The sequence below is a fragment of the Sorex fumeus genome, unplaced genomic scaffold (assembly GCF_029834395.1).
Source record: "Sorex fumeus unplaced genomic scaffold, SorFum_2.1 ptg000002l, whole genome shotgun sequence".
In the NCBI taxonomy this organism is placed as follows: Eukaryota; Metazoa; Chordata; class Mammalia; order Eulipotyphla; family Soricidae; genus Sorex; species Sorex fumeus.
Genome location: NW_026606059.1, coordinates 31,876,458 through 31,948,546, shown reverse-complemented (window position 1 = coordinate 31,948,546; position 72,089 = coordinate 31,876,458). Strand labels below are relative to the sequence as shown.

Here is a 72,089-nt window from a genome sequence, read left to right as displayed (position 1 = left end):
TTTTGGCCGTTTACTTTCTTGGTAAACTTTGCCCCAAGTTTGTGGGGTCTAGCCAAAGGCATAGCAGCAATTTTGGGGTATCTGGAAGTCTGAAGGCGCCATCAGGCTGCTGATGCACTTGCCTCACAGGTACAGATTGACCTGCTTGTGGCACCATGCCCCCCGGATTTTTTCTTTCAGAAAGTTTCTGTTCATTTTGTTGTCCCATTTTTTGATGGAGTAGGATGTTTTCTTCTTGTGGAGTTCAACTGGTACTTTGTATATCCTTGATATCAACCCCTGTTAGATGGGTATTGGATGAATATCCTTTCCCATTCTGTAGACTGTCTTTGTATTTTGGTCACTGTTTCTTTTGAGGTTCAGAAGCTTCTTAGTTTAAGATAGTCACATTTGTCTATCTGTTTTCACTTGTTTGGCCAGTGGCGTGCCATATTTGGAGATACTGTTAGCTTCAATGTCATGGAGGGTTTAGGCAAACACTTTAACCCCTGTATTTTGTCTTTGGCCCACCTTCTCTTGTTCTGTTTCTGTCACTGCACATTACTTTTTTCCCTGAGTTCGAGATGACTCTGGTCAAGGAGAGTAGAGAAAATCTTTTTCTTTTTAATGCAAGTTGATTAAAACAGTTTTGCCACATGATACATTCACTCAGGCACATTAAGTTGCCATATGGTAGTTAAAATTTTAATAATTTCAGAATTTTAGACTTCACATTGTTTTAAATAACTATAGTGGTCATAATAATGGAAATAGGTGATTTAAGCCTTAGCTCAGAGCTCCCCATAGACATCCTTCTTGGGCCTGCAAGGTTAAGAATGCATGAGTTTCTTCAGGAACATTCCTGTGTACAGGAAATGACTATTGACATAATCTTTAAGCCTAATAATTAAGATTATTCTTCAGTTTATAGTTTAAAAGCTTATGACAATATATGCTGTGGCATAATGTCTAATGAGAGTTTGGGTGACTAGAGTAGATTTCACTAGGTGGTTTCCTTTATGAGTTGAAACTAAGGCTTGTGTAAACAGTCCTTTCTGGGTTTATGGAGTTAGGCAAGAATCCCTAATGTACTGGTTCCTAGCTGTGCTGTAGTGCCCTCTGGGCTATATTCAAAATGTTTAGGGAGCAAGATCAGGAGATTTAAGGCCATAATTTTTTCATAATTTTTTCTTTCCCATAAAAGAATCATATATGTTATTTATTTTTTCCCATAAAAGAATCTCAGCAACCAGGGTGTAACAAAGGTACATATTCATTTCTTTGAGATACAAAAATTTATAATTTTCCCTAGTGTCTAATTTCCTTAGGGCAGAATCTCCTACCCTCGTGCCAGGCTGTCTTCACCTGGGCCCCTTGGAGGGGGTGGGGTTGTGTTTCCCTCCCCACCCAAGCAGAACCCTAGCAGCCAAAAACCTCCAGAACTCAGCCACAGCCATGCTCAAGGCCACTCTCCACATGCTTGGATGAGCCTCATGCATGAAGTAACCAGCAGAGGAACCCAGGTATGCAGGACCTGTGGCTGAAATCTCCAAGCCTGCTCAGATAGGGACTGGGCTTCCTCCACCCAGCTACCCCATTTTCCAGTAGCTTGGCAGTCACACCCACAAACTGCCCCTGGCACCATGTAATCTCATCAGCAGCCAAGATCCAGAGACTATAAAACAAAGCTCCCAGAAGAGAGTGACGTAGAAACTCAACTGCATGGCAGAGCCTGGCAAGCAACCCATGGCATATTCGATATGCCAAAAACAGTAATAATAACAGGCCTCATTCCCCTGACCCTGAAAGAGCCTCCAATATGGCAGCGTTGGGAAGGACAAGTAAGGAAAGGCTGCTAAGAAACTCAGCGCTGGGACGAATGGAGATGTTACTGGCGCCCACTCAAGCAAATCGATGAACAACAGGACAACAGTGATACAGCCATTCTTAAAACTTTTTGGTCATGCAATGCTTAGAGAAACAACACCAGAAAGAAAATCAGGAACCAGAGTGATAGTACAGTGGGTAAGGGATTGACCTTACATGTGGCTGATTTAGGCTCTATCCCCAGCATCCTGTATCCCACCAGGAAAGTCCCTGAGCACAGAGCCAGGTATAAGCCCTGAACATTGCCAGGAGTGGCCCCCAAAACTAAAATAAATAAAAAGAAAACCCAAAATATGTATCATAGAGAATGACACTACTAATACCTGACTAGCTGTGTGTCTTGTGTAAGAAAACACATTCCCCAGCAGTGGTTTAAAGGGAGAGAACTGGGAGATGGTTCCAAAGGACGGGAGTGCTTGCCTTACATGTGTCAGGAGCCAAGTTTGACACCAGGAATCCCTGGATGTAGCTCTGGTGGCCCTTAGCATTGCTCAGTCCCAACACTATCACATCTTTGGATCAAGCACCACAACCACTAGCCACAATTGCCCCCTGGCCAGGACTGGCCCTTTGAGCTTCATGAATACTGCTGGGGCCACCCCAGAATTTTTTTTTACTACAGCTAGAAAGAGCAGTTTAATCAAGCTATTCTATCAAGATAATCTAATAAATTTGGGTCAGAAGCAATCTGTTTATATTATAAATTATTTTCCCTGACAGCTAAAAGCACTATCACTGTCTGTAGCACTGTCCTCCTGTTGTTCATGGATTTGCTCGAGTGGGCCCAGTAACGTCTCCATTGTGAGACTCCTTGTTACTGTGTTTGGCATATCGAATATATCCCGGGTAGCTTGCCAGGCTTTGCCGTGCGGGCGAGATACTCTCGGTAGCTTGCCGGGCTCTCCGAGAGGGGTGGAGAAATCATGGAGGAATCAAACCCAGCTCGGCCGGGCTGGCCGCGTGCAAGGCAAATGCCCTACCACTGTGCTATCGCTCCAGCCCCATAATATCTAGAATATACAACTATAGAGTATATGTGCTGCGGAAGTGAGCAGCGGGTTCGATTCCTCCGCTCCTCTCGGAGAGCCCGGCAAGCTACTGAGAGTATCTTGCCCACATGGTAAAGCCTGGCAAGCTTCCTGTGGCGTATTCAATATGCCAAACACAGTAACAACAAGTCTCAAAAAAATGGAGACGTTACTGGGCCCACTTGAGCAAAATCGATGAACAACGGGAGGACAGTGACAGTGATTTTATTTCTAGCTTGCTAAGGGATCTTATACATTTTCAAAAAGGAATTTATGTCTCATTTACATTGATCTATTTCTAATTAAGGTTTTAATATCAAGACTTAATTTTCAAACTTTTATTTATTAATGCAAATGCTTAAGAAACAGTATCTATAATATTTTTTACTATAATACTAATATTTCCTTTCTCAGGATAGAACACTTAACTTTTATGGTCCTATTCATATTTTTCCATTTAAATATTCTTAATTCTCTTTCCTCTTACTAAATTTTACATTTGTAGGCTTTGCCTAATTTATGGAAACTCTAAAATATATTAGCCGAGGGTATGGGGCCGCCAGCAGGTCAATCTGTACCTGTGAGGTGAGTGCATCAGCAGCCTGATGGCAACGTCAGACTTTCAGATACCCCAAAATTGCTGCTGTGCCTTTGGCCAGGCCCCAAAAACTTGGGGCAAAGTTTACTAAGAAAGTAAATGGCCAAAAGTTAAGTATGTGGGAGACACACCCACAAACTACGTCTGGCTCAGCTATATAATTGGAGGCAGGGCCTCTCTGGTTCCTGATAGAACTGCTTAATGGCCATGATCCCAGAGTCTCAGAAATGAATCTCGGAACCCAAAGGCTTTTGGCAGAAATGCGTCCTGTTCCTGCAGTAGGTTACTGGGGCTGGGACACTCCAGGTGGGAATAGGTTTTGTGCCTTGGCCTGTTCCCCCTGGCGGACTGGTAACCACCATCCTCCAGAGGCCACTGGACAGTCAGGTTTGGGCCTGCAGTGACGAGACACATGGGGCCTCACCACTGGGGGTGGAGCCGACTCTTTCTCCCCATCCCAATGAGGCCCTTGAGTCGCTACCTACAAACGGCCTCTCTGGCTCCTGATCAAATTGATTAATAGCCTTGACACCAGAGACTCAGAAACAGATCTTGAAACCCAGTGGCTTTTGGCAGAAATACATCTGGACTGCATACAAGGTGGCCGCCGGCTCAGAGCTTATTGGAAAGTTAGGTATGAGCCGGTGATGACGGGGCAACTGCAGTCTCATGGGAAGGGGGGCGGTACTGGCACTACATGCCAGTACCGAGGTCATGAGTTACCCCTCACGAGCGGCTCTCCAGCATGGTCATAACACCAGACACACAGAAACCAATCTCGTAATTATCTGGTTCTTTGCAGAAATCCAAAATCGTGGCCGCGTGACATTATATGATTCTCATAACCAGCTATAGAAAACAAAATATTTCACAATGCCTTTTCAGCAATTCTGATTGTTTGGGGGGGAAATTCTAAACAATAATGGCGCATCTTTTGTCGAAATAATGAATGTAATCAATGTAGAGAAGAGTTAAGTAGAAATCATCTGCCTCACAGGCATTTGGAGGGTGGGACGGGGGTATACTGGGGTTCTTGGTAGTGAAAAATGAGTACTGGTGAAGGGAAAGATGTTTGATCATTGTATGACTGAGACTTAAACCTGAAAGCTTAGTAACTTTTCCCACAGTGATTCAATAAATAAATATAAAAATAAAAAATAAGAAAAAATTAAGGTGGAGTTCATGCCCAATTCAATCAGCTAATCAGTGGCTGAATAAATAGCAGTACTCCTACAAAATAAAATAAAATATATTAGCATATATGTCAGCATAAAAATTTTTAAGATAATTTCTTTAGTTATCATGATATCTTTTTATCTTTTTTTTTTTTTTTGCTTTTTGGGTCACAACAGCGATGCTCAGGGGTTACTCCTGGCTTTGCACTCACAAATTACTCCTGGCATGCTTAGGGGACCATATGGGATGCTGGGAATTGAACCCAGGTTGGCCGCGTGCAAAGCAAACGCCCTACCCACTGTGCTATGGCTCCAGCACCAGCTATCATGATATCTTAATTTTAAACTGATAGCACTGTAGCACTGTCTTATCGTTGTTCATTGATTTTCTCAAGCAGGCACCAGTCACGTCTCCATTGTGAGACCTGTTGTTACTGGTTTTTTTTTTGTTTGTTTGTTTGCAGATAGAATACATCACGGATAGCTTGCCAGGCTCTGCCGTGAGGGCGGAATACTCTCGGTGTTTGCCAGTCTCTCCAAGAGGGGCGGAAGAGTTGAACCCAGGTTGGCCACATGCAAGGCAAATGCCCTAAGCACTATACTATCGCTCCAGCCCTTAAACTGATAAAAATAAAATAATAAAATTTCCTCTCCACTCAGAAGAGAGAAAGGGGGTACCTTACTGAACATGAATGCTTCCTCCTTAACTGGTAATAGTTATTTAGTTGCTTACTTCGAAGCATATAAAATGAGGTTCTTGATGGCCAGAAAGATAGTACCAGGGTTAAGCTTGCATGATGCTGACCCTGGTTTGATCCCTGGAAGCACATGATCCCCTAAGTACTGCCAAGTGTGGTCCTAGAGCATCAACAGAGTGGCTTGGCAATCTTAGCAAGGCCCAAGAAGCACAACCTCCTCATACCATCGCATTGAGCCATCAAAACAAAGCATAGGGCAGGGCCACTATGTCCTCTGAACACTGCTTGTGAGGTCCAAAACTGAAAATCAGAATGAGTCCCTTTGAGAGGAAGAGAAATTATTAAATAATTTAAGAAGTAATTTCAGCTAAAATAATTGCTATGAGTTTCAGTAAGGTCAGTCAGCATTTATTTTCTTTTACACAGCTTTTTTTTTTAAATGTAGGAGTACTGCTATTTATTCAGCCACTTATTAGATGATTGAATTGGGCATGAACACCACCTTACTTTTTTTTTTTCATTTTTTATAGTTTTATTTATTGAATGACTGTGAGAGCAGTTACAAAGCTTTCAGGTTTAAGTCTTGGTCATATAATGAAACACCCATACCTTCACTAGTGCCCATTCACTACCCCCAAAAACCCCAGTATACCCCCATCCCACACCCTCCCCCAACCTGTGGGGCAGACGATTTCAACATTACTCTCTCTCTCTACTTTGATTACATTAAATATTTTGACACCAGACCCACCACTATTATTTGGGATTTTACCCCAACACTCAGATCTGCTGAAAAGGCAACAGTAGACAATTTGTTTTCTATTGCTGGTTATAAATAATATATGATGTCATGTGGCTGCGGTATGCTTGATTTTGAAATTCTGAAATTTTAACAATTAAATCTGAAGGGATTTCTAGCAAAACATACTGGGTTCCGAGATTTGTTCCTGAGTCTCTTGGATCATGGCCGTTAAGCAGCTTGATCAGGAGCCAGAAAAGCCGTTCATGGGTGGCGACTCAGGGTCTCGTTGGGATGGGGAGGAAAGAGCCGTCTCCACCCCCATCCCATGAGGCCCCGCGTGTCTCATCACTGAGGTCCCAAACTTGACTGTTCAATGGCCTCTGGAGGATGGCGGCCACTGAGACAACTAGGGGGAGCAGGCGGAGGGACAGAACCCTTTCCCCTCTGGAATGGCCCGGCGACAGTACCCTACTGCGTGGTCCAGACACATTTCTGCCAAAAGACAAGGGTTTCGAGATTTATTTCTGAGTCTCTGGGATCATGGCCGTTAAGCAGCTTGATCAGGAGCCAGAGAGGCCGTTTGTGGGCGGCGACTCGGGGTCTTGTTGAGGGGGGAGGGAAAGGGCCAGCTTCACACCCATCCCGTGAGGCCTCGCGTGTCTCATCACTGCGGGCCCAAACCTGACTGTCCAATGGCCTCTGGCGGATGGCGGTCACCAAGCTGCCAAGGGGGAGCAGTTGGAGGGACAGCACCCTTTCCCCTCTGGAGTGACCCAGCGACAGTAACCTACTGCACTGTCTGGACGTATTTATCCAAAAGCCACTGGTTTTCGAGATTTGTTTCTGAGTCTCTGGGATCATGGCCGCTAAGCAGCTTGATCAGGAGCTAGAGAGGCCGTTTGTGAGCAGCGACTCGGGGTCTCGTTGGGATGGGGAGCAAAGGGATGGCTCCACCCCCATCCCGTGAGGCCTCATGTGTCTCATCACTGTGGGCCCAAACCTGACTGTCTATTGCCCTCTGGAGGATGGCGGCCACTGGGCCACCAGGGGGAATAGGCCAAGGCACGAAACCTATTCCCACCTGGGGTGGTCCAGCACCAGTAACCTACTGCAGGGATTGGACTTATTTCTGCCAAAAGCTTCTGGATTTCGAGATTTGTTTCTGAGTCTCTGGGATCATGGCCGTTAAGCAGTTTGATCAGGAACCAGAGAGGCCATTCCTCCAATTATATAGCTGAGCTAGAGGTGGTTTGTGGGTGTCTCCCACATACCTAACTTTCGGCCATTTGCTTTCTTGGTATACTTTGCCCCAAGTTTTTGGGGTCTGCCAAAGGCACAGCAGCAATTTTGGGGTATCTGGAAGTCTGAAGGCGCCAACAGGCTGCTGATGCACTCATCTCACAGGTACAGATTGACCTGCTGGCAGCACCATACCCCCCATACAGAGCGTTTAAATTTAAAATGTCCCCATGATGGGAAGATTTGAGGGGTGATGAGGAAAATGGAGATAATGATGGAGGGAAAGTGGCAGTGGTGATAGGATTGCTGTTGGAATATTGATTGCCTGTAACAAACTCATGAACAACTTTGTAAACCAAGAGAAAAAAATAAATAAGAGGTCTTCATGAATAGATAAAAAACCATTGACTAATATATTTTAACTGCAGATCAAAATACTCTGGTCTAAAAAAAATAGGCAAAGATGCAATATCATTTTCTTATTGTCAAGTAACACATGGAATAGATATTCTCACCTTTACTCTTTCCCAAAAACACACCTCAATTTTAGGACTTTCACTTTCTTGTTTGATTTTGATTTTTTTTTTGAGGTACCAGGAATTGACTCTAGGGTGTCACACATGCAAGGTGTGTGTTTCTCTGTTGAGCCATCTCCTTGGCTCAAGAGTTTTACTTTCTACTTCATATCTTGTTTGTTATTAAGTTTGTATATTAAAATTTCTTATTAAGTTTGTATACTATGCATTTGTCTTTGGGAGGTGGACTCCCATGCAGTGGACAAGAGGCCTTGGGGGCACCACCAGCAACTCTCAGCCAACTAAGCCAGAGTTTCAGTGCCAGGCTGGAGAATGTGATGCGATGCTGCTCTGTCCTGTGGTGCTGGGAGTACTGGGCACCCCCGGCAGTGCTTGGGGCTGCCCCAGCTACACCCAGTCTGTGGGTGTGATTGTTGTGATAAACTGTATTTTTATGATCAGAAAAAGAATCAATAAATATATTTAAATCTGTGGGAAGGAACTAGCTATACTTTTAAAGTAATATATTCTTATTCCCCTATAGTTTCCAGATGGAGAAATTTTTAATGCTTCTCCCTAAGAAAACCGAAATTCTACAGAGGATTTCAGTGGAAAAATCAGGTATTGGGCCTCAGAAATAGTACAGCAGGTAAGTCCCTTGCCTTGCATGTGAATGCTAATAAAGATCCCTGAACACAGAGAAAGGTACGGGTTGGGGAAGTGAAGGGAGTTGAGGGAAGGAGATAGGAAGAGGGGGATAGCAAAGAGAAAGGAAGGTGAGGGGAAATTCTGTGATGAATACTGTGATCTAAATATACCCCTAGATTAATGCCAAATAGAATTAACCTAATAAGATTTTCAAATATGTCTTCAATATTTAAAAAATATTCACACAGATAAATACAAATGAAACAGTTTCAATTTCAAATTAATGCTTTATTCATTAACATAATATCTCTTATTTTGACCATGTACCATTAGTTAACAGTATACTCCTCTGACCTTTTGGGTGAAATATGCAATTTCTCTTCTGAGATTTTCTTAACTACCCAAGCCTATTCACATATTTTGCAATTTAATAACATGTCATAAATTATAATTGTCATTAAAACATTTAAAACTAAATAATGAAAATAGAATAAACGCTGTTAAGGCAAAGCTTAACTTACAAAATGACTTAGAAAAGTCTAATTAACCAATGAATCACACTTTTTCCAATAAAATACTTTTAAAACTAGCAAATAATCACTAGCAATTAGACTTTTTTCTCTGAAATTGTATTACATTTGGTGTGCATATTTCACTTTCAAGTAACTTTAAAGACATTTTTATTCCCTTGTTTTAGATAAAAGATTATTTTTTGTGTCAGGGAGCTAGATCAAAGAACTGTACTGCATGCTTTGAATGGAAGAATTCTGACACTCTCCACCCAAAGATTATTCTTAGCAATAAATTACCATAGTGAATAGCTGGATCTATATGTCATTTTAATTTTATTTCTTTCAATGTCATGCATGGGTAAATATATTCACAAATATTTAAATATACAAATATTGTTACATATTAATAGTAGAAAGCATTTATTATGTGTCTTTTCTTTTAAAGACATGCGTTGGTCACATTACAAGAAATGTATTCACTAATATCAAAGTAATAAAAATTACAAGCTTAGGAATGATCTGAAATATGGTTATGTCTACTAAAAGAACTAACATGATAGGTTTTTACTTCAACTTCGAAAAACTAAAGGGAACTGAGATGAGGAGAAAATGAAATGGTTCAACTGCTATATTCTTTCAAGATGACCTACTAATACTTCTTTTTGCGAATACTGGATAAAAGTCAGGTATCCTTTGTGTGAAGCAAAATATAGTTTTTACTGAAAGAAATTGAGAGATATGAGAAAAGAAGGATATGTATGTGGGGGGAGGGAGGGAGAGAGGGATGAAGGCAGAGAGGGAGGATGGGGAGAGGGAGAGAGAGAGAGAGAGAGAGAGAGTGAGAAGGTATGTTTAAGAAAGAACGTGGAGGGGCTGGAGCGATAGTACAGCGGGTATGCAGCACACCCGGGTTTGATTCCCAGCATCCCATATGGTCCTCTGAGCACCGCCAGGAGTGATTCCTGAGTGCAGAGCCAGGAGTAACCCCTGTGCATCGCTGGGTGTGACTCAAAAAGCAAAAATAAATAAATAATAAAAATAAGAGAGAGAAAAAAGAAAAGAAAGAACATGGACTTCTCCAGAGTGGAAAAAGCTCAAATTCAGCTTTTAAAATCAATGCTGGATTACAGAGTAATAAATGATCTTTACAGTTGGAAGGTGGAATAGTAAAAACAGAGAAGAAAAACTAGAAAGGGAGAGGATAACGGAATCCAAATCGGCAAACATATGCTGAAGGAAACGTACATTTTTTCCTAGGTGACTGTTGCACCTTTGCTTTGATTGCATCTGGCGTTCCCTGACAAGCAGCTCTCCCCAGCAGCGCTGGCTCCAAGCTCCTGTTACAAACGGAAACCACTGGCTCGATTGGGCGTAACAACTGCTCCCAGAGCACTTGACCTGCAATGTGGTAGGAAGAGCCCTGCCTCGGGGTGTTTTTTGGTTGTAGGTTCAAATTAGAACAGATGGGGGCAGGGGATTCGGGTCTGGTTTATTCACCGGATGCTTGCTCTGTGGGCTCAGACCGCCCTCAATGCACAGATCAGGGCAGAGTTCTCAAATCAGCCAGGATCTCTCCCATGTCAGAAGGACAAAGTAAGGAGAACAGTAACCGACAGGAGGCGGAGCCTAGTCAACTGTAAGTGTGAGGGTCCTGAGGTTCACAAAAGTGCACCTAAAGGTCTGAACAGCCTGTTTCTAGGGTGCAGCAGTGGTATCTGCCACCTAGCCCACCGTGGAATCTAAGTTGTTCAGGGCCTGAGAGAGGGTGGGGTGGGGGCTGTGACCATGGAGTGAGTGGGGTAGGAGCCTGGCCTCCGGGGGGGTCACATCTCTGCTGAGAGGATTGATGGGGCCTTCCAAAATATGGGTACACAATAAGATATTTAGGAAACTATCGATAGCGAAGTCCTGCTCTATGAAGCAAACCGTTTCTAATATTCCAAACAAGTTTCCTGAGGTCAAAAGACCTAGCTTAAAAAGTGACTGTCTCTTCCTATTGCCACAGCCGTTTGTTCACGTTTTTCAGCTAAATACATGATCTCACTGCTTTCAAGTGAAGTGATCCTTGGACCAACTTTGAGCACAGGCTTCACTAAAAGGGAATGCTGGTTTTATATTACATAGCTTTTAATCGTTTAAACAATGAAGACTGTAGTGATGGGTTTCAGCTCTTCGGAAACAGACACACTACTGAAAATGTGTGCAGGTTTTTAAGATATATATAATTCTTTTCTTTTTTTGTTTTCCAATAGATTTTCTTGGACTATAGTGATTATTTTCTCACACTGAATAGACAAGCTGTATATTGTATACAATACTGCTTATTTCATTCCATCTAGTTGTGGGGGAGTGGGGTGGGTCACACCTGGTGATGATCAGGGGTCATTCCTGGCTCTGCACTCAGGATTACTCCTGATGGTGCTCAGGAGACCATATGGGATGCCTGGGATCAAACCTAGGTCAGTCATGTGCAAGGCAAATGCCCTACCCACCATACTGTTGCTCTGGCCACCAAATATGTTTATACAAGTAGCTTTGACCATCTAACTATGTATTTATAAGGAAAGTTTCAGAAGTTATGTTTGTCACATTTGCTGTAATAAATATAGAATAATTAATACAATTTAATATAACAGATACCACTTCTACAAGTCTTCATCCAAGGAGACTTAAGGCTGAGAGTCTGTAGAAGTGCCACCATGATTTGTCTTTTCTCCAGAGATGGAATGCTTCAGAAACTGACCGGTAGCACCAATGTATAACCTTGATCGCATGGGCCATTTCTGAAAAAAAAAAAATTAAACAAGAATGCAAGTGTTAGACTCAATGACAGATATAACAGTAAGAGTAATGTTAAAAATTCTAGACAGGTGAAGGGATGGGTTTTGACTGAAACCCAATCATGAACGACTATGTATATCTCATGGTGAGTCAGTTAAAATTTTTTTAATTTAAATTAAAAAAATTACAGACACCTAAATGCAAATATAATATTTTAGTTAATAACAATTATTTAATCAGGAAGTTTAAGGCACAACCTGAAAAAGGTTTGTTAATGTTAACAAAACTAAAAACCAGGGATGAGAGATAACACAGGGATTAAGGCTTGCATGCAGCAGACCACCAGTTTAATCCCCAGCACCACATGCATAGTCTTCCTGTGGGGCCAATTCTGAGCACAGAACCAGCACCTTTATACTCCAGGTCCCAAACAGAGCCGAGATCACCGGGAAGTCCTAGATGGGGTAGGTGCCACATCCCGCCTTCTCTAGATGAAATCCCAGTGACCATGAGCCTCTACAAGCGTAGCTCAGGCATGCGGAAACCAGGACTTTTATTCCAAACCGCGTGGCCAATTATGTGGCCACGTGACATTTCCTTATATACAAAGTGATCAATGGAAAGTAAATTATCCAACGTTTCTCCCTGAAAATCAGGCTTAACTCTTTTGCAAACCACAACACGCAATAGGAAAGAGAGAACAAAAGGGAATGCCCTGCCACAGAGGCAGGGGGTGATGGAGGGCATAGGGGTTGGGAGGGATACTGGGATTTGTGGTGGTGGGAAATGATCACTGGTGGAGGGATGGGTATTCAAAATAAATAAATAAATAAAAATAAAAAATAAAAAAAACATAATTTAAAAAACCCTTAAAGATGTACTTAAAAAGATCCTTAAAAACATACATCTCTTGAAGGCCTGGGGATATAGTACAGAGGGTAAGGCATTTATTTGCCTTGCATGTGGGTGACCTGGGTTAGATTCCCAGAATCCTATATTGTCCCTGAGCTCTGCCAGGAATGATCCCTAAGCACAGAAATAAGAACTAAACCTGGAATAAGCCCTGAGCATAGCTGGATGTGGCCCAAATCTCCCTCCTCCAAAAAAAAAACCCCAAACATACCTGGATATAAACTATAAAATAATTGTGCATGCATATAAAAACTATAAGAAATCATAACTATAGCTAAGTAAATGGATATATCTATCCACAAAATTGTAATTTTAAACTAAACCTAAAACAAAATTAAACTTAAAACAAGTCTCTGATTTTAAAATTATTTTCAAAAATTATACATAGTAAATACTTGTGTCTACTCTTGTCAAAGAACTACAATGAAAAGTTACTAAGTCCAAATATTTAAATCTAGACACTTTATCTATCTAGAAATATCTGGAAGCTGCGTATAATTCGGGCGTTTTGGTGATACATAAACAAAACATCCACATTAAATGACTGGATATATTGAAACTCTTAAAAAATTTATTTTTGTTGTTGTTCACAATAATTTATTACATTTAATATTTCAACACCAATCCCACCACCATTACACCTTCCCACCACCATATTTCAAATATTTCCACCCTGACCCCCAAAGTCTTCCCACAAAGAAGGACCTAAATATTTTATTTTATATTATTTGTTATGAATAATCTGCTAAAAAAATCCAAAAAGTTTCCTTAAAGAAATATGTGTGAAGATTGTTGTATTTCATCCTGGAGCCATTAAGCCCTTGTATAAGAGATTACTAACATGTTGTTAAAGTTTGAGTCTTGTATATATGTGTGTGTGTATATATATATGTATATATGTATATATATATATACATACATATATATTGCACTAACATACGCCTCAGAGACCTGGGCCCTACGAAAACAGGACAAAAATGCTATTCAGTTATTCCAAAGAGGAATCGAAAGAGCTATGCTTGAAATATCACATTTCACTCAAGTGAGAGAAGGAATCTGGAGTTCCAACCTCCATTGATGATCAAGAATCAGGGACACTGTCATTTGCCAAGGTGTCAAAAATCAGATGGATCGGACATGTAATGCGATTTAGAGATGACCGCTGGACTAGAGCTGTTACCAACTGGATCCACGGGACATCAAAAGGACGCGTGGCCGCCCACCTACAAGATGGTTAGACTTCTTCGTCAAAACCCTGAACAAATAGTTTGAGGCTCTTCGTGTTCCTGGAGCAAGCAGATGCTATTGGGCTATACTAGCACGTGACAGGGATGAATGAAAACATTACTGGCACCTGCTTGAGCAAATCAATGATCAATGGGATGACAAGTTTTATATATATATATATATTTTTTTTTTTTTTAACGAGATTGCTTGCCTTCTATTTTACACCCCATCAAATGTAGTGTGCTACTCTTGGTACATTTGTGGTGTAGAGTCTGAGATGCTGCTCCAGGAATTCTAAAATTTTAAACATGGTGATACAGCTGAGGTTAATTTTTTTTAACTGGATGGTGACTTTAGGGTCCAGAGGCATCTCTGTGGCATGTCACTCTTGTGTTGCTCTCTTCCGAGAGATTTATTGGTGAGTCTCTGGATCATGTACACTAATGATTTTCTATGGTGCCAGAGGCAGTTCACACCAGGCTACAGGAAGCACAGGGAGATGCGGGGAGGTCACCCATTCCATACTCCATGTGAGCCTGGAGATTTCGCTCACATACCTGGATTTTCCACAGTTTCACTCATGGATGAGGCTAGTCTAAGACTGTGAAGAGCAGCCATGAGCATGGCAGCAATTGAGTTCTGGAAGTTCTGGATGCTGGGGCACTACTGGGCTGCGGGGGGGGGGGGGGTGCTGGGGGACAGGTCTCACCTGCTTCCCTCTGGGTTGCCCCGGATAAGTCACCCTGGCACTGGGTCCAGAGGCATCTCTGCAGTGTGTTGCTATATTGAAACTCATCTTTTGTTTCAATGGAGATTCTGTTTTTCCCCTTCCCTTCATGGTTGTTTTGGGGTCACTCACATGGGGGTCATACATATGCTACACACTTTATCAAGGTGCTTGCCAGGGACCATACTCTTTTATCGATGTTTGTGCTCTGCAGGAGGTGTACACTTTTCTTTGTGGTGCTTGTACACCATTTCGGCAGTGTCCAGCTAAATGCTTGCTGAGGTTAACACTTCTGACCATGGTGATCCCACCTTTTAGTTACAGTGTTAACGGAGGGTCATACATGTTAGTTGTGGTGTACTCACACTCCTTGTTATGATTTAGGCACTAGGAGTCCCAAAAGCAGAGTCGTTGGAACTTTTCACTCATGGATGAGGCTAGTCTAAGACTGTGGAGATCAGCCATGAACATGGCAGCAATTGAGTTCTGGAGGAAGAGAGCAAGGAATTGTCACAGGGAACTGAACTGGCGGCCTCACATTAGTATGGCAGGTATGTTTTCTTTCTGAGAAATCTCCTTCGGCCCCTCGAAATTATCTTAATATAAATCCCTGACAAAGTTAACAATGCCAAATCCTCAATTCTGATCATTCAAAAATCATGGTCTTGAAAAACTTGTCGAAGACTCTTTGATCATCAAAGTAAGATTTAGTATTACTCTAGTATTACAACTCTTGTTGCTTTTTTTGTGGGGGGAGGGGGGAGTGCTAGGGGTTGAAACTGAATGCCTCATCCATGTAAAACATGTACTTTACCATAGAATTTTACCGGGGTTCCCTCATCCCCCATCCCCTGTAACACTATGTTGTAAGGCAGAATAATAAAGTCATTTGGGGGGCAGAGGAATAGATAGTACAGCAAGTGGAAAAGGCGCTTGCCTTGCATGCAACTAACCTAGATTCAATCCCCAGCACCATGTATAGTACCCTGAGCCCTTGGGGACAGCCAGGAGTAAGCACTAAGCACAGGTGGGTGTGACCCCTAAAACCCCCCAAATTAAAAAAAAATTAAAGTCATTATGGAAAACTGCTTAACTAATTATTGAAATATTTTTAGTTAATAAAAATACAAATAATTAAAATATTTTGCCCCTTTGATATTAATCAAAAATAGCTTTAATATAAAAGCATTTTGGTAATATCTATGAAATAATGTATTATAGGCCATTTCAATTGTTTACATATGATGTCCTTCTGAACCTCCACACGTCCTTCAAAAGATGACTCCTTAATTACTAAGAAGTGACTGTTCAACTAAGACTGTTCAACTATTATTTAATTTATAAATGGAATAAAACCTACAATTATAAATAACAGCATTTCAAATGTTCATATCTAATATTTGAAATATTTTAGCCTATTATATTTATTATGCCCATAAAGTGGATTTTATTAGAACACACATATAACATTACGCCTTCCAATACCATAGTTTGTATTTTGTCCTAATCTTAGTTCATTTCTGTTCATTTCAAGATAGGGTCTTATATTTAATTATATTTATTTTGCTAACAATGCTTTAACAGAATAAGCACAGTAAATGATTTTAAGGCAAATGAGTCATTTGCTCAACTACTGCAAATTTTAATCTGAAGAGGTAATTTTTGGCACATAGCAAACCCTAGTCTGACCTCCAGCACTGCATATGGTCTCCTGAATTCAGTAGTGAGTGATCCTTGAGCACAGAGCCAGAATTAAGCCTCGAGCAAGCTGGATAATTCCCTATGCTTCATGACACACACCAAAAGAGGGTAATTTCTGACTTTGTTTTAATAACCCTAGTGAGATTTTTTAAGTGAAAGCAATTGGTTAAAAAGAAATAAAATTTAAAAAAACAATTAAATTAAAAAATTAAAAACCAAAAGAGAAAAAGGATTGATTCAGTGGGCAAATGAGATTTATTTTTTCTTAAAAGAGCTATACTAACAAAGTATTTTGGATTTAAATCAAGTGCAAAAAAACCCTCTTGTCAAGCACATTGTTTTGTGAAAATTTTACTTCTAAATAAAAATGTATACTGCAAAAAGGTAGAAAACAACTTGATACTTCATTTAATTCATTGGAATTAAATCACCAAGAAGATGCTAGTTTCATAGATGCTCTTTTAAAAATTAAAGTCTAGTTAAATGTTAAAATAAATGTTCTTAGTGTATATGAAAAATTCAAGTTTAAAAAAGTTAATATTGGTGATGTATTTAAACAATAATATAATGAGCTCTATAAAACAGGATTCTTTACTAAGAAGTAACTTTTTAGCTGAGATATTATTTAACTCATAAATGAAATAAGACCTATAATTATAAATAACATAGTATTTCAAATATTTATATTTAATATTAAAAATATTTTGAGTCCATCATATTAATTATTCCCATGTTAGATTTTTATTTGAACACACCAGATTTTTAAGCTCAGTTGATATTTAGAGCCTTTGCCACATTTCAGCAATTATTATTCAATCACTTACTGATCACTAATATAGTTAAGATTAAATCCTACTTTTCTATTAGTGTGTGTGTTTGGGAAAATGTTTCTGAATGGCAGAACAAAATATTAGAAAATATAGGAATGAATAGAAACTATACTCTAAATGGAATAAAGTAATATATAATTACATAATAATATAGAAACTATAGTGGGTGAAAGAAAGTATATATATATATATATATATATATATGAACAGAAAGGAGGATCAAAGTAATAATTCAAAACAGTAAAATCTAGGTGCAAGAAAGGTTTATGTTCTGTTATATAGGAAATAAATTAAAATCACATATACAAGTTCCCTCTACCCTATCCCAAAGTAGGAAAGCTGATAATGATATTAACTGAAATTCTCTATGAAATAATTTTCCAGTATTCAGACCCAAAATTAACACATCATACTGTAATGAAACTGTATTTTTTTATGAGAGGAGGGAACCTGTACCATATTAAATGAAAGATTCAACTTTAATGATATATATATATCATATATATATATGAGCACTGCTGGGTATGGCCCAAATAAACGAGGGGAGAGGGGAAGGCGAAGACCTAAAAAATCTACTCCTTAGGGATGCAGAAGGTTCTTATCTTGTTCTTACCAGTTTTACCAAAAAGTTTTCAGTAAGTGCATCACCGCACCAAATTTGTGAAGGTTTTCAAGTAGGGTTCTAAATACAAGAAAACTATGTAAAGAAAAAGTACTTTTAAAATAGATCTTCCAGGCTCGTAAATGACCCGCGATACTAAAAATCGCTAGGATTTAACACTCCAGCAGCTCCCGCCACGCACCCAAGTTCTCACGAAGGAGCGCATCCAGTGGTTCCATAAGGGGCATGAGACCAAGAGCCCTGGCCTAAACCTGCGAAACTTAAAAATTAGTCTCCTGGAAGTGGGAACCTCGAATCTGGTGGTCCCCGGACCAAGGGTCCCTTCCTTAATCCGTCCCCCGCCCCCCCCCCCCCCCCCCGCCTCGTCCAGAAGAAAGGGTGAAGGTCTGGGGACGTCTGCCCAGGGGCCCACCCGACGGTTCAAGGTTCAGTTTCCCGGCCCGGCCCCGCTGGAGAGGGTCTCGTGCTCCTACCTTGACCGGGTGCAGGTAGCCGTCGCCGCGCAGGGCGCCCAGCGCGGGGTCCGCTGGCTCCTCGGCGTCGTCCTGCAGGCTGCGCGTGAGATGCGCGATGTAGGTGGTAGCCAGCAGCAGCACGTCCAGCTTGGACAGCTTGGTGTCGGGCGGCACGGACGGCAGCGTGCGCTGCAGCTCCAGGAAGGCGTGCCGCAGGGTCTGCACGCGGCTGCGCTCCCGCGCGGCGTTCGCTGCCGCGGGTCGCCCGCCCCCGGAGCGCGCGCCGACTCCCGCGCGGGCCGGCCCGGGCCCGCTCTCTCCCGAGCTCGAGTCGCGGGTGGCCGAGGCCGGGGCGAGGGACTTATTGCTAGCGACCGTGGAGCTGCCCGCGGGCCCGCCACCGCAATCCATGGCAGATTCCCCCGCGCCGTGCGCGCTGCAAAACACCGAAAGGGCAAGTTGAGTTCCCGAGACACGGAGGGCTCTACCTCGAGGGAGGCAGTCCACTCCGCCGTTCCACGTGGCTCTGGCCATTCTCCGCCAGGGGGCTCATTTTATTCAAAGAGTTCACTTTTTGTATATTTGGGGGTGGGGGGATGAGGGCTGCTCCCGCACGTTGTTGAGGGACCCATAAGGTGCAGGTGATGGAACCAGGGACCCTCGCATGCAAAGCCCCGAGCTTCGCATTTCCCGTTCGCGGCGCTGTTTTGCCTCTGCGGGTCTTGGGGTGAGACAGAGTGCTGGGGGTCTCCAAGTTCCCGAGCTCCTTAGCAGGTCGTGAGAGTTTTACTTTTCACGGGTAAATTAAGCGAAAGGATTTCCCTGCCGGAAAAATAAGATCTCGGGCTCAACACTGGTGCGTGCTTCTGCAATTGATCCACGCAAGAGAGACGGTGCAAGTCTATATCGCGGATTTTAACTGGGAGCCCTCGGTGCCCACGCACTCACTCCTCCATCCCAAGTCTTGGGACACCCTGGAAAGGCGGAGCGAGTCTAGAATAATTTTTCTGGGGCAGGGAGCACACTTCGTTGCGCACAGCCCAGGGCTTACTCTTAGCTCTAGTGCTCAGGGATCACTCCCTCTTGGTGCTGGGGAGGGGAGCCGTATGCAAGTGTCGGGGATCGAACCGGAGCACCGCGTGCAAGCCTGAGAACCCCTATACTATCTTTCGCGCTCCCAGAGTGAGTTCGGCCCAGCGAACCCGCGCCTCACCTTGGTCTATGCTACCCTCGACTATGCTATCCTTCCACTCCTACACAGCGCGTCCGCTTAGGGCCCGATCCTCACCTTTCCTCCGGCGGTTGGGTGAGGTTTGACTCCGCTGGACGAGCCGAAGACACGAGTCCAACCGCGTCTGCGTGACCAGGACTGTTCCTGTCACTCCATTCTAATTCGGCTGAAATCGACAGCCACTTCCAGGCGCCTTTGACGCCCGGGCGCTCGCAGCCAGGCGCGTGTGTACGGCAGGAGCTCCGGGTCGGACAGGGGTCCTGGCCCAGCTGGGGGCGGTCCGCGGAGGGGTGGGCAGAGCCGGGACCCAGCCGCCCCCCACTCAGCTACCTAAGAGTCATCAATCAAACCGTCGGGCCGGGCGCGGCTGGGGGCTGGGCATCACCTGGCCACGCCCCTTCCCCCGCGGGGTGGCCGGGGAGTGGAGGCGCGAAGGCGACGCTGTGGCTGGGGCGGGGACTGCGCTCGAGACCCCCAGACCCGCTTTGCTAGTGGCCTGGCCTCGCCTCGCCGCTGGCCTCCTTGCCTCCGTTCCTGCCTAAGTGTGTGCCTCTGCGCTGCACCGGGGCGCCTCTTGGTGGAGCGTGCCTTTGAATCTTTTTGAAGAAAATTTATTTATTTAATTTTTATTACAGAAACACCACGAAGTACAGTTGTAGACTTACAAATTTTTGTGTTTTGGTTTCGGTTATACAATGATCAAGTACCAATCCCTCCACCAGTGCCCATTCTTCACCACCACTGATCCCAGTATCCCTCCCACCCTCATCCCCTTCATCCCACCCTTCCCTTTTGTTATCTCTCTCCTTTTGGGTGCTGTGGTGCAAAAGAGGCACTGAGTGTGCCTTTGAATTTCTGTGAGAATCCCAACCGGTCCTGCTTTATCCTCCTCCGGAGGTAGCGGTCCCCCGAAGTTCCAACCGCCACCAGCCGCAGTCGCCCCTCTTCCTCGGTACTCAGAAGCCCCTCGACAGCCCTGTCGGAGAGTCTTAAGGAAAGCCCCCAGCCCGGGGGGAGCAGTCCGGTGGGGGAGGCGGGTGACACTGCCCCTTCGCAGGACCCCGGATTTGCTTCGTGTTTTAAACACAGAAGTGCGTGCCCCTGCGGGAAAACTGCGCTGCGGGACACGGTGAGAGCGTGAGGGGCGGGGAGCGGGGAGCCGCCCGCCCCCCCCCCCCCGTGAGGTTCTTTAAATAGGGCGCCAGCGGGGGTCGCGGGGCTGCAGAACCCCTGGCGCATCGCCCCGACCCCAGGGGCGCCCCGCAGCCGGTCTCGGACCCGTAGCTCTAAGGGGCGAAGTCTGAAGGGGTACCCAGTATATCCCTGCAGCGTGGTTACTGCAGCTTTGAAACCGATTTTACCCAGCCAAGAGCAGGACAAGAAAGATCTTGGGGGTCAGAACAGAATCACATCTCAGATGTCTCGAGTGAAACTGATTTTGTACACACGATCTACATCCCTGTTTGACTGTCGGGACTACCAAACAGAAGACAGGAACTGGCATTTGCTGCATTGCCCTAGTTCGTTCCACACGTAGAGGGGTGCATCAGAATAATCCTCACGCTCTCATCTCAGTTACCTTTAGTTACAACAGTTAGCCTTTAGAAAAACTGTTAACCTTTAGTACAGCAGGTAGGGCGCTGGCCTTGTGTGCATATTATTTGTATGTAATGTAACCCGGGTTCCATCAGGACCATCACCGGGTGTGGCCCAACACACACACCCAAAAAACGCACCAAGAATACCATTACTTTGGAAAACGATTTTCTTCTCATGAACCCGGAAGCCCATATTTATTTCCCCTGTAAATTGTAATGAGGAAAACAATGTTTCGGATTCTATAAAGAAACAAATCAAATCAACAATCAATGGCTTTTCTTATATGGTACCCTAAAGCTTCAAACCAGAGATGATGGTGCTGCCTACTACTGTAAATCAGACAATTCAGGCCATTTAAAATGGAATTTGTTCAGTTTTTACTAACAGATTTTTTTTCTACTTTTGTGCTATAGAGAAGGTGAGGTTCATGAACATTTTTTTTTTCTGTCAGCAGGCGTTCAGATTCCTTCCAGGAGATTCCTTTATTTATGGGGGAAAGGGGAGGGAAAGATTAAAATTATTTTAAAAGAAAGTTATCCTAAACTTTATATAGTATATACAGTCTTATATATATTCATATATATGTATAATCTAGGAGATAGTGACAGTAGTAAAGGCTTATGAAGTAACCAGATTCTGAGCTTTCTCAGGCTTTAAGTGTGCAGAAAGGGTCTGAGGTTATAACTCATGTAATTTGCATTTGTAAGGCCCTGGGTTTGTTCCCTGGCACTGCAAAATTAAATAAGTGAAGCCCAAACACAAACATTTGGAAAAATACAATGAAAAAAATCTATTAATTGGAACAGTGTGGGAATAGGATTGGAAGGAAGGTGGGCCAGCGCTAGGGGAGACAAATGAGGTGTTTAGGTTCCCTTAAATTTTGCACTTAAAATTTCCCAACGCCTCATTCCAGCCTAGCATGCTCCAATCTCTTTGACAGGCACAAAGGATTTTCTTTGCTGCTTACATCGACCAGCCAGTGGCCAGCTAGTTTGTCCAAAGAAAGGAGTATCAGAAGTGGATTAGATAAGACTGAACATTTCTGCCCACCCAATTTCTTATCTGTTGCCACTTCAAGCAGCCTTCTGAATGCCTTGATAATTCTAGAGTAGTCATAAATCCTGTAAACTGGAGAGATAGTACAGGGATTAAGGTGCTTCACTTGCATGTGTCTTAATCTGGTTAAATCCCCAGCACCACGTGAAGGATAGCTCAACCCTCTTTGCCACCCCCCCACCCCCGCCAAAATCAGTATTTACAATTAACACAGGAGACGAAAAATCTTTAAAAATTTTTTGAAGTACTAACTACATTAATTAGTAACAGTTACCATATTTAACTGTATGTGCCAAGTTCTTTATAAAAAAGTTTTTCTCATTTAATCTTTACCGAAGTCCTTTGAGATTTTACATTGTTTGTAGTTGAGGAAATAAAGCCCAGAGGAATTAAGTAATTAAGTTTTAATTAAGAATTAAGTAATTTATCCAGGGGCTGGAGCAATAGCACAGTGGGTAGGGCGTTTCCTTTGCACGCGGCCAACCCGAGTTCGATTCCCAGCATCCCATATGGTCCCCCAAGCACCGCCAGGAGTGATTCCTGAGTGCAAAGCCAGGAGTAACCCGAGCATCGACGAGTGTGACCCAAAAAGCAAAAAAAAAAAAAAAAAAGAATTAAGTAATTTATCCAAGGTCATATAGTAGTATGTGGAAGAGACAGGATAGGATTAAAGCCAGACATATTGACCTTGGCACTTCACTATATTCTATTTAATATTTGCAGAGTTCTTCTTTAAGGAGAAAGTATATATTATATATATGTCCTTACTTAATTTATTAGAATTTGGGTGGGGTTTAGAGGACTGTATATGGTACCAGGGATTAAATCCAAGTATGCTGCATATAAGGCAAGAAACTTAGCCACTGTACTATCTTTCTGGCCCTCATGCCCTTATTTTAATTAAACCCCATGTCAAAAACAGATAAACTATTTTCATAGTATTATGTACAATTTTTTAGAATTCTTGCCTTGGAAAGTATATGACTTTGTGACCTAGTTTTCCAAATTTCCTCTTCCCTTTGTTGTCTCATGATCACCAAGGATCACAGACATGCCTGGCTATGGTACTTGTACATTAAGTTGTTATATTTGTTTGGGGGAACATGTCACACATCAGATTGCAGTGTACCCACATTCAGTGGCTGGGTTGCTGTGAGAGTTACTCTTCCTTTATTTGTGGTTCTTCAGTACATGCTATCTGGTAGTTTGATACACCTATACATTCTGATTGTAATGCTGACCAGAGTTGCTGTGGAGCTCAGAAATTTGCACAGAAGGGCTGCACTTTATTCACCCTTGTGCTCACACATCTTTTTTACTTGTTTCACCGAGGAAGCACCCCACATACACTTGGCTGCAGTGCTGTTGGAAATTGCTTATGGTGCAGTGGATCAAGACAGGAAAGCTGACAGCCTCAAAGGGCAAAGCTGCCAAGATTGCACTCAGCTCATGGGGCACCACTGGACATTGAACTTCAGACCACATGCTTGCATAGCAGGCATTCTAAGCCTACTATTTGTCTAAGTCATGATACTTTTCATGTAGTACCACTTGTATATAAATTTCATGACTTCATCTTTTCTAACAGCTACATAGTACTCCATTGTGTAAATGTACCAACGTTTCTTTAACCAGTCATCTGCTCTCGGGCACTCAGGTTTTTTCCAGATTCTGGCTATCATGCTGCAATGAACAAACAAGTTCAGATATCACTTTAACTATACTTTTTGCCTCTCTGGGATATATTCCCAGGAGTGGTATTGCTGGGTCAAATGAGAGCTCAATTTCTAATTTTTTGAGAATCGTCCATAATGTTTTCCAAAAGTACAGTCGAAATGACATCTGCACTTCTCTGTTCATTGCTGCACTATTCACAATAGCCAAAATCTGGAAAAAACCCGAGAGCCCGAGAACAGATGACTGGTTAAAGAAACTTTGGTACATCTACACAATGGAGTACTATGCAGCTGTTAGAAAAGATGAAGTCATGAAATTTACATACAAGTGGTACTACATGGAAAGTATCATGCTAAGCAAAATGAGTCAGAAAGAAAGGGGCAGACATAGAAAGATTGCATTCATCTGGGGAACATAAAGTAACAAAATAGGAGACTAACACCCAAGAGTTGCCGAGATAAGTACCAGGAGGATTACTCCATGGCTTTGAGGCCAGCTGCACACTCTAGGGGAAAAGGTAGCTCAGATAGAGAAGGGAGCACCAAATAAAGGGTGTTGGGAGGTTCCTCTCAGGATGGGAGATGCTTGATAGCTATTTTTAAAGGGAAAATGTCAATTAAATATTTTAAAATCAGAAAATTTCACTGTATTTCTCACTTATCTGTTCTCACCATTATGATTTCTCAAGCTCAGTATATCCACCTGGCTTTGGACCTAGTGTTGTCAGTCATTTGCTCTCCAGTTAACCTCTGTCTTATTTTTCACCTGCTTCCCTCACTTATTTTTCCTGCCTGCACCCATATTTGAAACTCTCTAAAGTAGTTGAGACTTTGGCTTTTGGAGTCAATGATTTGTATTCAAGTGCCAGGTATACATTATGACAACTGTGTGACTGGGCCACTCATGATCAGTGAAATTAGGCATTTGCAATCCTCATTTTCCTAAGGTTTAAAGTGGAAGAGCGTAATTTTAAAGACTTCTACTAGTTTCTGCTTTAAAAATGGTTTTATTTTGAAAAATGTAAGAAGAGTCAAAGAGAATAAAAGTACAGATACATGTTGCAATGTGGGCAGCAGAAAATGTGCCCTTCTACTAGTATTTTTATTTAACTAAGGTCATATAGTAGTATGTGGAAGAGACAGGATAGGATTAAAGCCAGAAATATTGACCTTGGCACTTTACTATATTTATTTAACTAAGATTAAGCTTCCAGAAAACAGTAAATTTTTTTTACATTTTAAAATTTTTAAATAATTCTTGCCCTCACGGCAGAGCCTGGCAAGCTCCCCGTGGCGTATTCAATATGCCAAACACAGTCACAACTATTCTATATGCCAAACACAGTAACAACAAGTCTCACAATGGAGATGTTACTGGGACCACTTGAGCAAATCAATGAACAAAGCAAGGACAGTGCTACAGTGCAGTACTAAATAATTCTTTGAATTGATTCATAGACATCTTGTTTATAGAGCAAATTATTCACCAAGTGAATAGTAACAAAATGGGTAACAAAAATTAGTTTGGAATTTTTAATAATGTTTCTGTTTGCTTACCATTATTGTTTTTAGGGGTGGGGTTGTAAAAGAGTTCATTGAGAACTTAAAATTAAAAAAAACTATTTTTGTACCACACCAGGTAGTATTAGGTGTTACTCCCAACTCTGTGCTCTGTAGTGACTCCTGACATTGCTCAGAACCATGAGGTACTTGAGATCAAACCTCGGCCTCGTCTGCAAAGTACATGTTCAACACACTGAGGTATTTCTCCAGCCCCTGCAAATCAAAATCTTAACATTATGCCTATATTACTGATATAGAAAAGTTTGTTTTTCGTATACAAAATTAGAGGCTAGGTTTAATAAAGCAAAATGAAAGGCATTTAGAGATTGGCAAATCAGCTTATATAAAGCTGCTGCACAAATTTGTGGCAAAAATATTACCTAAGTGTTAAAAATTTTACTTGAAGTACATAGATCTTTTGTTACAACTGTTCAAACAGAACTTTAATAGTGGTGAAAGCAAATTGTATTTACTGTTATGAATTCACTTTTTAATCCATAGAGATCCAATGCTTCCAATAATTTAAAGATACTAGGTATTTTTATAACTAGTTATATAACATACAGAGATCATTTCCTGTGAATTATGGGTCCTGGGGATTTACATTCTTCAAAAGATATATGAAACTAAGGGCATTGTAACCCAGCTAGAAAGTTATTATTTTTACATTAACAGAAGAGATGGATTGACTCGATTAACATTGCTTGGGCTTGAAAGATTGTTAAATAACCTCAAGTAATGATTTGCTTTACTCAGTATGCAGTTCTATACGGTATTCTCAGAGGATCTTCTTTACAATATTTAAATGCATTTAACGTCTACTTTTAAATTACTAAGGTCTATGCACCTCCTAGCATGTTTGAAAAGAGAGGAAACATCTGCCAGAAGTATTTACTGTGATAAATACAGAAAGAAACTATAATGTGTACATTTTCTGTTTAATGCCATGTATTATTTTTAATTGAACAGTGAAAGCATTTGTTCAGAACAAGCCTTTAAATAAAAAACAGTTTGAACTAATCTTTAATTAAAGTGTACATTGATAGTATCAAGTTCAGTTTGGGGGTCAAAAACAACGTCAATGAGTCTGACTTTTTCCTCCCTGTAGGGAAAGTAGGCTTGTGTAAATATACATGAGCACAGACTTCAGGCATTCTAAAGGTGGTGGAAAACATTCCCCTGTCTTTGGACAGATGTTGCTTCACTGTGTTCCATATAGGTTACTGGCACAGCTCCCAATGTCCCTTAAAGGAGCATATACTTAAGCATTTTGGAAGCTTTCTAAGCTCTTTTCCTCCTCTCTACAGGCTCCCCATATGTATCTATCCTTCCTATCTATCTATCTATCTATCTATCTATCTATCTATCTATCTATCGTTACAGGGGGCTTGTTCTGGTTCAGTGCTTAAGGATCATTTCTGACAGTGCTCAGAGGACCATATGTGGTGCCAGGGATCAAATCCAGGTCAGCAAGTACAAGGCAGACACCCTACCCAATGTACTATTATCTCTCTGCCCCCCCCACATCATATAGTAAGTATAGATAATGCTAGATATGTTGGATGATCCAAGGCTATTTTTGTCTTAAAATAATAAACAGGGGTGCAGAGAAATAGTACAGTTGGATAAGGCACTAGCCTTGCATGTAGCCATCCTGGCTTTGATCCCTGAGTTATTCCTGAGTGCAGAGCCAGGAGTAACCCCCGAGAACTGCCACGCATGGGTCAAAACCCAAAACTAACTAAATAAATGAATAAAAATTAAGGGGCTGGAGCGATAGCACAGTGGTAGGGTGTTTGCCTTGCACGCAGCCAACATGACCGACTTGAGTTCGATTCCTCCACCCCTCTCGGAGAGCCCGGCAAGCTACCCATGATGTATTCGATATGCCAAACACAGTAACAACAAAGTCTCACAATGGAGACATTACTGGGCCTGCTTGAGAAAATCGATGAACAACGGGAGGACAGTGACAGTGACAGTGAAGGGAGATTAGAGAGAAAGATTAGAGATTAGAAAGGGCTTAAGGTGGTTGGTTTGCATGCACCAGTCAGGGTTCAATCCACAAACACCACTGCAAATCACCTTGAACATAGGAAAATGAGGATAGGCTGACATATTTTCTTTCTTAAGTGTAGTCGTAGTGATTAGAGCTTTCCTTGAGTCTGTAAAATATGTGGCATGTGCAACATTTTAGAATGTACTAATTTAAGTGTGTGATAACATACTGAATTTAACAACAGTATTTTCTGAGACTATATACATTTTTTTTTTACTTTGCTGAGACATTAGTAAGATCTTAAAAAGTTGCTTGCCAAAGAAACACGCTCAAGAATACTATTGTAGGGGCTGGAGTGATAGCACAGAGAGTAGGGCGTTTGCCTTGCATGCAGCCAACCCGGGTTCGAATCCCAGCATTCCATATGGTCCCCTGAGCACCGAAGGAGTGATTCCTGAGTGCAGAGCCGGGAGTAACCTCTGAGCATCGCCAGGTGTGACCCGAAAAGCAAAAAAAGAAAATACTATTATAGGAATCACATCCATTGTATAAATCTATGAGGGTCTTTTGGATGAATGGATGGACTAATCAAGTTCTCATGGTAATGATAATAGATATAAGCAGTAAAGCAAATTTTCTTCCGTGTGTATGTGTGTGTGTGTGTTTGTTGTCTGTCAATGGAGAGGAGGCAAGACAGAAACTAGCACTTTCTGTATATCCTTTCACCTTTTTCCAAATCAGGCATTTTCCAGACTCACAGGCCCCTCTCTCCTGTAAGTCTCCATCCAGTTAAACCTGAGCTACTTGTAGGGATGGGCAGGGGGAGTGGAGAACAACAGTGTGGCAGAGTTATCCTCAGTCTTATTCAGGTAGGTCCCATTAAGATATGCTGCCACCATTCCTTGACTGGACTCTACAAAGAGAATTACATGGCAAAGGGAATCTCACCTGACCCTCAACAGGCAGCTTTGCAGGAGCAAGGAAGGAACAATTAACCTGGGGCTGGAGAGATAGTACAGCAGGTAGGGTGCTTGCAGTTGACCTGGATTCAATCTCTGGCATCCCTTATGGTCCCCTGAACATTGTCAGGAGTAATTCCTGAGTGCAGAGCCAGAAGTAAACCCTGAGCGTCATTGGGTGGGGCCCCAAAACAAAAAACAAAAACAAAAACTTATTCCAAGGTATATCTTCTGCTTCTGATTATTTTTTCAATTAAATATGCTTTTTTTTCTTTTCATTGTATTGAAATGATTATTATTGAAAAACTAGATCTGAAAATTACTGTATGAATTCTAAGTGGGAATATAAGTTGAATGAATAATTTAAAGACTGTATTAGGTTCTGGTTTATGATGCTTTGTAGCATTTATCACACTGCAGTAACAATCATGTTTGGCTCTAACTTGCTTATTGCAAGATCTTTGAGATAAGGGCTATTTTATTTGATTTTTTATACTTAGTATTTACTCACCTATTAGTTCTATAATACATAAATTTATTTACAATATGGTTTATGTTTATGCTGTAGTAATATTTTTTAAACTGAAAAATCAGTTCTCTACTCAATAGGAAACTTAAAAGTAATTCATGGAGCTAAATTATCTAGATCCTCAAGGTTTAGATGAGTTATTGATTTTTATTATTTTTATTTTTGCCACACCTAGTGGTACTGGTACTTGGCAACTATTACTGGCATGGGGCTCAAGAGTTGCCCCCAGTTGTGCATAGGGGTGCATGTAGTACTGGGACTGAACCCAGAGCTCCCACAGATAAAACGTGTTCAGTCTGTTGAGCTATCTCTCCAGACTACACAGAATAGTGATTCTTAAACTTTTTTTTTTTCAGTACTGGGGATCAAACTCAGTTTGAGGCATACATTTAATACTGAGTCACATCCCTGGTTCTTAAATTATTTTTTTTGGATCAAAGATTCTCTTTGAGAATCTAAGGAAAATGTTAATGACCTCTTCTGTGACAATATATTAAAATCTATGGTTTGAAGAATTAATGAAAGCAGTATTTCTCTGTAGTCCTCTAGGATTCCCTTCCTTTCTGCCATCTGATGCCCTTTTTGTAAGTCTACTCATTACATTGACAGAAAGTTGGAACACCCACAACTTACCTCAGTCTCATATGATAGGATTTCTGCTCTGCTAGTTTAGACACCTGCAGTTTCTGAGTATACCTACTGTGTTCCCAGCTTTCTGAATCAACACCCCCAAAATGATCTCCCTCTCACCCTTCTCTCTCCTTCTCCCTGACCAAGGAGGATGAAGAATGGAGATGGAGGACATCACTTTATTTTTCAGTAATAAGATGTCCTTTCTTCCCCCAAAGATACATTGCATCAATATTTTTGGGGGGCTGGGGCCACACCTGGCAGTGCTCAGGGTTTACTCCTGGCTCAGTGCTCAGGGACCACTTCTGGCAGGGTCAGGGAACCATATAGGGTTCTGGGAATTGAACTCTGTTTTACCGTGTGCAAGGCAAATGCCCTACATGCTGTGGGGCTCTGGCCTCCCAAATTGCATCAATATTTGAACGAGCCTACCTCATCTCTTCTTCAGTTTTATTATCTTCTTTCTGAATTTTCATTTGCAGAGTGTCTTGGTCCATCAGAAAGAAAGATTAATTTTGATTTATCTACCTGTGGGTAGTAACCAGGTACTGTGTGATGTGTCGTTTCCAAGTTACCTATAACACAGAATTTAAAATTTGTTTTGAAATAAAATTATAAAAATTCCATATAACATTTGAATATATAACATATATTAGTAAAACAAAAGTTAACATTCAAGATAAAATATCAAACTTCAAAATATAAAACTTGTAAAAAATTTAAGATAAACTTTTATAACTTAGTCCTACCAACATTCATATAAATGAATTTAACCTTGCATTTTACTGTTCTAGTCTCATTTTGTGTTTAACTTTTAGAAAGTAGATTAGTCACGTTTGTTTTGTGTGTGTGTGTGTGTGTGTGTGTGTGTGTGTGTTTGGTTTTTTGGTTTGTTTGTTTTGGGAGCCACACCTGGCTGAACTCAAGGCTTACTCCTAATTCTGTGCTCAGGGGTCACTCCTGGTAGTGCTTGGGTGATCATATGCAGTACCAGGAATTGGACGAAGGTCAGCTGATTGCAAAGCAAGTGCCTTACCCACTGCACTATCTTTCCAGTATCTGGATTTTATAATGTGTTCATTCCTTTATTATGACACTTAACATTCCACATCTGCACCCTGTTTATAATATCCACCTCCTTTTCCAACAGTAATGCATGGATTGCCCTTTTCACTGCTAATTTCCAATTCTAGGTATATCAAATTTGTAAGAATTTCAGTAACACTTTTTTACCTCATTTAATTTTTTTATTTATAATAATTATAATCTATAATTAAGTTTTAATTATAGATAATTGATTCTTTGGTGCTAATGTGAATGAGGCTGTTTTCCTAATTTCTTTTTCAAATAATTCACTGTTAATGTATATAGATTACTTTATGGATTGTTTCTGTTCATTAGGTGGAGGAGCACAATATATTATAAAAACGTCAAAAAGAATTAAATGAGTATAATTTTTAAATCTGTAAACATTAAGACTTAATTTTGTTGAACTTTTTATTATTTTTATTATTTTGTTGAAATTCACCAGAGAAATTGAAAATTAATAGTTATGCTTGAAGAAGAAAATTTGAAATCTACTAAGATTTGCTACATTATTTTTAGAATTTGCTCGAGCGGGCCCAGTAACGTCTCCATCGGAGACTTTGTTGTTACTGTGTCTGGCATATCGAATACTCTCGGTAGCTTGCCGGGCTCTCCGAGAGGGGCGGAGGAATCGAACTCGGGTTGGCCATGTTGGCCGCTTGTAAGGCGAACGCCCTACCCGCTGTGCTATCGCTCCAGCCCTCCATATGATAAAAATTATTTTTAGAATAGGCCCACTTCTTTTGGGAAGACCGGTATTGAATTCTATGAGAACGTTTCTTGTTTGGATTTGGGGCCACATCTGATGGTGCTCATGGCTTACTCATGGCTCTACACTCAGAGCTCACTCCTGTTGATACTCAGGGGAACATGTGGAGTACTGGGGACCAAACCTGGTTAACTGTGTGCAAGGAAAGCACCCTATCCACTGTACTATCACTCTGGCCCTGTATTATGAGCACTTTTAATCATTATTAGCTGTTTGGCATCTTTAGTATAACACTGAAAATATGTAAGTGCTGGGATACTTAAGGAGCATACATGTCTTCTGTCTATTTTATAGGTTTCAGATCTTGAGAATTTCTGCCAGAACACTGCCAACAAAATAATCGCTCATAGTACACAATAAGTTAAGAATGTCCCATTCTGGGCCAGAGCGATAATACAGCAGGCAGGGCAATTGCCTTGCATGTGACCAACCTGGGTATGATCCCTGCATCTGATATGATCCCCTTAGAAGAGATCCAGAAGTTAAGTCCTGAGCATTGCTGGGTGTAGCCCCAAAGCAAAAAAAAAAAAAAGATGAAATTTCCATTCTTCAAAATTATTTTATATTTTTTAAAATTTAATGGATGCAATATGATTAAATAATTTGTTAGCCATGCTTCCTCTGACCTAACCCCTTTCCATGACCTTGCCTTGTTTCCTGTTATTAGAAAAAAGAGATCATTAAGCATTCAAACACTATTATGGAATAGATAAAGAAATTCAGTTCAATGTTATATATATTAAAAAATTTAAAGAATTAACTCTAGGATGCACCCCAATATGACAAAAATTAAAAGGTAAAAAGGTAAAGGCCCTCCCGTTGATCGTCGATTTGCTCGAGCGGGCCCAGTAACGTCTCCATTGGAGACTTTGTTGTTACTGTGTTTGGCATATCAAATACTCTCGGTAGCTTGCCAGGCTCTCCGAGAGGGGCCGAGGAATCGAACTCGGGTTGGCCATGTTGGCCGCTTGTAAGGCAAACGCCCTACCGCTGTGCTATCGCTCCAGCCCTCCATATGATAAAAATTATTATTCATTAATTTGTTTAGCATTATTAAGCAAGGATGAGATCATTCTATCCTCTATAATACAAACTTATAAATATTAGTTACAGAAGCACCTCAAAGAAAACAAAGACCAGAATGCAAAGACAGCCCACGGAATGGGAACAGTTATTCACCCAACACCCATCTGATAAGTGGTTAATATTAAAAATATATAAGGCACTGGAAGAACTTTACAAGAAAAAAATCCATCCCCATCATAAAATGGGGAGAAGGACAGAAATTTCCTCAAAGAAGAAATACAGGTGGCCAAAAGACACACGAAAAAAATCCTCTGCATTACTAATCATCAGGGAGATGAAAATCAAAAGAACAATGAGATACTATATCACCACAGAGACTGGCACATATCAAAAAGAATAACCAGTACTGGTGTGGATGTGGGAGAAAGGGACTCTCATTCATTGTTGGTGGGAATGCTGGATGTCCAGAATTTTAGGAAAACAGTAAGAACACTCCCCCCAAAAAACTGGAAATTGAGCTTCCATATGACTCAGCAATACACTCCTGGGGATATACCCTAGGGCTCCCAAAACACAATGCAGAAAAGCCATCAGCATTACTATGTTCATTGCAGCACTATTCATAGTTGCCAGAATCTGGAAACAACCCAAGTGTCCAAGAACAGATGACTGGATAAAGAAACTATGGTACATTTGTACAATGGAATAGTACAAAGCTGTTAGAAAAAAAATTAAGTCATGAAATTTGTTTATGCATCATGGATGGACATAGAGAGTATCATGCTGAGTGAAATAAGTCATTTGTGGGATATAAAAAAACACAGTATGAGACTAATACTCAAACAGTAGAAAGGAGGGCCAGGAGGACTGGTCCATGGGTAGGAAGCCTGCCACAAGTTGTGGAGAAATGCAGTTAGACAGAGAAGGGATTGCTATGACAATGACATTTGGGAATGATCACTCTGGACAAGCACTGAGTGCTGAAATAAGTTAAAGTAATATACATTATAATCTTTCAATAACAGTATTGTAAACCACAGTCCTTAAAAGAAAAGAGAAAGAGAGGGGAGAGAGAGAGAGAGAGAGAGAGAGACAGACAGACAGACAGACAGACAGACAGACAGAGAGAGCACGCAAGAGAGTAAGCAAGAGAGAAAAAAGTTATTGCCACAGAGGTACGCCTGTGGGCAAGGGCTGGAGGGAAATGGGGACAAGGGTAGTGGGAAATGTATACTGGTGAAGGGATGGGTATTGGAATATTCTATGACTGAAACCCAATCATGAACAATTTTGTAACTGTATCTCACAGTGATTTAATTAAGATTGTTTTTTTTTGCTTTTTTGGGTCACACCTAGTGATGCACAGGGGTTACTCCTGGCTCTTCACTCAGGAATTACTCCTGGCAGTGCTTGGGGACCATATGGGATGCTGGGAATAGAACCTGGGATGGCCATATTCAAGGCAAATGCCCTACCCGCTGTAGTATCATTCCAGCCCCTAAAGAATTTTTTAAATACAAAAATATTAACAAGAAAGGCAATCTAATCAAATTCCATAGCAAAGTAACGGAAAAATATAAAAAAAAACAAAAAATTGGGGTGTACACTGATAGGTCAAGTTCTAGAATATAGATACAGGCATAGTTATAATGCCTTTTTATTTTTCTATCTTAATGAAAATTTTGCATTGGTGCTAAACAAGCATACAGTGATACATACATTTTGACTTATTACCTTAGTTGATGATTGTTTCTCCATCTACATAGCCAATACTCATACATTATTGTGGACTCCACACCAGGCTGTTTTCACTCGGGATGCCCCAGAGTGGGGCAGGTGAGAGCCCTCCCAACCGAAGGGACCCAGCTCCGGCAGTCAACCTCCACTACCCAACCACTGCCATGCTTCAGGCTGCTTTCTGGACGCCCAGACCAAGCCTCATGCATGAAGTCCCACCGAACCCAGATAATGCGGAACTTTGTGACCTGGGACTCTGGACTCAATGGACCCAGGAGCAGAGATCCTCTGTCTGCTTCTCCCAGTCTTCGTGACTCAGGGATCACACCAATATGCCACACGCTGCCAGCACCAGATAATCTCCTCATTGGCCACCCTCCAGAACTGATGGCTGCTTCTCCCAGACTGAAATATAACATGAGGCCTCCATAACCATGCCACCAGACTCCATACCAGGCTATTTTCACTCAGGGGGTCCCAGAGTGGGGCAGGTGAGAGCCCTCCTTGTCCCATGGGACCTAACCCCGGCAGCTGACCTCCACTACCCAACCACCGCCATGCTCCAGGCTGCTTTCCGGACACATCATAAGACAGTTCCTATCCATTTTCCATAATTACCACACCATATTTGATGGGGTTCAGACAGTAGGCAACAAATCACAGAGAGAAATATATAAATATATGCTTTTTGGAGAGCCCGGCAACCTACCAAGAGTATCCCGCCCGCACGGCAGAGTCTGACAAGCTCCCCGTGGCATATTCAATATGCCAAAACCAGTAACGACAACAGGTCTCATTCCCCTGACTCTGAAAGAGCCTCCAATCGTTGGGAAAAGACGAGTAAGAAGAGGCTGCTAAAATCTCAGGGCTGGGAGGAATAGAGATGTCACTGGTTCCTGCTTGAGTAAATCGATGAACAACAGGATGACAGTGATACAGACAGTGAATAATCATACATGTTTGCCAGATGTAACATAACACATTTTCCCCACATTCTAGGCTCATATTTTTGTTTGTTTGTTTGGGGGCCACATCCAGTGATGCTAGAGGGTTACTTCTGGCTCTTTGCTCAGGAATTACTCTTGGTGGTACTTTGGGGACCATACGGGAGGCCAGGAATTGAACCTGGCAAACCCCTTACAAGGCAAGCACCCTCTCAACTATACTATCTCTCCAGCCCTCTTGGCTCATGTTTACATAGCTTAAATCGTCAGACTCAGTATGAAATACAGTTCTTATTTATTAAAGGGTACCATTTTTATAGATAAATATAAGGAAATTGTTATAAATACAAGCAAATTTTCCTAGAAATTGCATTAATCTTTATACACAATTAATTAGGTTTTAAAAAAAGCCCTACCCTTAACCTTCTGCTTACTGCTCTACCATCCCATCGCAGGTGAGATATGCCTCCAGCTAACATCACTGGGCCTATTCCAGAATGAAAAGCAGCCCTTCCCTGCTGGGAGGGTCTCAGCAGCCTCCACACCCGACCTACACCATATTAATGACCCATACCACAGCTCCAACAGGTCTCAACAAATTACATGCTCTGCTCACAGTTATTCTTCCTGTCATTCTGTGAGGATGAGCAGAGAAGATAGAAAGCAGCCTCCAGTTTAATCCCTTAGCATCTCCTGAGAAGGCTAACTATAAAGGCTAACTATAACTCACTCCTAGCACAGCAATAACACTAAAAAATCAAAGGAGAGGGGCTGGATCGATAGTACAGCAGGCAGGCCATTTGCCTTGCACGCAGCTGACCCAGGTTTGATTCCCAGCATCCCATATGGTCCCCTGAGCATTTCCAGGAGTAATTCCGGAGTGCAGGAGCCAGGAGTAACCCCTATGTATGGCCAGGTGTGACCCCCCAGAAAAAATTATCACCAAAGACATAAATAACCTCAGTAAGTCCTCAGTGTCTTTAGTGACACTATGATAAGGATGTTCAGTGAGTTCAAAGAAACAATAGCACAGGTAAGCAAAGCACAAAAAAAATGAAAATTGATATGAAAAACCTTCAGTGATGATGAAAATGAAGAACATGGTAGGTGATGTAAAAAATTAATAGAAGCTCTGAACATCAGAATAACAGAAGATAAACAAAAGATCAGAGATCCAAGAAGGGTGAAACCAGTAGGAAACAGCAGGAGAGGAAAATATTCTGAAAGGAAATGAACAGCATATCAGAGGACTGTAGGATGAGTTCAAGAGGAACAATAGAAGAATCGTTAGAGTCCCTGAAGAACAGGAAGGCAAGTGTAATGAAGAAACAATAATTAAGAAGTCATCGATTAAAAACTTCCCAGAGTTGAAGATTACAGGCACCAAGATCCAAGAGGCCCAAAGGGTCCCAGTGAAAATAGATCCCAATTAGAAAAACTCTAAGGCACATCCTACTTAAAATGACAAAATTCAAAGATAGAGACAATAATGAAAGCAGCACGATCAAAAAGAGGAACTTACAAAGGAAAGTTTTGATCTACTGTAGATCAAATAAGAGATCTATGAGCCAGAAGAATCTGGAAGTATTTAGCACAAAAGCTCAACAGAATGAAACTTTCACCAAGAATACTCTATCCAGCTAGATTATCATTCAGTTTTGAAGGAACTATACAGAGCTTCATGGACAGGCAACAGCTTAGGGAATTCATAGCATTGAAACCAGTTTTGCAAGAAGTTTTAAAAATGCTCTTTTAAAGGATAAAAGCTTCCCATTATGTGGCATTGAGTATGGAACTAATAGTGAATATGGTTGTCCTCTACTAGACTAAGGAAGCATCAAAAAATGGACTTTTATTGACTTGTTATTGGGTAATTATATTTGCCATTCTTTTAAGTTATATTGAACCAAGAAATATGAAATAAATTTGGTGGTTGGGAACCTGGGGATACTGGTGAAGGAAAAGGAACATTGGTAGTGAGAGAAAAAAAAACCCTGCCTTTGGGCATAAGAAGTTAACTCAGTGATCGGGATACATGCAACACTCCATGTTTGGGGGCCTCAAGTTCAAACTCTCCCCCACACAGTGCACAGTATTGTTACCTACCAGCATAGCTAGGTGCAATCCTGTCAGCATGGTTTGGTGGTTCCTAACCATACAGGCCCCAAGAAACTTTATATATCAGGCCTTAGCATTGAACTGCCCTGCTTGGTTGACAAAGTATTGGCAGGAGTAGCATTGGGGCTCCTGAGCATTGCTTGGAAGCCCCTTCAAAAACCAGAAAACCACCCTAGACAAAACAGTTTATAAAAGGGGCAATTTGGCAAAAAAAAAAGTACTCTAAAGGTAACGTTGAAAAGGCACGTGGGATATATTCTCCACCTTGGCCATTCTCTCATGTTTCATTTTGGTCTGAGGTGTGTGATTTTCACTTTATGGCACATTCTCTATCTTGGGTATTCACCTGCATCCCAGCCAGAAATGGGATGCTTTTTCCCCTCTGGAAAATCCCTTGTTCTCTCTCGAACACCTCTCTCCTCAGACTCGCCCCCACATGCTTCTCTTTTTTTTTCTTTTTGGGTCACACCCGGCGATGCACAGGGGTTACTCCTGGCTCAGTACTCAGGAATTACCATTGGAAGTACTCAGGGGACCATATGGGATGCTGGGATTCAAACCTGGGTTGGCTGCATGCAAGGCAAACGCCCTACCTGCTGTGCTATCACTTCAGCCCTCCCCCCACATGCTTCTCTAAATAGGAATAAGGTACTTCAAAAACTCTGAACAAAACACCCTTGTTTTTCAGTGTTTTCTTATTAAATGGAATATGCCCTCTGCCTGTAGCCAAGCCAAGCCAAGCATCAGTCTGCTTACTTAAGTAGGAGGTGCTTGTATCCTTTGGTTTAACATTCTTTTTCTTGCTGCTTTTTTTGGCATCTTTGGATGCTTTCCAATTCATTAGGAATTGTCTTTCCATATTTTTAATTTCTTTTCCATCCAGAAATTCTAGAGAAAAAAATATATTAAAATTGGATAGGATAGGGTAGGGGCCTAAGGATAACTAAGTGGCAAAAACATGTCTTCGAAACATGAGGGTAGGTGAATTGAGTCCCTGGCACGAGCATAGCAGGAGCCCTGTAGCAGTGCTTTTTGGGACCCCAGGTGCCATGTTGAAATCTGCTTGATCTCTGGTGCATCACAACACAGGCGTATGTGAACACCGCAAAAAAATTATGCAGGCCCCATAACCAGTGCTAGATCCCTGGCAAAGCAAAACAACTAAGTGTGTGTGCCACTACTTATCACAAGAGTAATAACTACAGTAGGGAAAGGCAGAGCAACACATACAAATAAGGTAATTAAAAGATATATAATACATACATAGGTAAAATTATATTTAAGGCACAGCATCTTGAATACAGTAATGAATTTGTACTTGAATGTGCTTATCTTTTGTTTGGGCTACACCTGACATTGCTTAGGGCTTACTCCTGGCTCTGAATTAAAGGACCACTCCTTGCTGTTCTGAGAGGACAATATTGGGTGATGAGATAGAACCCTGGTTGGTTGCATGCAAGGCATACTACCACTCCAGCTCTGCTGTACTCTCTCTCTAGTACCATTACTCATTTTTATACTCAAGTACAACAGGTCACAGAAGTTTTGATAGTGGAACCCCCCTCACAGATCTCCTCTTGTGAGGTCCTTGTAGAGTTTCCTCACCTGTATCAAATGTAAGGGACACCTCTGTGTCACTTGGAAAATGTTAAGCAGTGAAAACCTTGATCAGTTTATTTTATAGCACCAAGAGCTAAAGAGTCTCTTGGGATCTTCAGAGGGATTGTGATAATGGAATTCTGGAAAAAGGTCAATGAATTCTATAAATTTATGATAACCGTTTTTGCCGGTAGTAGCCACATTTTCTTCTTACAGAACCATAATTGCTTCTGAACAGTAAGTAATTTTTCATGTCTCATTTCTTTACTTTTAACTTAAAATATAAAATTTAAGGTAAAATTATTATGCTTCTGAAGATTTGCCGAGAAGTTAACTAAAGAGTTATCCAGATCTCTTTCCTTAGGAGAATTAGACTAAATACAATAAAAATATGTACCCAGTGATTTTGACACCAATATTAATCTGTCTCTGTATTTTTGTTTGATGCAAACAGGATTTCCTTTTAGATCCAATTTCCACATCTTCACCAACTTTTCCAGTAAAATCTCTAAATCCTGTAATTAGAGAATAAAAAAACAAGATATAAATAATTCATATTTCAATATTTCTTTGATGACAGCTAACTTTTAAAGGTAATTATTGTTTTTCTTGGAGTCTCAGCTCCATGCCAGGTACTTAAAAGGTGAATATTATTATTTTATTAAAAATAAAATTATTGGGGGCTGGAGAATACTGTGAGCGGGCTTTGCCTTGCATGTGTCTGACCTGGGTTTGATCCTCAGTACCCTGCCAGTCCCCCATGTGCCCCCATAAGTAATTCCTGAGTGAAGAGGCAGAAGGAACCCCTGAACACTGCCATGTGCTGCCCCAAAACAAAAATAAACAAAATTTATCTACATTGATAATAGAGGGATCTAAAAATGACACAAAAGTTGAAACCTAATTTGAATCTGTCCTTTGGAACAGATGGTCAGAAGAATAGAGGAATTGTTCACTGTTAAACTGCCTTAAATGGATCTGCCTTAGAATTCAGAAAACACTTTTATCTTTCTAACCACTTTATGCTACAGAAGACTTCCTGTTCTTAGAGAAATTTGTAAAAGTTTATAGATTAAAGCAATTTAAGGAATAGTGAGTAAATCATTTGTTTGATTTTGCAACAAACCATATATATTTACTTTATAAAGAATGCATTTTTATTAAAATCTGTAAAAAATATTGAAGGTAACAGAGAAGGAAAGATCAATTGCAAGCATATCACCCAAAGATCACTTTTTTTTTGTAGGCCTGTGGTAGATGGCTTTATTTATTTATTTTTCTCTCTAAATGTTTTTTTTTTTTAATTTTTTATTAGTGAAACACCATGAGGTACAGTTGTAGACTTACAAATTTTTGTGCTTGGGTTTCAGTTATACAATGATCGAGTACCAATTCCTCCACAAGTGCCCATTCTCCACCATCACTAATCCCAGTATCCCTCCCACCCCCCACCCCCCATCCCTCTGTGGCAGGGCATTCCCTTTTGTTCTCTCTCTCCTTTTGGGTGCTGTGCCAAAGATCACTTTTAACATTAAAATATATGTTGTTTTGTATTCTTGTTTTCTTTGAACATATGATTTATTTATTTTGGGGGGATTTGGGGTACACCTAGCAATGCTTAGGGATTTTCTTTTAACTCTGCACTCAGGAATCACTCCTGGTGGTGGTCAGGATACCATATAGAGTGCTGGGAATCGAATCCTGGGTGGCTGTGTGTAAGGCACTGCTCTTACCTGCTGTACTATCTCTCTGACTCCAGTATATGGATTTACTTTTTTAATTGCCATAATACTTTGGGTATAGTTTTTTTATATAAATATTTTCACATTTTTATAGCTAACAGGAAAACTAGCTAATTATTTCAAGGAGTAATTAAATTATATACCATAGAGCAATAGCACAGTGGTAGGGCGTTTGCCTTGCAAGATGCCAGCCCGGTCGAGCCAGGTTCAATTCCTCTGCCCCTTTCGGAGAGCCCAGCAAGCTACCGAGAGTATTTCGCTCGCATGGCAAAGCCTGGCAAGCTACCCGTGATGTATTCGATATGCCAAACACAGTAACAAGTCTCACAATGGAGACGTTACTGGGTCCGCTCAAGCAAATCGATGAACAACGGGAGGACAGTGACAGTGACAGTGACCTATAATCCAAATGAGCGTGAGGAAAACAGATTAATGGCAGTTAAGTCCTAGTTCTCTTAGTTTGACCTTCACATTCTCTTTTTCACAGCTTGGGCTCCTTTTTCTATTCAGTGTCAATATTTCTCCAATGCCTTAAGTTTCCATCATTATTTTCTTTGCTTTCTCTTCTTCATCATTAAAAAATATGCATTATTTTAGTTATATTTTAATGGAAGTGAAATATACTTTGGGTATTATTGTATGCACTTATATATATTTAATATAAAAAGCTATGGCTGGAAGATAGCACAGTGATTAAGGCACTTGCTTTGTGAAAGGCCCACCCTAGTTCGACCTCCAGGACCATGTGGAGTGACCCAGAAGCACAGAACCAGAAGTAGCTCCCAAGCACCACCAATGTAGTCTGAAAATGCTAAAAATTCTCCCTCCCCAAATCATAATTTGTAATATGTCAAAAATTATTCAAAACAAGTAATACAAAATAATTTTCTACTCTGAGAGCTTAAATTGATTTTTTAAAATTCAGTAGATGAAAGCAAAAAAAGAGAAGACGACAACTATTTTGGGTCACACCTGGCGATGCACAGGGGTTACTCCTGGCTCTGCACTCAGAAATCACTCCTGGTGGTGCTCAGGGGACCATATGGGATGCTGGGAATTGAACCTGGATCGGCTGAGTGCAAGGCAAACGCCCTACCCGTTGTGCTATCTCTCCAGCCCCAGAATATTCTTTTAAAGCAATTGTTTTGCTGTTAATAGTAATAAGTGCTTTAATAACTCATTCTATGGAGAAAATTCTGGTTTAAATAGTATTGTGGGGGCTGGAGCGATAGCACAGTGGGTAGGGCATTTGCCTTGCATGCAGCCGACCCAGGTTCGATTCCCAGCATCTCATATGGTCCCCTGAGAACTGCCAGGAGTAATTCCTGAGCGCAAAGCCAGGAGTAACCCCTGAGCATCGCCAGGTGTGACCCAAAAAGCAAAAATAAATAAATAAATAAATAGTATTGCTATGTATGTGATATTGTAAATAGGGATGAATATTCTTTAGAATATGGGATGAACATCACAGTATTCAGAATTCCAGAGGAGAGCAGAGAACTATGGTTCTTCCATTTGTTTTCTAAGACTTGACCAAAACAAAGACCAAAATTATTGTAGGAGTATATGAGAAAATTGCCAAATAAAAATTGTGAATTATATTGATTCACGAATTTGGAGGAGGGTGTTTAGGTCACACCAGGTGATGCTTGGGGGCTACTTCCAGCTCTGTGCTCTGGGATCACTCCTGGCAGTGCTTGAAGGGACCATGTGGTACTGGGATTGAACCGGGTCAATTATAAGACAGGAGACTTAACCCCTGTGCTATCTCTCCAGCTCCTAATTCACACATATTTTTAATTTAAAGCTAAAAGCAATGAAACATGGAACTCGGACTCTTGTTGGGACAGGGAGGAAAGGGCCGGCTCCACCCCCATCCCGTGAGGCCCGTGTCTCATCACTGCGGGCCCAAAACTGACTGTCCAGTGGCCTCTGGAGGATGGCGGCCACCGGGCCACCAGGGGCAACAGGCCAAGACACGAAATCTATTCCCACCTGCGGTGGCACAGCGCCAGTAACCTACTGCAGGGACTGGACGCATTTCTGCCAAAAGGCAGGGGAAAAGGGTGCTGTCCCTCCACCTGCTCCCCCTTGGCAGCTTGGTGGCCACCATCCACCAGAGGCCACTGGACAGTCAAGTTTGGGCCTGCAGTGACAAGACACACGGGGCCTTACAGGATGGAGTGGAGCCAGCTCTTTCCTCCCCGTCCCATTGAGTCCCCGAGTCACTACCCATGAATGGCCTCTCTGGCTCCTGATCTAGCTGTTTAATGGCCATGATCAGAGACTCAGAAACAAATCTCAGAACCTAGTGGCTTTTGGCAGAAATGCGTTCAATCCCACAGTAGGTTACTGCCACCAGGCCACCCCAGGGGGGAAAGGATGTTGTCTCTCCACCTGCTCCCCCTAGTTGCTCGGAGGCCGCCATCCTCCTGAGGCCACTGGACAGTCTGGTTTGGGCCCTCAGCGACAAGACACGCGGGGCCTCAAGGGATGGGGGTGGTGCTGGCCCTTTCCTCCCCATCCCAACGAGACCCCGAGTCACCGCCCATGAACCATCAACTTTCTGGCTCCTGATGAAGCTGCTTAACGGCCATGATCCAAGAGACTCAGGAACAAATCTCGGAAACCAGCAGGTTTGGGCAGAAATCCCTCCAGATTTAAGTTTTAAAGTTTTGGAATTTCAAAATCGAGCAGCCACTACTGCAGCCATGCAACATCATATGTTATTCATAACCAGCAATAGAAAACAAATTGTCTACTGTTGCCTTTTTGGCAGATCTGAGCGTTGGGGTAAAATTGCAAATAATAGTGGTGGATCTGGTGTCAAAATATTGAATGTAATCAAAGTAGAGAGAGAGAGAGAGTAATGTGGAAATCATCTGCCCCACAGGTAGGGGGAGGGTGTAGGATGGGGGTATACTGGGATTTTCGGTGGTGGAGAATGGACACTGGTGAAGGTACAAGTGTTTCATTGTACGAATGAGACTTAAACCCAAAAGCTTTATCACTGCTCTCATGGTGATTCAATAAATAAAATTATAAAAATAAAAAGGTGGAGTTCATGCCCATTTCAATCAGCTAATCAGTGGCTGAATAAATAGCAGTACTCCTACACAAAAAAATATTAAAAATAAATAAATAAATTTGGACCATCCAGATGTACACTTGTATCGACATGAAGAATGCTATCTTTGGGGAATAATTGTAAATGAGGATCTAGAATCTCTGGTAGGTTTCAGCTTTAAGACTGTTGGTAAATTGGAGGCTGGAGTGATAGTACATCGGGTAGGGCATTTGCCTTGCATGTGGCCAACCCTGGTTCGATTCCCAGCATCCCATATGGTCCCCTGAGCACCGCCAGGAGTAATTCCTGAATTGAGAGCCAGGAGTAACCCCTGTGCAACGCCGGGTGTGACCCAAAAAGCAAAAAAAAAAAAAATACTATTGGTAAAAATATTTTCAGGCTTTCCTTCCTCATTATTCATGAATCCTGGGCTATGTTTTGTGCTAGATTAAGGTATCTAAGTAAATAAGTTATGTGAAAAGAATCTAAGGAATATTAAAAGATGGAGGCAACCCAAATTTCAGGCACTTCTGCTTGTTTAGACAAATCCTTAGACAAGTCTGTGTCCTCATTTATAAGGTGAGGACTGTTGGGATTAGTTGTTATAATATGTTAACTATCTTGAAAAAAACCCAAATAATTTAGTAATAATTGTGCTAATTCTCTTCCTCTATGCCAGCTCAGTTGGTCATCAAAAAACCAAAGGAGAGCAAAATTTGCGATGAAGAATAAGCTTCTGACTGACTCAAGTATTTATCAAGAGGGTGATTTCTTCAAAGTTAAAACTATATCCTTCAGTCTCAGGCCCTGGATATACCCTTTCATAGTATTTATTTAGCAGCATTTAATACAGCCATACTTATTTTATGTGAGAGTTACAACATATTTCTCATAGTCTACAAGCTTTAAGGAAGGGATTTTGCATTGCAGTTTTGCAGTGCAGAATCATTCAAAGAACCCATCATTCAAAACTTAAGTAATAATGCAATAGGAGAACTTTAAATTTATATTGATAAGAGCTCTGTGGAGTTTTGTTCATTGTTCTTAACTTGATAAATCACCCTCGACATACTCCCACCAATGTACTGATGCATGTTTATTTAAGACAAAGTGATCCTGTGCTGAAATACGATTACCCTTTGGACATGCTCTGGTTGTTCATTCATTGCCTTCCTGTCTTTAATAAAATGCTTTCACTTTTCTGCCCTTCAATAAGTGACTAAAGGGAGCAGGCTCTTTTCTGGGTAGTGTCTGTTTGATAAATGATCATGTCATGCTATCACTTAGAGGAGTGTTGCAAAATACTGAAGAGCAAGTTCCCTTGCAGGGCTGGTGCCTATGCTGCTGTATTGGCCTGCAGCACGGCCGGTGCCCTCCCCATGGTTAATGATGGCTGCTGAGGAACCTGTCTTTGACCAGCATGCTCCAGCCTTTATCGGAAATGTCTGGCCTTACTGTCCTAACTAAATCTAAAGACAGCCATTTGTCATCTCTCCTGACTGCCTGTCATCATATGCCCAGGAAAATCTATAATTTTTGGCTTGTTCCTGACTAAACTGTGGAGTATATAAATTTATCTTTGGACCACTCTGCTTGTCAGGATCAATATTAAGCAGAGGTTGAATAAATTAGAAACTGGAAAAACATGACAGGCCACAGTGGTTTGCTCATTTATGTCTTATAAATCAAATATTTTGTTGATATAAGAAGCAAGCATGTCAAATTTTTTATTTTCGCCATCCATTTTGAAGATGCGTTATACCTCATGATAAATGGTTATCAGAAAACCAATGAAGTAAATCACTTACATATCTGACTGAAAGATAAAACTTTTCAAAGCATTTTATCGACTTAGAAAACTTTGCAGGGATATAAAACAAAAAAGATTTTCTAATTTTCATTCTTTAAATTTTTTTATGCACTTTTTAAAGATGATATTTTTTTGCTTTCGCTTACATGGTGTCAGCCAATTCTGTGATGTTTTGCCCCAGTGAAGTTCAGGGCTTATCAGGCTACCTGCAGAAATGGAAATGTTATATTGTAGTGGATGGGAAAACAGCTTGAGTAGTAAGGCACAAGCCTAGCATGTCCAAGACCCTTGATCTTCGACACTGGTTTGCCCCCTCAAAACCATCAGTAGCCTTGATGGCCCCAATCAGAAAAATTTGCTTTAGATGGTCATTATAGTATTTAATGCTTTATTTATAGCAGCTATAGTAGGTGGAGCTAGTGCCAGGAGTCAAACACAGTGCCTCTCACATGCTTGGAGGTAAGTGCTCTACCACTGGATCCATCTCCTGACCTCAGTATTTTAATATGCTGATGCAGGCCTACTAAGGAATGTTGATCAGAATACTAAGGAATGTTGATCAGAAGGAAGTTTCAATTAAACTAGAGCCCTGTAAGGGGTCGGAGAGATAGTACTGCCGATTAGGTGCTATTTGCCATATTGTCACTCCTAGGGCGTTTACACGTGCTCTGATCTTTTTCTGGTTAAGTTAGCCCTTCAGTTCTCTCAGCACTGCTTAAACAATCCTTTCCTCAGAGAAGCGTTCAGGTGCTAGATAAACCCTCCTGATTTAGACATTCAAAGCCACATGTTTCTTTGTAGTACTTATTTTAGGTGCAATTTTCTATTCACTTTAGGGTGATTATTTGCTAAATGTTTCTCTTCATTTAAATGCTGGGAGTTCCTTGACCATCCATTTTTTTTTTAAATTTTTTTTTTAATTTTAATTTTTTTTTTACAGTTGTAGATTTACAATTTTTTGTGCTTGGGTTTCAATTACACAATGATCAAATACCCATCCCTCCACCAGTGCCCATTTTCCACCACCATGGATAATATCCCATTATGCTGCTCACATTCATCTTCCTTATTACTTAGAAGCATTTCCCAAGTGGGACATACTGCCCCCCAGTGGGCTGTGGGATGAGCCAAGGTGGTAGAAGTGCTGGGTACAATTAGAAGATACACACTTTGCTTATTAACTTAAAGAAAATAGATTGGAGTGGAGGGTAGGCACTAAGTGTTTTTTTCCTTTTAATTTTGTTTAATTGTTTTCTAAAAAGGTAGGTCAAATAGGTTTGGGAACTTCTGCCAAGTGCTGTCACATGGTAGTCATGAATAAGAAGAAATGAATGCATGCATGTATTCATGAACGGATCTGAGGTAAGAAGCAGGGTGGGGAAATTATACGGAACTTTTCTGAGAAAGTGCTGATCAGAGGGTTAGCTGGCATGGAAACAAGGACTGGATTTATCTTATTATTTTCTCCCGAGGTTAGAACATGGGCATCTCTTTTTGGGAGATCAGAGTTCAACTCATTGTATACAAATATACTAGTGAATTTATCTTTTATTTTAAATGTTTTTAATGTCTAGTCAATGAGTTTTCTTTTAATCCAATTTAGTCCAGTCATTGTTGACTACAGGGCTACCTGAGATCAAGCCTGGACACCAGCTGAGGTCACATGGAGGTTGGGGTTGCTGAGGAAGGAGCTTAGTCACTTTAGGGTTCATCCATCCAAGTCTGAGAACATGAGACCCCAACAAGTGCTGAGCTCATGGAAAGTAATGTTGCAGGACAGGAGAAAAGGCATAAGAGTTGCAGTATTATATAGAGGTGAGGGGGTTAAGGGTAGTGAAACTTCTAGCCAGACTTCCTGATTTAGCATCCTAATGGAAGTTTGAGATGTGCAGGAGGCAAGAGAAAGAAATAAAGGACATATAGACCACTGAGGAAAAAAATAAATATCTAACATAAGCCTCTTGTCCCATAGATAAGATAATGGTTGTGTCTAGTTTCTCCATCTCTGTTATTTCATCTTGGAAAAACTGTTTCCTTGCAAGCAGTCTTCAGCAAATAAGGGTTCCTTTTACACTGGAGAAGAGGGAGCTGGTCTTCTTGCAGAAACCCCAAAATGGGATCAGGTGGGCTTAATCATTGGAACTAGAATGACACTGTTCATGGTAGAGAAGTGTTTACTGAATATAGGCTATATATATGTGTATACTAGGTATTTTGTTTTCTCATTTATTATCTATTTCTTCCTTTTCTCTGTCACTCTCATCATCCTGCTTCTGTTCTCAAGTCTCTCTCTGCCCTGAACTAGATCAGATTGGGGCTGGGAAATAGGAGAGATGAGGGCAGGGTTAGAGGAACTTGAGGGAAAGTAGTCTTTGTAAGTGTCTATAGTAGGGTGAGGGAAAATTATGAAATTCCTAACAGTAGGAAGGATAGAAACTTGATTTGGCCATCCAGCTTCCTTCTGATAGCCTGCATTTCCACCTTTAATAAAAACACTCTTCTGTGGCAGGTCAGGGCATTTGGAAATGTATGTATTATCCAGTGTCCAGTTCTTTCTTGTCTTTTTCCTTTTTTCTTAATTCTTTCCACAGAGTCTCAGGGTTTTAGTTACCATAAAAGTACCTTTTCTTGTTACATGCGATCCTTTTTATTTTTCTTAAAACTTTCTCACTTCCCAAACCAGAATCTTTATGGGAAGATTCAAAATTATTTAATCATTTTCAAGGATCACTATTTCTTTTATTTTTAAATATTTCATGTATATTCTATAGCTGCATTTGAGGAAAGTGCAGATGTCCTTATGAAAGCAGCTTTTTTTAGTGCTAAAAACATTAGGTAATTACAATGGCTTGTTAGGATTCTCTAATGATGTTCATCTCTTTCCGCCCGTGGCCCAAAGCTGTCAATTGCTGAAGACTCTTAGGCTGGATGTCAGTGACCTTATGGTTGTCAGGTTGAACTTTCTCTTTTGTTTGATGTCAGTAGCTTTTGTGGGACTTCAATCATTTATATATATAAAGAATGGAAAAATTGAAGCCAGAGACTCCCATGGACACAAAGGGAAATGATATTCTGATGCTAAATGCCAACATACCCTTTCTTAGAGGATGATTTTTAAATAAGCATAAAAAATATTTCAGGTAAAATATAAGTAACTATATAATATTCACAGAAAGCTATGTCTGGCAGTTTTAATTGCTTGTATCTTCTTGTTAGACGTAAAAGAACTCGAGGGGGTTGGAGCGATAGCACAGTGGGTAAGGCATTTGCCTTGCATGTGACTGACCCGGGCTCAATTCCCAGCATCCCATATGATCTCCCGAGCACCGCCAGGAGTGATTCCTGAGTGCAGAGCCAGGAGTAACCCAAGGGTTACATTGCCAGATGTGACCCAAAAAGCCAAAAAAAAAAGGAGTAAAAGAACTTGAGATTTTATCCCCATTCCTTTCTCTAGAAGGGAAAAGAAAATTTCTGGTACAGCTTATCCTCTGGAACTTGCTGAATGGTTTGTTTTCTATTGTCAGATAAATACTTTTATTCTTGCCATATTCATTAATTCTGCAGATATGTAGTAGGCACTTAGACTATGTAACAGGCACTGGGATGAGTTCTATGTTTTAGGAGGTAAATATGGATATGATTCATTTTGATTACCTTTCTGCATCTCTATTATTTCACCTTGGAAAATCTGGAATGATGGTTAGGCACTCTTTTTCTATCTGAAAATCCAGTTGTTCCACCAGCATTTAGGAGTGTATCTTTCCTTAATTGAATTATATTGAAAAATTCTCATAAATATAAATTTACTTATAAGCTCTATAATCTATTTCCTTGATCTCTGTGTTCATCCTATATCATTACCACACTGTCTTAATTACTATAATGTTAAAGTAGGAGGATGAATTTGCCAACACATTTTTTACTAATACTATTTTGATATTCCAGTCTTTTGAATTATCATATAATTTTTTAAATATCATTTCTAAAGAAAAAGTCTATTTGGATTATAATTAGGATCTTGTTGAACATATTGATTAATTTGGAAGGAATTTCCACCTGATTCAACTCAGCTGTAGGAAGAGAAGAAATATTTCCTTTTGCTACAACATGGATGGAATTGAATGTGAAATAATGTATTCAGGGAAATACAAATTCAGTATAATCTCACTCAAATGTGGTACATAAAGAAATTATGCCAGGGAAGAGTTAATATCCAGTGAAAACAAAAACACTATGAGTGCAGAGTTAAAGTTATAAAAGGGCAGGAAGAGTGGACTGAGAGGGCGTAGTGGACTGTGATGGAGGGATATTAAAATTTCTGGGATGTTTCCCATATGACTGTCACATTTTCTTTTATTGGTAGGTTATGGTGGCTATGGCTTGTGGGATAGAGTGAAATTGCCATAATCTGAAAAAGGACTATTTCCTTGTGTCCTCCTCCTATGTGAGATGGCTGAACAACAAAACACAATTAAGGTGGTGGCCACACTGTGGCAACATACAAGCATTTACATTCTTTGGAAAAAAACAGTGCTACTGCAATAAAAATTAATGTTAAAAAATTATGCATTTCTGGTCCATGACAGTGGTAGCCCTCTCTGTTTTTTAGACTTTGATGTTTCAATGTCTGGAACCCAGTAGTGGGTACCTCCAGGGTCATACCTTGGCAGAGTCATGTAGTGCCAGGGCGTGAATCTAGTTCCTTGAAAATTCTTGGTATGTGTCCTACCATTTAAGCCATATTCCTGGCTTTATACTTACCATTTCTATTTCCAACACTCTCAATTTCATGTATATAAAAGTTTCATTTCTAGCTTTTATTTTCCCTCCTACTTGAAGAATTTTCTTTACAATGTTTTAAAATATGGTCTGAAGAGATAATACAGGGGTTAAGGTGCTTGCTTTGCGTGCAGTCATCCATGGTGTGATTCACAGCTTAGTTCAACCACATATGATCACTTGGTCAACTGCTAGGAGTGACCTCTGAGTAGTCCCTGAGCACCCTGGGGCCCATCTCCCTCCCCAAATAAAAGCAAAATAAATTTTACTAAAAAACGATGATCTATTCTGTTTCTATGAATTTCCTTATTCTGGACATTCATATAAATGATCTTATATAATACATTGTCCTTTGTAACTGTTTACTGTCAATTTCACTTGTATAATGTGTTCGAAGTTTATCCACGTTGTGCTATGAATCACTATCTCCTTGTTTTTTTTCTCATCCAAGTCTTTGACACACACATTCTTTTTATACATGAAGTTAATAACATTTTAATTGTTCTTCTTTTAGGCTATTATGAATAATGTTGCTGTGAGTATTCCTGAACAAGTCTTTTTCTGGACATATGTTTTAATTTCTCATTGAAATTTCTCTAGAAGTTGAATTTTACATCTTATAATTTTTGGTTTGACATTTTAAGTCTCAAATCAGCATTTTCTATTCCCTCTCTCTTACCTCCCCTAACCAAAGGATGAATATTATAATTTCTCAACTCATTGACAACACCTATTACCTATTTTTTAAATTAAAGTTTCTCCTCAGAAAGTAAAAAAAAAATAAAGTTTCTCCTCAAAATAAATAGCAGTACTCCTGTAAAATCTTATCACGCCGAAGGTTGTATGTTCACGGGCTCACTGGACAGCACTGTTTCACCGCCTGCGTTCGGTGCTCTTGAGCCACTGTGTGTGGCCTGGATCGGAACGGCTGTTGGCCAAGGGCAGACGGAAGAAAAAACGGGGGCCAGGCCGGTCTATATCAATAGTAGTTTATTCTAATCCTCTTCACTCCTGTCTTTCTCTGCCTCCTTCTCTCCTGGGCCCCAGTCTTGGAAGCTCTCTCCTTCTGGCTCTGACTCTGGATCTCTGGAACCTGAGCTCTCTCACTTCTGACCCCCTTTTCCGAGCTTACGTCTTAGTTTATATAGCAGTCACATAAGGCGGTGACATAAAGGTGGGTTGAATACTGACGAATCAACAAAGAGAGGTAAGACCAATCCTCCAGGAGACTAACTCAAGGATAAAATCTCATCTACAGAGATTACTTCAGATTACTAGGAGATCCACCCAAGGGTGGGATCCCAACAAGGGTGTGTTCTTCCTTCAGTTAGTAATCTACTTAAATAGTTGTAATAAATCTACTTCTAATATTTCTAGCAATGTCATTCTGTATGAGCACAGTAAGAGATATAAATTTAGTTTGGTTCTTCCTGAGAACATCTCACTATACATTTCTCAGTCCTCAGGCCAGGTTAATCTTCCTAGCTCCAGCAGGGTCCTAGTCTTGTCGTTACTTACTTTTGGATCATGACAGCATTTGTCCATGATCATGCCCTCAACTTATAGTTGAGTATCGTGGCTCTTTGGCCTGGCCCATTTCGATGCCAGGGTAGCTCACTGCTTGCCCTGGGTCCATTCAGTCCCTCGTCGGGACCCTGCTTTTGGGGTGCTAGGAACTAAGGGCAACTGAGTCAAGAAATCAGATTTCCAGGAGTAAATATTATTCGGAGTCAATCAACTCCCAAGTTACAAAGCATAATATTAACTGTCTTCCTGTGTCCACACAGAAAGGACATTGCTTACAATACAAGTTCAGTGTTCTTAGATGGGTGTGACCTGACAAACCTAAGCTACCTGAGGAAGGACAAAAGAGTGTTATCCTACATACTCCTGCATTAAAAAGAAAAAGAAAAACAAAATAAAAAAAGTTTTGCCTCAAATGTTAAACAGCATCTGATTGTGTTTGATTTGTAGTTCTGTCATAACTAGTGATGTTCAGTATCTTTTTATGTTCACAATGGCTACAAGCATTTCTTTCCCATTTATAAACTGAATTATCTGTCTTTTCTTGTTGAGTTTCAAGAGTTCTTTATATATTTTGCATGATTTGAAAATATTATTTTCCGAATCTGTGGCTTGTCTTTATTATTTCTTAATGCTATACTATTTTTATGTGGTGCTGGGTTCGAACCCTGGACCTTCACATGCAAGGCCCAGACTCTATTGCTGAACCACCTTACTGGCCCTTTTTTTTAAATTTTTTTTTTAATAGTGAGACATTATGAGGTACAGTTGCAGACTTACACATTTTTGTGCTTGGGTTTCAATTATACAATGATCAAATACCCATCCCTCCACCAGTGCCCATTTCCCACCACCACGGATCCCAGTATCCCTCCCACCCCCCATCCTCCCCTTCCCACCCTGCCTCTGTGGCAGGGCATTCCCTTTTGTTCTCTCTCTCTTACTGGGTGTTGTGGTTTGCAAAAGAGGCAATGGGTGACAATCATGTTTAGTCTATAGTCTACTTTCCGCATGCTTCTCTCACTGGCCCTTTTAATGGTATTTTTGAAGCACAAACATTTAAAATTTTGTTGGTCTGTTATTTTGTTGGGTTGGAGTGATAGCACAGCGGGTAAGGCCTTTGCCTTGCACATGGCCAATCTGGGTTTAATTCCTCCACCCCTCTCGGAGAGCCTGGCAAGCTACCGAGAGTATCTCACCCCCCGCCACAGCAAAGCCTGGCAAGCTACCCGTGATGTATTTGATATGCCAAACACAGTAACAACAAGTCTCACAATTTGTTGTGAGACATTACTGATGCCCGCTCGAGCAAATCAATGAACAATGGGAGGACATTGCTACAGTGCTATTATTTCGTTATCTTTGGTATCATTTATAAGAAGGTATAATCTTGCCTATTACAAGATTTTAAAGATGTATCCATATGCTTTCCCTAAAGGTTTATATTTTAAACCATATTAAAGTCCCTGATTCATTTTGAATTAATTTTGTTTATGTTATAAAGAAGGGCTCCAGCTTGATTATTTTGCACATGGTCATCCAATTATTTCAGCACTATTTGTTGAGAAAATTATTTTCTCAATGGATTTTATTAGCCAATGTATCAAAAATCAATTAATCATAAGTATGAAAGTTTATTTCTGGATTCCCCTAAATAATTTTATTGATTGATATGTTGATATAATGCTACAGTTTTTTGATTAATGGAGATTTGTTTTAAGTTTTGAAATAGAAAAGTTCGAGTTTTCCAACTTTCTCTCTCTCTTTTTTTTTTTCCTTTTTGGGTCACACTCAGCGATGCTCAGGGGTAACTCCTGGTTCTGCACTCAAAAATTACTCCTGGCGGTGCTTGGGGGACCATATGGAATGCTGGGAATAGAACCCAGGTGGGCCAACCCAGGTCAGCCTCATGCAAGGCAAGCGCCCAACTCCAGCCTCCCAACGTTCTCCTTTTCAGGAACATTGTGACAGTGTGGAGACTTCTAAAAAAAATAATAATTGATCTTCGTATGCCTCAGCATTTCTACTTCTTGGCATTTATCCCAAAGGTCCAAATAAAGCATTTGCATTCTTACAGTTGTTATTCACAATAGCCAAGATTTGGAAACAACCCAAGTGTCCAAAAATACATGAGTGGATAAAGAAACTGTAAAATATATACAACTCAAGTATATGAAAAGATGAAATAATGACTTTTTCTGCTACGTAGAAAGAACTAGAGAGTATCATACTGAGTGAAATGAGTCAGGAGAGAAACGAATTAAAAATGATTTCTCTCCTATGTGGTATATAAAGAGATACAGTAAGGAAGTAACAATTGAATAATGTCAATAAGTCCTGAAAAAAATCTAGAATTAAAAATAATAGCTTTATAAAAGTTATGTCTTATAATTCTACCCTCAGTGTCACTTCTGGATATTTTTTGACCAACTTTGCTCCAGTTGTGATCTGTATTTTTTTGGTTCTTGTTTGTATCTCCCCAATCCTTGTTCTGTGGTCTAAAAAGTGCCTTCAGGCAGAAATATGGGTAATTAGAGTTCACTTTGTTTGTTTTCCTGCTCTTAAAGACTATAGTGCTATGGCTGCTTATTGTCCAATATCTTAAAGCTGTTTAACATACTTTTCCTACTTTTCTATTTAGGGAATGGGTAGGATGAGAAAGAATGATTCTTGTTCTGGTTACCACATCATAACCTATTATATTTTTATATATAATTTTATCTTTTTGTTTTGTTTTGTTTTGGGCCACATCTAGCAATGCTCAGGGATTATTCCTGGCTCTGTGCACAGGAATTACTCCTGGTGGTGCTTAGGGGACCACATGAGATGCTGGGGACTGAACCTGGGTCAGTCGCATTCAATGCAAATGCCCCACCCTCTGTATTACAGCTCCAGCTCTATAATTTTATTCTTATTCCCTCTGTTCTGATTCACTATACTCTTATCAATCTAGATATAAATTAATTCCCAACATTTCTTTTTCATTTGATTCCTTTCCTATATCTCTGTTTCTGTCTCTGTCTCTATTCCTGGGTTGATACTTAGAGGTCGTTCCTGGTTGTGGTGCCTGGGAGACCATGTGGTTCTGGGGATCAGTTCCTGGCCTTCTGCATACAATAATCCTTTGACTTATTTCCCTGCCCCAAGAGTAATTTTTGAAGTAATAAAATTTGTTGATAGTTATAAAACTAAGTATTTTCTGGTCACAATCTCATGTAAATACTTAAAAATAATATTTTCTTACATTACCTTCACATGCTGAAGTTGGTTATCAACTGCTATGAGCTGACTAAGATTCTCCAGGATTTCTAAATCTTTTATGTCATCAATGTTATTATTGCTGATATTCAATACAGAGAGGGATTTCTGTAAAAAAATAGTAAATTTGCAATTTTTATTTTAATTAAATGCCATATCTAACCAGAAATTCTAACTGTGAAAAAGTTCTTCGCTCTTTAGGCAAATATGTATATTTAAATATGGTTATACTGTTTCTTTGTCATTATTTTCTGGTGGAATTTTATAATTAAAATAATTATGAGAGAAATTACTATTTTTATTTATAGTTCCTTTTTGGGCTGGAGCAATAGCACAGCAGTAGGGCATTTGCCTTGCCCACGGCTGGTCTGGCCTGGCCAGGTTCGATTCCTCCACCCCTCTCGGAGAGCCCGGCAAGCTACCAAGAGTATCTAGCCTGCACGGAAAAGCCTAGCAAGCTCCCTGGGATATATTCGATATGCCAAACACAATAGCAAGTCTCACGATGGAGATGTTACTGGGCCCACTCGAGCAAATCAATGAGCAGTGGGAGGACAGTGACAGTGACAGTGCAGTTCCTTTTTAAGTTCAATATGCCTCTTTCAGTATGTAAGAGAAATTGGTGGGGGGTGGCTGGAAAGGAAACCAATGCTCCAGTAAAGGTAAGGGTAAAGGTCCTCCCGTTGATCGTCGATTTGCTCGAGCGGGCCCAGTAACGTCTCCTTTGGAGACTTTGTTGTTACTGTGTCTGGCATATCGAATACTCTTGGTAGCTTGCCGGGCTCTCCGAGAGGGGCAGAGGAATCGAACTTGGGTCGGCCATGTTGGCTGCGTGCAAGGCAGACGCCCTACCCGCTGTGCTATCGCTCCAGTAACAAACCAATATAGAAAAAAAATGCTATTTCACTTTAATCAAATTGTCATTTTGTGTTAAATATCACTAAGATCTGTATTTAATAGAAATTTTCGTTGTTTTTCTAAGTAGGAAATATGACCAAGAATGAAAGTTTATCTGGTTTTTATTTTTATTGTTACCTCTCTAGTTTTCCCTTGACAACACATATGTTCAGAAGCAACATAAAATAATAATTAGCAAGTTTTACATCAACTGTTAATGAGGATAGAAGTACATAATAGAGCTACACTAAATCTAAATCATTTAAAACTCTAAGGCCCAGGAGGAATTTATAGCCAGATGGCATCTACCCACCAAGGTGTCAACACATATCCAACCATTAGAGAAAGGACTTTCTGATACTATTTAAGACTTGAAATGCAGTTTTAAAATATGACAAAATTTGCTGGAGAGATAGTACAGCAGGTAGGACGCTTGTCTTGCATGTGGCCAAACCAACCTTGGCAGCCCATATACCTTCAGGAGTAATTCCTTAATGGAAAGCTAGGAGTAACCCCTGAGCATTGCTGGTTATGGCCCCCAAACAAAAACAAAAACAAAAACAAAAAAAAGACAAAATTTACTTGCATTTATGGGGGAAAAAAAGCCAGCATAAATGTTTTCAGTGGCATTTAAAAACAAAATTTGACCTAAGAAATGAAAGCATGGTTAGGGGTTCTGGAACATTCAAATCTACTCATTCAGTATTATTTTGACTTCTACTAGTTATTCCTAAAATTAGATATTTAAGGGCTAGAGCGAAAGCACAGCAGTGGGACGTTTTCCTTGCACGCGGCCAACTTGGCCGACCTGAGTTTGATTCCTCTGCTCCTCTCGGAGAGCCCAGCAAGCTACTGGGAGTATTTTGCCCACACAGCAAAGCCTGGCAAGCTACCCGTGATATATTCGACATGCCAAACACAGTAACAACAAGTCTCACAACGAAGATATTACTGGGCCCGCTCAAGCAAGGGGAGGACAGTTTATAGAAGTCTACTTGGATTAATTCAGGTTGAGTTGAGGTTGATTTACAGGAAATTAAAGAGGTCATTCTTCTTTTCTATTGAAAGCACTATTCCTCATTGTTATATATTTGGCTGTAAAACAGTTTATTACCTTTTGTTTCTGGGCCTCAAAATAAAATGAACAAAATCTGTAAATATCATATATATCCTTTGTTCCAAACTTAAGGTAGCATAGCCTAACAAACCCTTTGTTTTGAAAATTAGCAAAGGACTTCATGGTGCTGCCACCTTTTCACTTCATTGAGAAAACCCTGTCATATGACTTGTCAGTTGAAAATGGGCATGTGTGGTATTCCCGGAGTTACCTGCACCCAGCAAGACAGCTAAATAGAGTGCAACCTAAATCAAATCAGAGATCAATTGACTTATGATAAGTGACTTGTTGTAATGACTTTCTAGTTTTCAAAAATTTTGCCAAATGGTTGTAGTCTTTCTTCCCTTAGACTTTTTCCTAAAATTAAAATGTTTTAGTTTCCCATAATTAATTGTGAATAAATTGGTATCTGTATACCTAATTCTTTCATACACCTATTCTTTTGATCTGTGCCATCATTCCTAAAATAACATGCATCATTTCCCCCACTTTATAAGTGCTGAATCTTTGAGAAAGCTCATATAGAAAAAATTAATTTCAGCACTTAAACGCTCAACTGGCCATATAAATATGCAGAGTACATAGAATGTCCAAATAAGCCTTCACCACCTTCCTGTTCCATTATAACTGTTAATTACATATGTCAGATTGTTCTAATAATTATTCTATTCCTTACTGCTAGAGAATGAAGAGTTCTTGGGTCAAAAAGAAGCTTTTCTCCAAGGGGAAGCCTCTGACTCTCAATGTGCAGCTCTCTCAGTTCTTCTAATCCTTCCAAACCTTCTAAGACAGCAATGTAATTGCCTCCCAGATACCTGCAAAATATGAAAAATGATTTTAAAGTTATATCATGAGAATGTCATTTTCTGTAAAAATGACAAAAATCACTGAAATATGTGTAGGGCTGGGGCGATAGCAGAGCGGGTAAGGCGTCTACCTTGCACGCGCTGACCTGGGTTCTATCTCCAGCATCCCATATGGTTCCCTGAGCACTGCCAGGAGTAATTCCTGAGTGCAGAGCTAGGATTAACTGCTGTGTATCACCAGGTGTGACCCCCTCCCCCTCAAAAAGCAAAAAAAATCACTGAAATATGTGAACTTTATATTACAGAACATACTCTTATAAGAAATCAGTGAGAAAGTTGTTATACTATTAGATACTTGTTATGCTATTAGTTGTTATACTATTTACTAGTTTGCTCATATATTAGGGTACTAAAGTATCATCTGGGTTGTCAGTTTCAAATGAAGATCTTTATGCCTGCCCTCCAGAGATTCTGGTTTGGCCTAGGTTGGAACTGAGTCTGCTCTAGTTTATAATTAAGTAATATTAATTTTTAATTATTTTTGGGGAGGTTAGGGTGTTGGAGCAATACCCTTCTGCTCAGAGCTCACTCCAGGCTCTGTGCCTGGGGAATTGCTTCTGGCAGTGTTTAGGGGAATTATATGCAGTGTCCAGTACAGAACTGACGCTGCTTATGTCCAAGATAAATGCCTTAACTTCTTTACTATCTCTTCAGCCTTTGTAATATGAACTTTTAGTAAACATTTCTCATCCCATTACTTCCACCAAATATTAAACCCTTAGCCTATTTTTTGAGAAGTCCTGGTAGTTTCTCCAATCTTGTGAAATTTAGCCCACCAAGTCTTCATTGTCTAACTAAAATAATCATAGGCAGCACATACTTTTTCTTCATTTTAGGTTTTGGGGGTCTCACCTATCAATGCCTGGGTGTGGGTGTGGGGTCTCCTGTCTCATGGGTTGGTACTCAGGGGACCACCATGTAATGCCAGAGTCCCAGGAGGCAAAGCATGATATCCAACCCACTAAACAACCTTTCTGATGCAAAAAATACTTGAACAGTAAAATCTACATCAAATTTAACAATCTATGACTCCAACCTTCTGAGATGTATGATTCTGAAAGGCACAGAAGCATTAGGGTGTGGAAACATTTTTTCCACCTAAGCGTACATAAAAATGTCCTGTAAACAATTCATTATCCCGCAACATCAAAATACATCAGGCTGGGGGCTGGAGCAATAGCACATCGGGTAGGGCATTTGCCTTGCACGTGGTTGACCCGGTTCAATTCCCAGCATCCCATATGGTCCCCCGAGCACTGCCAGGAGTGATTCCTGAGTGCAAAGCCAGGAGTAACCCCTGAGCATTGCAGGATGTGACCCAAAATGAAAAAAAAAAATTACATCAGACTTAATAAAGCACAATTTGTCATGTATTGCATGTGAAAATTATTTTGTTTTTAGTAATATTAGAGAATAAAAAATTGAGGCCTGTTCCTGCAAAAAAATGGAAATGTAAAATTATCATTGTAAGATGACTAACTTAAGAATAAAAAAACTTACAATTTTTCCAGTTTCTTCAATGACCGGAGGTTGTCGATACATGAAATACAATTATTTTGTAGATACAGGTGAGTCAGATTTGTAGCATAATTTAAGTTAGAAATTTGACTGATATTGTTATCATACAAATATAAAACATTAAGACTTTTGCAGAGAGAGAGATTGTCCTGAAAGGAGAAAAAAGGGTTGTATTTAATTTTTCCTGAAAACTTAAAGAGCAGCACTTCTCTGTCCTTGGTATAGTCAAGACCAGAATGAATACAAATATTAGTTCTAGATTTTAGTATTCTGAACAATATCAGTAAAATCATGCTGTTAAGATTTTTTTCCTAATGTAAGCAGTTTAGTAGTGATTAGATTCTTCTGGAGGTCAAAGTATTTAATAAATTATTGCTCCAGTATTATAAACTATGGTTTAATTTTTCTTGTAGCATTTAAGGTAAATTATTATCACTTATAATACTAAAAATTAGAAGTCATCTGGGCTGGAGCGATAGCACAGCGGTAGGGTGTTTGCCTTGCATGCAGCCAACATGGCCGACCCAAGTTCGATTCCTCCGCCCCTCTTGGAGAGTCCGGCAAGCTACCGAGAGTATCTTGCCCGCAGGGCAGAGCCTGGCAAGCTACCCGTGATGTATTCTATATGCCAAACACAGTAACAACAAAGTCTCCAATGGAGACATTACTGGGCCTGCTCGAGCAAATTGATGAACAATGGGAGAACAGTGACAGTGACAGAAGTCATCTATTCAAGAGCAATGAATTAATAAATTATAAAAATGCTTTGAAGAGAATATTGTGGAACTATTAAATATCCTTTAATAACATTTTGTAGAACTTAGAGTAAAATAAAACAATAATTCAATATTGTAAAATTATATGAATAAGTTCTTGGGAAAAAAATAGAGGACAATAACCTAAATGCTAAGAGTGGTCTATATCTCTATATGGTAAGATTGTAAATTACTTTCTTTATCTTCAATGTTTTATATACATGAACACCACTTACACTTGAGCTAAGAAAATAAAGGTATTTTCTCTTATTTTGTGGTGGTGGTGGGGTCTTGGGCCGTATGTGGCTCTGCTCAGGACTTACAGACTTTATGATCAGGGATCACTCTTGCAGTGTACAAGGGACTGTATGTGGTATCCAGGCACATCGCTTGCGAGACCTCACACCGCTTGCAATACCTCAAAGGTATTTTCTTTTATAGGGGCCTCCAGCAGGTGCTTAGCAGCAGCATGAAGTGCCAGGAAGAAGACTCAGTGCCTCATGCAGGTAAAGAATACACTCTACCCATTGAGTTATCTCTCTGGTTCAAAAGTATTTTAAAAGACAGTGTAATTTCTTGTATTGATGTAAAGTCAGCTTACAGTAAATTGTGAAGTTCTGTTAAAAAATATCTCAGCTTTATGTCCAGAGGATAGTACAGCAGGTAGGGTTCTTGCCTTGCATGCTATACCTGATACCACACATGGTTTTCTGAGCCCTGCGCGGAGTAAGCCCTGAGCACCCACGGCATAGCTCAAAAAACAAAAAGCAAACAATGGTGTTTCTGTTGAGGATATTTTAAAATACAATCATATATCTTGGGAAGTTAAATTTTACAAATCACTCTTTTTTTTTTTTAATGTAGGAGTACTGCTATTTATCCAGCCACTGATTAAGCTGACCGAACCAGGCATGAACTCCACATTACTTTTAACATTTTGTTGAATATCTGTGAGATCATTACAAAGACAAATTACTCTTTTTTGTGAGTTATTTTTCCACTTTGCTCTTTTCTTTAGAAAGGAGCTCATTTGCCCGAGAAAGCTCATTTGTAAGGGGGCAAAAGCACATTAAATAGGGACTTTAGCAAGCACTAAGTATACAGTGTGATGAGGCTGCTGCAAAGGAGAAATGGGAGGTTTGGGCAATGGGAGTCATGGGAAGACAGCTCTCCAGGGACCTACAGACAGATAAAGTGAGGAGCTAGGGCTCTGACGAGGCAGGAGAGAGCATGTCTGTAAAACTACAAAACAGAAGTTTTTGAACTTATGTGGCTTACTGCTCCCTTTGAGAAAAAAAATTACTCAGGACCCCCTAGAACAAATAAAGTGTGCTCCAGTGGCACCCAAGCCTACTACTGTCCCCAGAATCATTCCGGCATCTCTGCAGGAGGGTGGAATTGCCCACTTCAGAAAGACTGTTACAGAATTTGTAGTTAATCCCTTAATACCTCTATATGTAAAGAATTCATCATATCCATCACCAAAATTTCAGTGCTTTCACACCACAAAAAAGGCCTCTCTATTATTCCATGTCATGTTATCGTTGCAGGACTAGGGCTACCCCTGGAAGAGTTTAGGGGAGTAGGAGGCACAGATTCTGGGAATGGAACTCTCAAGGCTTCAAACATGCAAGGCATATTTTTTATCCTGGCATGTTTTGGGCTTCTAGAAATAACCGTGGTTGCTGAATATTTCTATATATTAAGATTCAAATTCCAAGTTTCTGCAAGTATTTATCTTTGGAATAATTTTTCAACATACATGTTCAAGTCTATTTTAGTTTAATAAAGAGTATCTTAGGGAAACATATATATTTAACATGTTACAACTCACCATAGTAAAATCTTAGACTTAATTTTATTATTTTAAAATTATTCTTTAATGGGGCTGGAGCGATAGCACAGCAGGTAGGGCATTTGCCTTGCACACGGCCGACCCGTGTTCGATTCCCAGCATCCCATATGGTCCCCCAAGCACCACCAGGAGTAATTCCTGAGTGCATGAGCCAGGAGTAACCCCTGTGCATCACCGGGTGTGACCCAAAAAGCAAAAATATATATATTCTTTAAAGTTATTTTTTGTTTAATATTTTGGCTTTTTGGGTCACACCCAAATGAAATGCTCAGGGGTTACCCTAGCTCTGCACTCAGGAATTACTTCTGGTGGTGCTTGGGGGACCTTATGGGATGCCAGGGATGGAACCCAGGTCGGTTGTGTACAAGGCAAACACCCTACCCACTGGGCTATCGGTCCCGGCCCTAGACTTAATTTTGATAAAAATTAAGAAATTAAAATGAAGACACCATAAAACTGGCTAATAAGGTATAATTAATAAGTATAATGAAAATAGTTAGTAAGAAAGTATGCCTGTATACTAATTTCTAAACTTCATATTGTTGACTATATAAAAATAGAAATAACCTCAGAATTCTTACAATTTCATCTATGTTTTTTCCTGAAAAATTTATATGAGTTATTTTCTTCAGGTATTGTGAAGTGGCTTCTTCTTTTCGGAGCTTAAGATTGCTGTTTTTGGCAATTAGATTCAAGGTCAGCCGAACCATGATTTCTCTATAATTCAAAATCAGCAATAGCTCTGTTCTGACACCATATTAAGAGGCAGGTTTGGATATTGTTTAATGTCCACTTTCTAAAATTGGGGGGGAAAAAGAAGTGTTATATACATAGAAATTTAGGGAAAATTATTTTGACTTAAAGTTTTATGTAAATTTATTTGTTTATGTTCCAACACCCATTCCTTCAGCAGTGTACACATATCACCAACATGTCCCCAGTCTCCTTTCTACCCTCCACTCCACTCCCCCCGGAACTCTTCTCTTTTCTTTTCTTCTTTTCTTTTCTTCTTTTCTTTTCTTTTTCTTTTCTTTTCTTTTCTTTTCTTTTTTTCTTTCCCTTCCATCCTCCCTCCCTCCCTCCCTCCCTCCCTCCCTCCTTCCTTCCTTCCTTCCTTCCTTCCTTTTCTTTCCTTTCTCAATTCTCTCCCTCCCTCTCTCTCCCTCTCCCTTTCCCTCTCCCTCTCCCCCTCTCCCCCCTCCTCCCCCTCCCCTTCCCTCCCCCTTCCTCCCCTCTCCCTCCCTCCTTCCTTCCCTCCTTCCCTCCTTCCCTTCTTCCCTTCCTTCCCTTCCTTCCTTTCCTTCCTTCCTTCCTTCCTTCCTTCCTTCCTTCCTTCCTTCCTTCCTTCCTTCCTTCCTGATATTATAGTTTGCAATACAGATACTGAAAGGTAAGTCTATTTTAAAATAATATTGAATAGACTTTTTAATGACAATTAGGTATTTTTTAAGTCTACAATTTAATATAAAATACTTTAAACACTGAAGTCAACAAGCAGTTTCACTTAAAAATCTAGTATTGAATGACTGTTAGCATGTGGTAATGAATTAGTTTCCTTTTTATAATTGAAAAAGACTTTAAGGAATATCATCTAAATGTCTTCACATAAAGCTATTACGGTCAAGAGTTTAATCTTAAACTGCTCAAGGTAGTTTGTATCCAAAGATTATACAGAATGCAAAATATAATCTACAGAATAAAATTATTAAACTTTTTTAATTTTTAAAACTTGCACAAATTTGTTATTTTCAGAATAAATGTTTTAGGTTATTTATGGACTAAGTTTCAAACATGATACAATATTCTGATTTCTAATTAAGTAAAAGTAAGTTTTATTAATTTTGCATTAAAATATTTTATGATGAAGTGTAAGAAATAAAGAATAACACTATACCCAGTTTAACAAATACAAAACATTATAAGTACTTTGGAGTCACTATATACCTTCACCTTCTGTATTCTCTTAGTTTATCTCAGACAACCCTATTTATGTCTTGTGCTTTTCACAGTTGTATATCTAAACAATGTATATTTTATTTCATAAGTAGTATTGTTCTAATTTTCTCTTGTTTTTGAGAATCATCAAGAGTTTATATGTATAGTTTTTAAGATAGACCTTTGGATGTTGTTTTTTTGTTTGTTTGTTTTTGCAAAATTGCTTTAATGATTCTCTTATGTTTATCATCTTTAGCAAACAAGAATTTCTTTAGGGTTTAAAACTAGAGTAGCTATTTCTGGTTTGCACTTACAAAACCTTTTTTTTTTTTTTTTTAGTCTTCCCAGCAATGCTCAGGAATCCTGAAGCCACTCCTTGTCAGCCTACCAGCCTGATGGTTCAATGCTAGGGTCTGAAGAAATGGAGCTTCTCAGGCCCTCAGGTTATACAGTTGCAGAGAACACCGGGGCCAACCCCAGTGATATTCAGGGACCTTTAAGGCTATATAACATGGTGCTGGGCAGGAATGAAGGAGGACCCTCTAGGTCTACACCTGTGTTTGGAAGCTATGCATGCAGCATGCTGAGTACAACCAAGGTCGTGGGTATGCAAATTATAAACATCTAACCCCTGTGCTGTCTCTCTGATCCTGAATTATACACTTTTTTGGGGGTGGGGGCACACCCAGAGGTGCTCATGGTTCACTCCTGGCTCAGGGGACCATATGGGGTACTGGAGTTCGAACTCGGGTCAGCTGCATGCAAGGCAAGCACCCCACCCTCATAGCTCTGGTTCCTTTGCACAGTTGCACAGTGTAATTTGTTTGTTTGGTTTTGTTTTGGGTGAAACCTGGAGATGCTCAGGGTATAACTAATGGGATTTACGCTCAGAAATTACTCCTGACAGTGCTTAGGGAACCACATGGGATGGTGGGGATTGAACCAGGTCCACTGCATACAAGACAAGCACTCTATCTCCAAAGAAGTTTTTATCAGTAGCAATTAATACAATAGACAATTTCCATTTATTATAACCACATTACCTAAATTACAATAAAAAATAAAAGCTTCAGGCCTGATAGTACAATGGTGCCACTTGCCTTGCACGCAGCTGACCTAGATCCAATACACAGCACCACCAACGAGAACGATGCCCGACACAGAGCCAGGAGGTAAGTCCTGAGCACCTTGGGTGTAGCCACAAAACAAAATTCCTACTGCTTTATAAATACAGTTTAAATTATTGCCAACATGTATTGGCTATTTGCCAACATGATAGGTATGTAATGGTATTTTAAAATGTCTGATATTTACTTATTTTTGGTTTGGGGGCCATTCCTAGCAGTGCTTAGGGGACCATATTTGGTGCCCAGGATGGAACCTGAGCCTTCCACATGGAAATCATATACTACTCTGCCCACCATCCACCATCCAGCCCAGATATTTCATTTATAAAAGTGAGACAAAAGGGATTGGGAGTAAGCCATATTCACAGTTTTGTCTCATTGGGGTTCAATTTGTCATTCTGTGGTCACTAGAGAGATAAGACTTCTGTTTATTGGGCGGGGTGGCACTTCTATTCTGTTATTTCTTATTTATACGGCAAATTTTTCTTCTGGGTTGTTTTTATAACTTCTAAATTCACATATATTTCTATCAGCTGCTAATGTTTAATTGATTATAACTCAAAAATACTAATCCAGACTGTAACTTGCCTTTCCTATCTGCCCCCGAACCCTTGTGAGTGTGTTTGTGTGTGTGTTCTTTTGTTTTTGATCACTTCCAGCAATACTCAGGTCTCAGGGCTCACTCCTGGCAGTGCCTCGGGGCCATATGCAGTGTCAGGAATTGAACTGGGGTGGGCCATATGCAACATAAGAAACTTTGCCCTCATACTTTCTCTCCAGCACCAAAGCTGTATTAAAAATAAATAGTTGGCTAAAGAAACTTTCGTACATCTACACAATGGAATACTATGCAGCTGTCAGGAAAGATGAAGTCATGAACTTTGCTTATAAATGGATAGACATGGAGAGTATCATGCTAAATGAAATGAGTCAGAAATAGAGGGACAGACATAGAAGGACTGCACCCATTTGTGGAGTATAAAACAACATAACATGAGGCTGACACCTAAGGACAGTAGATACATGGGACAGATAGATTGCTCCATAGCTGGAAGCCTGCCTCATGAGCAAAGGGGAGAAGGCAGCTGGAATAGAGAAGGGATCACTAAGAAAAAGATGGCTGGAGGAATAGGTCAGGATGGGAGATGTGTATAGAAAGTAGATAAAGGACCAAATATGATAACTTCTGAGTCTGTGTTGCAAACCATAATGCCCAAAAGTAGAGAAGATTATGGGGAATCATGTCTGCCACAGAGGCAGAGGGAGGGTGGGAAGGGGGAAGTATACTGGGGATATTGGTGATGGGGAATGTGCACTGGTGGAGGGATTGGTGTTTGGTCATTTTGTGATTGCAACCCAAACATGAAAGCTTATAACTATCTCACGGTGATTCAATAACATTTTTAAAATAATAGTTGGCGCCGGAGATAGTACAGCAGGTAGTGTGCCTGCCTTGAACTCACTCAATCTGGGTTCAATCCCTAGTATCCCATATGGTCCCCTGAGCACTGCTAGGAGTGATCCCTGAGTGCAGAGCCAGGAGTAACCCCTGAACATTGATAGGTGTGGCCCTAAAGGAAAAAAAAATAATTGTTGAATGTTTCAGTTTAGTTTTGCTATGCTTTGTGCTTGTGTGTGTGTGTTTGTGTGTTATTAATTAACTCTTCTAATTTTAAGAGGAAGACCTGTAATTTCTTTCGAACACATTAAAGTTTTGCTTTGTGCATTTTGGTCTTTTACCTATTTGGAATTAAGGGGTAAGAAGTGACATGGAGATTCAATTTTGTATTTTTCTTCAGAAAATCAATCCCAGCAGTATATGTGTACTTTTTTTTTTATCCTCTTTATTTATTTGGCTCTTTCCAGGTCAACACGGTCTTAGGTATTAGAACTAAATAATATCTTTCCACATGATATGCCTTCCCATTTAGAAATGCTTCTCTCCTCTCTTCCTCTTCCGTTACCTCACCCCCTGCCTCTCTCTACCCCCCCCCCCCCACACACACCTAGCAATGCTCTGGGGTTACTCTTGGATCTATGCTGGGGGCGGGGGCTGTTGGTCCAGGAGGTGCTCAAGGGACCATGTTGTGGTGGGGATTAAACCTGAGCTTCCTACATGCAAGGTGTGCCCCCAGCCTTTTAAGCTGCCAGGCTGAATGCTTTTTAATAACTCCATTTTTTCTTCTTTGTTTCTCTTCCTCCTCCTCCCCCACCTTCTCCTCCTCTTCCTTCTCCTTTCCCTTTCCACTCCCCACTCCCTCCTGCTCATCTCTCCCTTTCTCCTCCTTCTGTGCTGGGGATTGAACCCAGGGCCTCACATATTTGAGGCATGCTCTCTATATTCCTGGCTCATATAATTTCCTTATAATAAAGATTACACTTAATTTTTTTTCAGAACCATTCTTAGGATTCATATTTTTGTTGATGTTGCAAGTGAAATTACATTCTCGGTAGGTATGCATAGAAAATGAGGTAATATTGGGTCTGGAGCAATAACACAGTGGGTAGAGTGCCTTGCATGAGACTGAGTCAGGTTCAATCCCTGGTATCCCATATGGTGCCCTGAGCACCGCCAGGAGTAATTCCTGAATGCAGAGCCAGGAGTAACCCTTGAGCATTGCCAGGTATGACCCAACCATTCCCCCCTCCCCCAACAAAAAACAAAACAAAACAGAGAGAATATTTAAAAGTTAAATATTAAAAATATTTTTAAATATTTGTCATATATTTTTAAAGCTTAGAATATTTTTCTGGAATAGCAACTTACCTTTCTCTTTTTGCATTGATAACTATGTGAAATGCACATATTAAAGAGGTTTTAAGACTGCTCCCATTACATCTGAGACAGGAGACTATAGTATAGGTGGTCATCCAGGAGCAGACTGTACTATGAAGGAGGTAAGATTAACCAGTAGATGACAGGGGTTATTAATTATTTATTCTGCCTTCCTATCACTGTTAACTTTAAGGGGACACAGCCTTTATTAATGGTCCCTCTGAAAATATTCCATGGTCTTCTGGGCAGCATACACTGTCAGCATTTCAGGTTCCATCTCAGTTCCAGCTTTTTCCATGTCTCAAAGAAAGACTTTTATACTTTTACAACTCAAATAAAGACGTTATCACATGAATTTGTGCTTAAGACAATTGTTTCTACCTGTGCTAAAACTTTTTTTTGAATTATCTGAATTCTCATGAATGACCATAAGTGGGTTTTGTCACTTGGTTCTAGTGTACAAACTGATGTTTGTATTGAAAATTTTATCATAGATATTAGAAAAGAGGAAAACATAATATGTAAATGGGGAGCCTATTGATCCAATGGAAGGACAATGGTCCTCATCAGCAAGCCTTATCAGAAAAATTTCTAGGGGTTTGGATTATGGAAAGAGCAATTAAAACAACCTACAACAAACAATAACAGATGCCATTAATTCAAAGGAACCTGAATTTCAGAAGTCAACAAACTTGTTCCTCACCACATGAGGATTTAGTTCCAATAAAACACATTTTTTATCTTAGTAATATTAAATATTTATTATAATATAGTTTGCGTTAGAGAAAGTATGAGATGCAGAAGTTTAAACATCCTAGTTTGGATATGATTGATTTTGTAACATTATTAAAAATATGTCAATACTTATGGATATCCCTGTTTTTCTTTGAAAAGGAAATTATTTTTTGGTCAGAGAGAAGCTCAAGGGTTAAGGACATGCTTTGCATGCTACACACACACACACACACACACACACACACACACACACACACACCCTGGGAAAAATCTGAAGTTTGAGAAACTGCTTTTCCGTCTATTTTCTGCAGGGATTTTTTTCCTGTTACTATGTGTTCTCCCTCTGATCCCTCAGATTTTACTCTCCCTCAGATGGCCAGAGGAAACTGACTGCTTTGGACGTTTCTGAACTCTTTCTGTGTATTTCTCTCATCGAGTCCTAGGCTTAGCGACTTGCACATGCTCCAGACATCCTTCACTGAGTCCTTTGCACTCAGATCCAGACCCACAGATCCCTCTCCCTCAACTCCACAGCGACCACCCTCGACTCTCGTTGCCAGCTTCTGGAGAGACATTTTCCAACCCTGCCCGATTCAAGTCATCTGTTTAAAATGCACACTTCAGATTTTTTTTTTTCTGAAAATTCTAGCTAAGATAAGGCTCAGCGGTCTGCATTTAAGTATATATCTTACTGCCAGGCAGGTTTGAGAAAAACGATTCTAATCCCCGTAGTTCTCCCCTTAAGGCACCTCACCGCACGCGGGATGAGCGGAGTCTATAAGAGGTTTGGTAAATTTCGCCAGCTCCGGGTCCTCTACAGCCCGGCGGCGGTTGCCTAGAAACCAGACTCTGCTAGTCCGACTTCTTTCTGATTGGGCTGCGGCTCACGGAAAATCTCGCGAGGCCTCAGGAAACGCTCTCTACTGGGACCTCCCGAGGCTTTGGGTCTTTGTGACGTGGACCGGGGGCCGTTGAGCATAGTCTCGTCCGAGAAAGGCAGTTATTTTTGAAGCCGTTAGGCTTCGATTCCGTTAGCGTTTTAGTTGACTAAACGTGATTTAATAGAGAGTGATTGGATGGAGCGAAAGTTGAAGCGAAGCCCGAATGTAGGCTGCGTTAGAGGAACAGTACTGAAAAAGGAACAGCGGTGGCAAACGGAGTGAAAGCAGATGACTTTGTTAGGGGCGAGGGGGGTTTAATGGATTTCAGACGAGAATTTAACACTAAATCATACGTGGTAGCGAGGAAGAAAGCAGGGGAAAGATTATGCCAGCTAGTTTGGATGGAAGGCGTCAGATTAAAAGAATTTTCAGACTAGATTTTACGAAAAAGTCAAATGATAAGGAGAACGAGGAAAGAGAATTGGGTCAGTAACCTATGGCAGCTAGTTTGGATGCAAAAGAGAAGTAATGTCAGAGAAAAGTTCAGAGTTAAGACTGATTCTGAGAACACTCAATTGATTCAGACACGATCATTTAGATTTAGACACTGGGAAAAGAATTTAGGCAGGTGGAGCTACAATGTGAAAAAAACGACAGAGGAACTATGAAAACAGTGTGGCTAAAACTCCAAAGTTTTTTTTTAATCTATATTTAGTTCAGTGGGAGTACAGCTTTGGGGTATATGCAGGGCTGCCTTTCAACTCTGGGTAGTACTGATTTAATTTATGCTACTTTGCTACAAATATGTTAATTATGCCTCATTGAAAAATCATTTGCACTGTTAACTTTTATTTAATAACAGTTTCATGTACCAGAGTACTAGCTCATTTATGGTATCATAACACAATGTCTAAAAGGATATATAACATACTCTTGAACAATGTGAGGAGTCGTTAAGGATATCCAACTAGGCTGTTGAAAATCCAAATTTGGGTCCTTCCTTACAGGGGTATGTGAGAGTCCTTTCAGTACCATTTCCACTTCTCACCAAATATCAAACTACAGGGTAACCAAGGGCAATTATAGTTATTGAAAAAGTGAATAGTGGAGGGAAGTTGACCCTGGTGGTAGAATTTGTGTTGAAGTATTCTATGCCTAAAACTCAACTGTCAATGACTTTGTAAATCACAGTTCTTTAATTTAAAAAAAAAAGTGACTAGTGGATCCTAACCTGGGTGGTTCACAGTTTCAACAATATGTATCTCTACATATATAAATTTAAATGAAGTTCCAGAGATGCCTAAATATAATATTTCCTAATATCTATAATATGCCCACATATATATAATATTCCCCAAAGTTTAATAGTGGCTATTTCTTGGTGATCAAATTTAAAATAAAATTATGTTGAAAATTGACTTTGGATTCTTCTCTACATGGAGCTGAAAATCCTTTTATGATTGCTGCTGTTTAAAGTAGTTTAAAGTGGTTGAATTACTGATTAACATTTTCATGCAACAAGTTTAAAAGAAAGTGTTTTCTCATTAAGATGTGAAATATAATGCCTGTCTAGTGGCACACTGTTAAGCAATCATCTGTGTACTTTCCAATGTGGCAGAAATTTGGCAGACTACAAGAAAATACTTCAGTGCCACATTTGTAAGTTCAGTGTAAATTATTCTAAGATTTTCACATTGACAGATGTTAGGAAATTTGTGGTTGTACAAAAAAAAAGTGAGGTCTTGAGAAGACATTTTAAAAAGTACCCTTGAAGTGTTGGGAGGATCCTCCCAGGATGGGAGATGCATGCTGAAAGTAGACTATAGACCGAACATGATCACCACTCAATGCCTCTTTTGCAAACCACAACACCCAAAAGAAGAGAGAGAACAAAAGGGAATGCCCTGACACAGAAGCAGGGTGGGATGGGGGGATGGGAGGGCTACTGGGATCATTGGTGGTGGAGAGTGGGCACTGGTGGAGGGATGGGTACTCGACCATTGTATAACTGAAACCCAAGCACAAAAATTTGTAAGTCTACAGCTGTACTTCATGATGTTTCACTAATAAAAATTAAAAATAAAAGATAACATTAAAAAATAAAAAGTACCCTTGAAGAATAGCTAAAAATATAAGCACATTTCAAAGCCTCTACTAGTTTTCAAGTACTTTTAGATAGAAACACACTTTTTATTTTCAGGTTATTCTGTATATCTTTAAAAGTACATATTTTCTAACCTCATAGTTAAGCTGTACACAGCAATACTTGTAATGATTAGTTAGTATCACTGAGAAAACAATGAGTCAAAAGGTTCAGACACATATCCACAACTTCATGCAGAAAAATCAGCATTTAGGGGCCTGAGCAATAGCACAATGGTAGAGCGTTTGCCTTGCACGCGGCCAACCCGGGTTCGATTCCCAGCATCCCATATGGTCCTCTGAGCACCGCCAGGGGTAATTCCTGAGTGCAGAGCCAGGATTAATCCCTGTGCATCGCCAGGTGTGACCCAAAACAAAACAAAACAAAACAAAAAATCAGCATTTAGATCAGTGTGTAGGCCCCAGAAAGAAATTTTAATTTTTATGTAAACTATAATGCACAAAAGGAAAAGGAGAAAAAGAAGGAAAGTGCCTCCTATAGAGGGAG

The 72,089-nt window shown here is 40.3% G+C and overlaps 2 protein-coding genes and 1 non-coding gene across 3 annotated transcripts; 1 reads left to right on the top strand and 2 right to left on the bottom strand.

The window, feature by feature from the left end:
• Positions 1 to 11,690: 11,690 nt before the first annotated feature.
• TCF24 (transcription factor 24) lies at positions 11,691 to 18,810 on the bottom strand. Its single transcript, XM_056112792.1, has 2 exons — positions 18,295 to 18,810; positions 11,691 to 11,804 (listed from the first exon to the last, which is right to left on the bottom strand). Exons 1-2 carry the CDS (start codon positions 18,808 to 18,810, stop codon positions 11,691 to 11,693), a joined length of 630 nt encoding a protein of 209 aa, XP_055968767.1.
• Positions 18,811 to 29,971: 11,161 nt separating this feature from the next.
• On the bottom strand, positions 29,972 to 62,695 carry PPP1R42 (protein phosphatase 1 regulatory subunit 42). The gene is made up of 7 exons (XM_056112780.1): positions 62,567 to 62,695; positions 59,358 to 59,524; positions 57,668 to 57,806; positions 54,969 to 55,085; positions 39,195 to 39,312; positions 37,955 to 38,086; positions 29,972 to 30,093 (listed from the first exon to the last, which is right to left on the bottom strand). The coding sequence occupies exons 1-7, from the start codon at positions 62,693 to 62,695 to the stop codon at positions 29,972 to 29,974; spliced, it is 924 nt and encodes a 307-aa protein (XP_055968755.1).
• On the top strand, positions 49,743 to 49,883 carry LOC130023237 (small nucleolar RNA SNORA29). The gene has a single exon (XR_008792428.1). It is a non-coding gene; the product is annotated as a small nucleolar RNA SNORA29 (small nucleolar RNA).
• Positions 62,696 to 72,089: the final 9,394 nt, after the last annotated feature.

Excerpts from the sequence above, each read along its gene's own strand:
- PPP1R42 (XM_056112780.1), bottom strand. The coding sequence starts at position 62,695 with ATGGTTCGGCTGACCTTGAATCTAATTGCCAAAAACAGCAATCTTAAG. Across the intron at positions 55,086-57,667 it reads GAACTCTTCATTCTCTAGCA|AAATCCCTCTCTGTATTGAA; the intron begins GTAAGGAATAGA and ends ATTTTTTTACAG. Across the intron at positions 38,087-39,194 it reads ATTGGTGTCAAAATCACTGG|AATTTCTGGATGGAAAAGAA; the intron begins GTACATATTTTT and ends TTTTTTCTCTAG.
- TCF24 (XM_056112792.1), bottom strand. The coding sequence starts at position 18,810 with ATGGCCAGAGCCACGTGGAACGGCGGAGTGGACTGCCTCCCTCGAGGT. Across the intron at positions 11,805-18,294 it reads GCTACCTGCACCCGGTCAAG|AAATGGCCCATGCGATCAAG; the intron begins GTAGGAGCACGA and ends TTTTTTTTTCAG.